Raw genomic sequence first — 70,012 nt, 5'->3', positions numbered from 1 at the left:
ACATGGATCTGTCTTTTTAGGAGGCCACCACCATGACTCCCCACCCCCACAACAGGGTACAGATCAAAAACATTGTTGGCAATTCTGAAGCAGGGGGATGGGTATGTTGGGCTTTCTCTACTTTCTACCATTCTCTCTATGGTTGTATTTGCTGGAAATTTTCCATTTAATAATTTTAAAAACTATATTATTTATTGAGCTATTATGTGCCAGGTAGCATGCCTGGCACATAATAGCTCAATGAGGACATGACTGGAAACAAAAGCCCTACCTCCAAAACTTCACAGAGTTTGGGGAAAAATGATATTAAACATATAAGGTCAATAACGCTGTAGTGGCTCAAAGTAGAGTATTCCAAACAGAACAAATGGCTCATGCAAAGGCCCAGAGGCTAGCAAGCCTGATATGAGTGTGGCATAGAGGAAAAGGTGTACTAACCAGGTTGCCAGATTTAGCAGAGAAAATACAGGATGCCCAGTTTAATGTGAATTTCAGATAAAAAATAAATAATTTCTTAGATAAGTATGTCCCTTGTCTGAAATTCACATTTAATCAGGTGTCCTGTATTTTATCTGAAACCCAACAGAAAAAGTATTCCACCATCAGCTTGCCCTTTACTGACCTCAGCTCCCTTTGCTGCTCACAGAAGAGGCTTTAGTCCTTGCATCAATTCATGCAAACCTCACAGCAAGCTTTTTCAAAAGGCTGATTGGCAGAGAGAGTTCGACAATCTGAAATGTTTGTCTTTTATTTCTGACCTTTAAAAGAAACATAACCAGTTGTTTCATGATAGTAGGTTGACTTGTCATTTTTCTTCTAATTTGGCACTGAACCCATGGAGTCGTACAAGATAGGGGTGGCTTTCTCCTCTCTGGAAGCTCCCCCTTTCAGAGAGGAGGAGTTATCCTATCTAATAAAAGAGAAACATGGTAATTAGCAGTACCTCTGCTACCCTTCCCTTTGGCTAATTAGGGCGATATGCAAATTAACTGCCAGCCAAGATGGCGGCCGGCAGCCAGGCAGCTGGAAGCAAACAGGGAGGCTTGCTTGCTTCAGTGATGGAGGACTCCAACGTTCCCCGCCTGCCGCTGCCGGCCTCTGAGCTTGCAGTTTGAAACATTGTTACAAATATAGAAGCTAAACAAAACTTCAGAAACCTGCTTTCAGCCAGCCGGGATCTCAGAGCTGGAGTTGAAACAGGGTTTCTATTATAGAACCCAAACAAACCAGATACCTGCTTTCAGCAGCCGAGGCCTCAGAGCTGGAGCCAAGCTTCAGACCTAAAGCTGGCCCAGAATAAAAAAGAAAAAAAGGAGTGGTTGGGAGCTTCAGTCACCCGCCAGCCTGAAAACAGCCCTCAGCCCCTCACCCAGACTGGCCAAGCACCCCAGTGGGGACCCCCACCCTGAAGGGTGTGTGACCAGCTGCAAACAGCCATCAACCCTTCACCCAGGCTGGCCAGGCACTCCAGTGGGGACCCCCACCCTGATCCAGGACACCCTTCAGGGCAAACCAGCCAGCCTCCACCCGTGCACCAGGCCTCTATCCTATATAGTAAAAGGGTAATATGCCTCCCAGCACCGGCATCAGCGGAGCTGCGAGGCCTCCCGGCACTGGGATCAGCATGACAAAGGGCAGCGCCCAAACCCCCTGATCGCCCTGCAGCTCTGTGTGTGACAGAGGGCAGGGCGACAACCTCCCTATCCGCCCTGCTCTGTTCGTGACAGGGGAAGGCACCCCAACCCCCTGATCAGCCCTGCTCTGTGCCTGATAGGGGGGAGCTCCCCAACCCCCTGATCGCCCTGTGGCTCTGTGTGTGACAGGGTGTGGCGCCCCAACCCCCTGATCCGCCCTGCTCTGTGTGTGACAGGGGGCGGTGCCCCAACTCCCCTATCGGCCCTTCTCTGTGCATGACAGGGGGGAGCTCCCCAACCCCCTGATGGGCCCTGCTCTGTGTGTGACAGGGGGGAGCTCCTCAACCCCCTGATCGACCCTGCTCTGTGCGTGACAGGGTACGGAGCCCCAACCGCCCTGATGGGCCCTGCTCTGTGAGTGACAGGGGGCAGCACCCCAACCCCCTGATTGGCCCTGCTCTGTGCGTGACAGGGGGTGGCACCGCAACCTCCCCATCGGCCCTGCTCTGTGTGTGACAGGGGGCGGTGCCCCAACCCCCCAATCGGCCCTACCCTGAGAGTGACTGAGGGTGGCATCGCAACCTCCCGATCTGCCCTGCTCTGTGCATGACAGGGGGCGGCGCCCCAAGTCCCCAATCGGCCCTGCTCTGAGCCCGACCAGGGGCTGGACCTAGGGATTGGGCCTGCCCTCTGCCACCCGGGAGCAGGCCTAAGCCAGCAGGTCGTTATCTCCTGAGGGGTTCCAGACTGCGAGAGGGCACAGGCCGGGCTGAGGGACCACCTCTCCCCGCCCTCCAGTGCACAAATTTTGTGCACCGGGCCTCTAGTTTAACTATAAAAATAGCTGCTAAACACACGAGGAGGTGGCAGTGAGTTGCTGAGACAAGTGGGAGAAAGACTTTAATAAGGTAAGTACTGGTTTTATAACCTTCATCCATGGCATCACATCCTCACAGTGAAGTCACCAAAACAATATTTCAAAATGTGTAAGAAAATGTCTGTTTTATACTCACATTGTGCCTTCTTGGTGGGCTTAGGGAATAGTTCAAGAGTTGTGCATTCAATTGCTGTTGGATGAATCTTTATGAAAACGTAAAAATGAAGAGTTTAGAAACTGAGGGCATGAACATTGTGATGTGAGAAAAAGTAATAATATGAGAAGAAAAAAATGATAGCATTTTAGACAATCTGAGAATCTGACCAGTGCAAGAGCATATAGGTGTTTGTACTGAAGTTGCTTTCTCTGTCAAAAGAGTCAACGTGCAGCCATTGTGAATGGTAATACTGTAATACTATTTAGGCTGTGAAAGTTCAAAATTAAATTTATCATGATAGGATGAAATCAGTCTGAATGTCAGTGGAACTAGATTGCATTCCGTCTCTGCTGTGATTAGCTAACTGAGAAGTCCCGTGCTCTCTCTGGGGTTCATGGCCAGTCTAGCAAATGGCTGGAACAGTGTTTTTAAGTGTGGTGCTGTTGGCGTTTGGGGGGTTGGTAATTCATTGTATGAGGAGCTGTCCTGTCCATTGTTCTTTTTTGTGTGCTTGTTTGAAAAAATATGTGTTATAGAAATGTGCGTTTAATTCGTTTTAAGGAATGTACTTGACAATAGTGTTAACATATATTTTCTCAAATTTTCAAGCTTTACACCTTTAAGAAGCAGCAATGAGCATTTGTTTACAAGTTTTACAAGAAATCATCACTTCATCGATTCAGTCACCACAGTTAAGATTAATATTCTCACTTTTCCCCTTTATCTCACTCTGTACTTGCAGGAAGAACACAGAGTGGGTAGAGTTCCATCCTGGTGCTATTTACAGTCTGTGGGGTTGAATGAGAGGTGAAAGAGGATAGAGAATTACTGCATTTTTGAAAACAACTTTATCTTGGAAAGATGACATAGATTTAACAGCCAACTGCAAAATCAACAAAATAAGTGTCTGTTAGGAGAAGGTACTTGTGATGAAAATACCTGGGTAACATGCAGAATGACTAAGGAAGGATAAAATATTATTTGTAGTGGAACTCTGCATCAAGGTAGATAGATGATAAATAGATTGACAAATGGATGATTGATAGATGGATAATTGAGGACAGACGGATAGATAATTATGATAGACTCGAGGCCAGGTGCATGAAATTCGTGCAGCCAAGGCGGGGGGGGGGGGGGGGAGTCCCTCAGCCTGGCCTGTGCCCTCTCACAGTTCGGGAGTCTTGGGGGATGTCCGACTAACAGCTTAGGCCCGGGCCTAAGCCGTCAGTCGGACATCCTTAGTGCTGCCTCAGAGGCAGGTCTAGCCACCACCACTACGCTCGCTTCTGGCTGGGAGCCCAGCTTCTGGCTGAGTGGTGCTCCCCCTGTGGGAGCTCACTGACCACCAGGGGACAGCTCCTACATTCAGCATCTGCCCCCTGGTGGTCATTGAGCATGCTAGTGACCAGTTATTCTGCTGTTCAGTCAATTTGTATATTAGCCTTTTATTATATAGGATAGGAAGATAGATGGATAGACTGGCAGATAGAAGAAGACATATGTGCTACCTAATGTGTCCAGAGATTCATTCATCTCCCAGGAACTGAGAAGAGGAGGGGACTTGAATTTACTGATTTCTATTATGATTTTTATGCACATTATCACATTGAACTTTCTCAATAGACCTCAAAAGTACATGTTACCTATCTCTGTTTTCATAAACCTGACCACCTTTATGAACCTCATAAAGAATGGAGTTGAGCTTTATCTCTAAGTCTCCTGTCTCTTTGCTAAGAAACCCTGTGATGAGGACCACCCTGAGAGACATAGCTCCTTTACTTTACTATGGAATTATCATAGGACATATTCCTTTCAAGCTGACTTCCTTATTCAGATAAAAAATAGTTATTCTAGTTCTCAATTCACTCATAGCTCTTTGGTATATCAATGTAAAGCAAGTCATGCACTTATTAATATTTCTTCTTACCAAACCGCTAAAAATCAGGGAACAAGAAGGAACTTGTGAGTTCAATATTTTTCTCTTTCCCTCCTCGTTAACCAATAGCTAGCTAATGGTTTCTGAGTGGGGGAAAAAATGAACAAGGGTCTCAGAGAGAAGCAAAAAGCTCACCAAAGTGTTACTTGTTTGAGTGAAAAAGCCCAGACCTGATATCAGAAGATAAGTTCAAACTAATCTAACACTCACAAAACATGGGAGAGTAGAGAGGTGCTTTATCTGTTTAAACTTTAGTTTCCTCATTTTAAAAGTAGGATATTAAATGCTGTTTCCTAGGGGTTTCATAATAACTTTTGGCCCAGTCTTATGAGAACACTGATAAGATAATGTGAAAAATAAATACCACATGGTTTCACAATACAAAGATTTCACAATTCCAAATAGATACTTCCTATTTGGAAGGTAAAGAACATTGCTTTTAAGGAGGAGTTTTATGATAAAACTAGAGGCCCAGTGCACAAATTCGTGCATGGGTGGGGTTGCTCGGCCTGGCCAGCAATCGGGGCTATTGGGGCATCTAACCAGTCTGGATCGGGGTGGATGGGGGCCAGTAAGACAGCAGAGGTGGGAAGCCAGGCTGGAGAGACCTGGGGAGGAGCAGGGGGACCCAGCCTGAGTGCACCTGTGTTCGTAACTTGCTCCCTCCAATTCACCAGGTGTTGAAGAGCCACAGTCAAGACTACCTGATTGGCAAAAGGCTGAGAAAGGCTGACATTCACCTGGTTGAACTTATCTACCACCATGAGCTAGGACAGTGGCATGGAACAAAGTCTCCCTCAGAGCCATTCGAAGGAATCAATTTTGATGACACCTTGATTTCAGACTTCAGGCTTCTAGAACTGTGAGGGAACGAATTTCTGTGGTGTAAGCCACCCAGTCTATGATAATTGTCACAGTGGTCACAGGAAATGAGTACAATTACTTTGCAATAAACAAGAATGAATACACCCAACAACATAGATGAAGCTCAAAATAATTGTGCTGAGTGGAAAATAACACTTCCGCATCTGGGACCCAGGCCTTTGCTCTGGCTGTAGCGGAGAAGCCAAGCCTCCTCAGTCTTCAATCTTCAGTCATCTTCAGTCTTTGCTCGGCTCAGTCCTTGCTCCGCTCCTGCATATGCAAATTAACCACCATATTTATTGGGTTAATTTGTATACTCATCCTAATTGGCTGGTGGGCGTAGCGGAGTGACACCAATTTGCATGTTTCTCTTTTGTTAGTGTAGATAGAGGAATATGCAAATTGTCTGGGACACCATCACAGTAAGAGTAATGACCAGCAGACTGCCTGGGGCGACCAGGCCAGCAGGGGGTGGCAGTTGGGGGTGACCAGGCTGGCAGGGGGAGGCAGTTGGGGATGACCAGGCTGGCAGGGGGGAGGGGAACAGTTAGGGGCAATCAGGCTGGCAGGCAGAGGTGGTTAGGGGTAATCAGGCTGGAGGGGGAGAAGTTAGGGGCAATCAGGCAGGCAGCCAGGTGAGCAGTTAGGACCCAGCGGTCCCGGATTGTGAGCGGGATGTCCAACTGCTGATTTAGGCCTGATCCCTGAGATTGGGCCTAAACTGGCAGTCAGAGGGGTCCTGGATTGGAGAGGGTACAGGTTGGACTGAGGGGACCCCCCCCCCCACCCCCCGCACAAATTTCATGCACCGGGCCTCTAGTATGCATATAAGTTCCCTGGTTAATCACTTCCCCCAACCCCCAAACCCTGCCTTTCCTCTGAGATTCCTCAGTCTGTTCCATGCCTCCATGTCTCTGGATCTATTTTGTTCATCAGTTTATTTTGTTCATTAGATTCCACATATGAGTGAGGTCATTTGGTATTTATCTTTCTCTGCTTTGCTTATTTCGCCTGGCATAACACTCTCCAGATCCATCCATTCTGTTAGAGCTCTACTTTAGATGGATGGCAAGGGCAGGCCACTCTGGGGAGGCAACATTTTTAATTAGTCATTTTGTGTGTGTTGACGCTATTAAAAGAAGTTTCCCATTCCCCCCCACTCTGCCTCCCTCCACCCAGCCCCCGCCCCACCCAGGTCTCACCACACTATTGCCTGTGTCCATGAGCTATGCATATATGCATATATGTTCTATGGTCAATCTCTTTCTGTCCTCCCTACCTCCCTCCCTCGGGGATGTGCCAGTCCATTTCATGCCTCCATGCCTCTGGACCTATTTTGTTCATCAGTTTATTTTGTTCATTAAATTCCATATATAAGTGAGATCGTGTGATATCTGTCTTTCTCTGACTAACTTATTTAGCTTAGCATAATACTCTCTTGGTCCTTTTATGCTATCACAAAGAACATTTTTAAAATTTTATTTTTAAAAACCATTTACATTCAATATTATTTTGTATTAGTTTCAGGTGTACAGTATAGTGGTTAGATAATCATATACTTTACAAAGTGTTTCTCTGAAATTTCCAGTACCTAATGGCACCATACATAGTTATTACAATATTATTGACTATATTCCCTATGCTGTACTTTATATCCTCATGACTATATTGTAACCACCAATTTGTACTTCTTCATCCCTTCACCTTTTTCACCCTAACCCCCTTCCCCTCTGGCAACCATCAGACTTTTCTCTGTATCTGAGTCCATTTTTGTTTTGTTTGTTTATATTGTTCTTTAGATTCCACATATAAGTGAAATCATATAGTATTTGTCCTTCTCTGACTGATTTATTTCACTTAACATAATACCGTCTAGGTCCATCCATGTTGTTGCAAATGGTAATATTTCATTTTTTAAAATATCCAAGTAATATTCCTTTGTATAGATGTACCACAGCTTCTGTATCCATTCATATACTGATGGGCACCTGGCTGCTTCCATATCTTGGCTATTGTAAATAATGCTGCAGTGAACATAGGGGGCATATATTCTTTTGAATTACTGTTTTGGGTTTCTTCAGATATAGTCCCATAAGTAAAATCATTGGGTCATAAGGCAGTTCTATTTTTAATTTTTTGTGGCTCCTCCATACTGTATTCCACAGTGGCTGCACCAATCTGCATTGCGACCAAACAGTGCATGAGGATTCCCTTTTCTCTACATCCTTGACAGCACTTGTTATTTATTTGGGGGAGGTGAGGAGCCATTAAAAATGAGAAGAAAACAGGCATGCAAGGAGATGGGCAAGAGGGTTTCAAAACGAGGAACCCGCATTTTCAAAGCCTTGGCGTGGGAAAGTGCACAGTCCCCAAGGCCAGAGGGGGCATGGCTGGAGAGTGGGGGACGAGATGGGGATGGCAGGTGGCAGATGACACTCCTCTGAGTACTATCAAGGAATCAGGATTTCATTCTAGATGAAATAGGAATCCAATGTCTGGCTTTCTTCCATAGGGTTTTGCTCAGATGATACAGTGTTTTGGGAGGTATAGTGTCAAATTACAGCTACTAGAAACCATAATTTGAACTACTGAAGAAAAACTCATCTGCTTCTGCCCCCCAAAAAGAATGAAGAGAGCCCTACCCGGTTTGGCTCAGTGGATAGAGTGTTGGCCTGCGAACTGATGGGTCCCAGGTTCGATTCCAGCCAAGGGCACATGCCCGGGTTGCGGGTTCAATCCCTCTAGTAGGGGGCATGCAGGCAGTAGCCAATCAATGATTCTATCTCATCATTGATGTTTCTCTCTCCCTTCCTCTATGAAATAATAAAAAAAAATAATAAAAAAGAATGAAGAGAAAATTGAAAATTAGTCACAGTGTGTGGATTTGTCAAACTAATTACATTACCTTTCTAGATGTTAGTGGATAATTATGTTAGTATAATTTGTAAAACATAAAATAAATAAATTGTAATGTAATGACATAAAAAGGACAAACTAATAACTTTAATTGTAACCATTATTTGCTGGGTGTAACTCACTGAGAAGGTAAATGTGCATCAAAACATCTTAACACAATCTTTTAAATATACTCAGGGAGCTTCCTACTTAGTTTCAAAATCAAAAGCAGCTCTGTCATAGTGGGAATAATTGCCCCTAATATTGTGGTTTATAAATTAACATCTTGCCCTAGCCAGTTTGGCTCAGTGGATAGAGCATTGGCCTGTGGACTGAAGAGTCCTGGGTTCAATTCCGGTCAAGAGCACATGCCCAGGTTGCAGGCTTGGTCCCCAGTAGGGGGTGTGCAGGAGGCAGCCGATCAATGATTCTCTCTCATCATTGATGTTTCTATCTCTCTTTCCCCCTCCCTTCCTCTCTGAAATCAATAAAAATAAATTAAAAGTAAATTAATACCTTCATGCTAATCTGTCTTGAAATGAAGCTTCCAATACAAGAATGTACGTGCACATTCACATGTATGCTCCATGCACATTACACATGCATGAAGGAAACATGTTCTAAATGCTGACAGGCTGAACTGCACTCAATTGCAAACTTCCGTGTTTCAAGATTGTCAATTTAAAAATATTAGATTAAAATATAATAGGCCATTGGGATTTTTAAAAGACAATTGATTTTGCTTAAATTTTTCCACTATAGTTTAAATATATAAACTTTTTTGCTTATCTAGCTGGCACCTGATTATTTTTAAAGCCTCCTTTTCCGCTGTTAGTAACAATTCAGTTCCCAGTGCCAAGAGATCCTCCTGTATGGATACCGAAGCACAGCCTTTCCAAATCAGACCAATGAGTGGCAGGAGCAAAGCAAACCTTACTTTATGCCATAAGCAGGATTGTCATAAACCAGCCCAGCCGGCATGGCTCAGTGGTTGAGCGTCGACCTATGAACCAGGGGGTCATGGTTCGATTCACGGTCAAGGCACACGCCCAGGTTGGGGGCTCGATCCCCACTGTGGGACGTGCTAGAGGCAGCTGGTCGATGATTCTCTCTCATAATTGATGTTTCTATCTCTCTCTCCCTCTCCCTTCCTCCCTGAAATCAATAAAAATAAATGTAAATAAATAAATAAAAGATTTTCATAAACCAGAAAGTATGTATTCAATAACCAAGGACACATGAAATGTATGTGCACTCCATTACTAGGCTGACTTTTATAAAGGGGGAAATTCTTTATCTTAAATTACCCACGAAACCACGTTACTAAGGCCCAGTTTCAGCAGACAAAGCCGAATGGAGGCATGATGCCAGCAAGACTGGAGATAAAATTCCAGAATGCTAGGCTGAGAACAGGGAAAGGGGGCATCCAGTTACTGTTGCATTTAATTCCTTATGTTCATACACACTTCAAACAATGGAGTTTTAAATTTGTTTACTTCAAAGGCACACTGTAAAGCTATGAAATTAACTACTTAGCAGAAAGCTATGACGTTCTTCTGGCTAGAATGAAACAAATGCACAATAATTGCTTTTAATCCCTCCTTTTCTGCAAGTAGGTGGAGAGAACTGGCATCGGTGTTTTTAAGGTCTACTGAACCTTCTTCTTATAATTTCCCTTGACTTCAGTAAAAGACAGATTTGGAAGTAATTACAAAAGGAAAGAGAGCTGGAAAGCACTGGTGGAAGATGATATTCTATTAATATCCATTGCTCAGAGTTCTGTTTGGTATCATTTGTCTGAGGAAGCCAGTACTTTCTCTTAAGCAAACAAGTTCAGTTGTTAAAAATCCAGCAATTACTCTAGAATGTGTTTATTATATTCTTAACACAAAATAACAGATATTAAAAATATTTATAGCCCTAACCGGTTTGGCTCAGTGGATAGAACGTCAGTCTGCGGACTGAAGGGTCCCAAGCTCTATTCCAGTCAAGGGCATGTATCTTGGTTGCGGGCACATCCCCAGTAGGGAGTGTGCAGGAGGCAGCTGATGGATGTTTCTCTCTCATCGATATTTCTAACTCTCTATCTCTCTCCCTTCCTCTCTGTAAAAAAAAATCAATAAAATATATTTTAAAATATTTATAATTTTTCTGTTTATAATAAAGCTATAGTTTTAATGAAAGCCAAACTTAGAGTTCAACTCATTTATAATGAACTAACAATACTGGTTCAGTTATATTTGCCAAGTATTTTTGTTGCTCTCTCACCTCAAATTAGTATGTACATCTTGAGCGGACTGGAGATGTATCATTATTTGTTACATTTATGGATATTTTATTTTAAATACAGATATATGAACATATAATACCAAGAGTATATTTCTAAATTAGCAACATGTTTTCCACATTTAAAATGTTCATTTTGAGTTTATTTGAATTCTTACAGGTATTTTTTGGTTAATTGTTTAACTGAAGTCAAGCATCTTACAAATAACGGTACCATAGTTTTGATTTGTACTTTTAATAGTAAGTTCTTCAAATTATTATGGAATGATGACACATCTTTTCAAAGCTAACCCACCTATAATCTAGCTTCATTATCATTTAGGAGATAAAGACCTCAATCAAATAAAGTCAAGATATTTTGACTTGAAACATTTAACCCAGGCAACTAATTTAGACATTGGCATTCAGAAAACACTTTTGCTTTTAAGAAATGTTAAAACACTGCTGATCTTGTTATTCTGAATAAATCCTATCCTGGCCAACTTTCTGGGATTCTAAAACTTTGAGGTAGATCAGAGCCTGGGAAATTATTGTGAAGAACAGACCTTTGAATACAAAACAAGATAATGTTCTTCTATTTTTTGTGTAATGTAAGAGCATCTGTTGTGTGGCCTATTTTCTTTTTATAATTATCAGTCTACTGATTGTTAAAACCGAGTCTAAGCCATCCACTCTGAAAAGGGAACTTTATATTATATGTGAGATGGGTTGACCATCAGTTCACCAACTCAAGAGTGCAAGAATTTAACCCTTATTATTTCTGCAACTGCATTTAATTTCGATTTTGAGCCCTACTGCACCAAGGGCACCAAATTAAATCTCAAACAGTTCTAGTCTCCTTCCCAAAACATTCCCCCATATTTTCTCTAGGGTTGTATCTAAGCCCTCAGGCACCAGGGAGAGAGGGCCCTCCTGTCCTTAATAGACTTCTGTCCGCACAGGAGACTGCCAAGATGTCCTCATTTCCATCATGCCCTGGTGACCACCCTGCCTTCATTAACACAACATGGTCCTTTGAATTTGTAACTATGCATTGGAAACATCTGGCTCTTATGTGGATAACTCTCAGGCTATCTCAAGCCCACCTGCCTAGACACAGCACCTAGACATTACTACTCAATGCTTTTGAGTCACTCTGAGTTTGTAAGAAGGTAAATGTTTCCCAGGTTTGCAGAAACCCTAAGCCATAATGGGATTCTTGCATTTCTCAGCCTGTCTTCTCCAGCATTTGACTGGGCCAATGCGAGGAAAGAAAGGGGTTTTCTCTCAAGGGTACTTCAGCGTCTTCTCTTCCTTCCCTCCAACTCTCTTCCTCTATTTCAATTCCAGAGGCTACTGGGCTCTTTCTGAGTCGTTCTTCTAAATCATTTGTTTGTGGCATATGGTGGATTAAAGATTATGTTTCAGTTCCAGCAACACACAGAGCTGCCTCAGAGTCTCAAAGCTAAATTCCTAGGATGAAAACGGGGTTGCAGTTGAGTCGGGTGGCTCACTGGACCATGGCTGGAAGGTGGGGGTCTGCAGTGCAACCATGGCTGGCAGAGCCCATCACGCCTGAGCAGGAGGTAAGAGAGATCGAGCAGTTCTCGGAGAAGGAACCACTGTGAATGGGGCAGACACTCCAAAGTTGTCTAATGGGTAAAGTGTCTCCTATCCAACAGATGTTCAAAATCGTAGCCATTATGAGAAAGGCATTGAGTAACATTATCATTCTTAGTTTAATGACCAGAAAGGGCTCTATTCAGCAGGGAACACCTCAAAGACATTCGCTGGGCAAAAATTTAAGAACTTCTTTCCTCCAGGCCCCAGACTATTACGTGATCTCACTCTGACCTGGTGTCTATTACCAAGTTCACATTTCGTTTCGACTTCAGTGTCATAATCATGGTTTGAGTATAAGTTGATAAGCTGTTGGCAATTTGAATATGAAGGTTCTTCTCAATTACCCTTGACCATCAGCAAGTGAGGGGGGCACCCCAGACTTGCTTGTGGCCACAACCTCTTTGATACCATTAGGATTAGTAGGATTTTCGCTTTTTCTTTCTTTCTTTTTTATTTTTTTATTCTTAGGTAGGATATTTTTAAAGTATATCAAAGGATTTTGTCTGGGATTCCTAACTGGTTAAGGTGTTGTTGTTTTTTCTTTCTCCACTTAATTGAATTACTTATCACTGTAAGTTTAACAACCTCCTTGAAAGTCAGTTGGCAGAGGTAACTGAATGGAATCGTTCAACTCTGCTGTTCTCAGTGGGAGCTCTACCCACCACTTCCTTTAAAGAAAAGGTTGCAGTGTATTATGCTAAGTGAAGTAAGGCAGATGGAAAAGGAAAAGAACTCTATGATTTCACTCATATGTGCAATATAAAACCAAAAAGAAACAAACGACAAACAAAACAAAAACATACACATAGATACAGACAATGGATTGGTGGTTACCAGAGGGGAACGGGGTGGGAGGAGGTAAAATGGGTAAAGGGAGTCAATTGTATGGTGATGGATGGAAACCAGACTTTCGGTGGTGAGCACACTGCAGTATACACAAATATCGAATTATAATGTTGTACACCTGAAACTTATATAATGTCAGTAACCTCAATTAAAAACATAAAATAATAATAAAAAAGGGTTTGGAATCTGACACAATTGCACAAAGCCAACAAGAACACTGCAGATGTTTAGAGCTCTAATGGGTCTTGTCGGTCATTTAGTCCCAATTCCTCCTTAAGGATGAGAAACTGAGTTTCAAAGAGAAGAAAATACCTTCCAGAGGGCGTATAACTACCAGCGGGAGAATCGGGCTGGAACTGATGATGTTCAGTCTGGGGCCTGAAAGTTAAGTGCCTTGGACAGTAAAAGTCAAAACTAAGTCTAAAAATGAAGTGGTGAATTGAGACAAAATCATGTTTGTTTCAGAATTATTAATGTTGAGGGGGGTAGAGAGAGAGAGAGAGAGAGAGAGAGAGAGAGAGAGAGAGAGAGAATCTATTCCTAAGGAGAAGTTCTGGTTTAATAACTCTCCTTCCCAACTTCTTTCATTAATAACTGAATAGTTAAATGTCAAAAGTGATTAAGTATATAGATAAGACACTAAAATAAAAAAAAGGTTTAAAACAGATCATCTTTTATTTGAATACTAAATACATTCTTTTAGCACAGAGTGTGCTGATGATGTATTCTTTTAAGGAAAAAAATAATGTTGGCAGCAACACAATTAAAATGCAAAACATATAATTTCTACTATAATACAAATGACATAGCTATATCAGCATTCTCTGAGGTCCACTTAGGGCAGTGGTCAGCAAACCGCGGCTCCCGAGCCACATGCGGCTCTTTGGCCCCTTGAGTGTGGCTCTTCCACAAAATACCACGTTTGGGCGTGCATGTACAGTGCAATTGAAGTTGGTTTTCGGCCTGGGCAAGTCTATTTTGAAGAAGTGGCGTTAGAATAAGTGGCGTTAGAAGAAGTGGCGGGTGTCGGTTGGTCGGGTGAAGGGAGACGCGGCGCGGGGGAGGGCGTGCCATTCATGCACGAGTTGAGTGAGCCAGTCAGCCAGCAGTCTCATTGTGCAGTGGTTAGTGCTAGTCGCGTCCGCAAATCGCGCGCGGGTGACAAAAGTACCTACTCGAAGCATAAAGTTACCTGTATTTTTCCAACCAGCTGCAAATCCTACAGGTATTTTTGTCATCAATTTAAGAATTGTAATTCTTTTGTGTTGGTGGCTTTATTATTATAAAATAAAACATTTTTTTAGGTGCCCTGTTTGAGATGGCTACAAAGAAGAAGCAAAGAAAAACAGAAGACGAAAACCGTGAATTTAAAGTTGAATGTACCTACCTATATAGTTTAAGTTTAAAAAATTTGGCTCTCAAAAGAAATTTCAATCGTTGTACTGTTGATATTTGGCTCTGTTGACTAATGAGTTTGCCGACCACTGACTTAGGGCATTCCGTCATCTGATATGCTGCAGTTTCATTTAAATTCACTTCAGATGAGTATTTAAAATTGTCAAGAAATACCACATACATAAAACTAGACATAGCAAATGAAAACGTATATTACAATTTATTAAATATGTTTTTTTTTTTTTAAATCTTCACCCGAGGACATGCTAAGAGAGAGAAAGTGAGAGAGAGAGTGAAACTTAGATGTGAGAGAGAAACATTGATCAGTTGCCTTCCATACACTCCCTGACCAGGGATCAAACCCGAAACCCAGGTATGTACCCTGACTAGGACTTGTATCCACAACCTTTTGGTGCATGGGGAGATGCTCAAACAACTGAGTCACTCTGGCCAAGCTATTAAATACCTTTAATGAAAACAGTACCTGACAATTAGAAAACAAAGTTTTGTTCAAAAACAAATCAAACAACACCTCAGGCTAATGTTCATATAAGAGGTGACAGTATTTCTTTTGTTTCTAGTATTAAATAAGACACTTAACATTCCATGCTGAAATTTATCTTCTGAGTTCCCAGAGTGTGTTCTGCCCGTTAGTGTAGAATGACATCAATTCAGCTTTCAGTTCCTCCGGATTCTCAGAGCAGCAGTAAGACAAGTCTTAGAATCATCATGAGGCTGGATGAGAAGGCAAAGGAAGGGTGGCTCTTACATGGCTGAGACAGAAAGGGCCGCATGCTCCCCTCACTGTGGTGTAACTCAACCCTGGCTCCCAGGCTTCTCCCAGACTCCTACCGTTGGAGTGGGGGTGACCTCATTATCCCTGCATTCGAACTTCCCAAACGTGCCTGAGTTAGTCACTTAAACATGTTCACTCAATGAATGAGAAAAATCAGAACTCGCTGTTCTAAAGATCTGGGAAAAACCTTTATGAGAGAAAGGTTTCTAAAGAAACACCTTTCAAAAGCTTGTAAAGTTAAGCAAGTTGAAAAAATAATCAAGGAACAATTTTGAGGAGTAATTATCATCTCAGCTACTTTTCATTGATTGGGGTCTTGTCTTTTTTCTTTTAATACACAAGTTTCCTTTTTACCATCAGAACTGAAACTACTGACAGTCATTTCCCTAAAATAGGGACATCAACCTAAGACACATTCTGGTGCTTTTCAAAAGACAGCAATTTAAAAGGGTGGTAGCAGCAGGCATTTCATATCTTTGGGGTCTTGTCTTCTTGACCCGTAAACCCTACTTCTGATTCTTTCCACCACCAAGTATCATTTTTAGACAGGCCTCCAACTGGAAAGCAGTCTTTGTAATCACACTTATCCTCCCCAAATCATAAACACAGCCACACCAGAAAATTCTACAGAGCAGGAGAAAATTACTTATTATGCTGCCACTCAGAGACAAACTCTAACAGTTTGAGGGATTTCCCTTCCGATCTTGGTTTTTCATGTACAAACTTTTTAAAATTGAGATCACAGTATATATTTGTTATTTTTTATCCATTTAAATAACCTCTCCTTATGTTATTAAGATTTTCCAGTGCCACTAAGTGATTTTTTGAAACATGACATGTAAAGCCTGCTCAGTATTCCACTAAGGGGACGAACATTTACTGAAACATGTCCTTACTGGTGAATTTTTAAGTTGTTTCTAATTTTTCAGTTTATCATGTTTTGTGTTAGGAATAAAGTCGCAAGAAACACCAGACATTATATACATCTCATTATTTCTTCAGAAAGAAATTTCAAAAGGCAAAAATGTGTATCAAAGGAAATGAACATGTTTTATGGCTTTCAATATATTAAGGCAGGTTTCAGGAAGAATTAAAAATGTAACCTATCTGCCCAGCTGGTATAGTTCAGGGGTTGAGTGTCAACTTATGAACCAGGATGTCACAGTTCAATTCCCAGTCAGGGCACATGCCCGGGTTTCGGGCTTGTTCCCCAGTAGGGGGCATGCAGGAGGCAACTGATTGATGATTTTCTCTCATCATTGATATTTCTATCTCTCTCCCTCTCCCTTCCTCTCTCTGAAATCAATAAAAATACATTTTCAAAAAGTTACATTGAGCTGGATAGAAACAGTAGTGCTATGCCCCTCTTTCAAAAAACATATAACTATAAATTTTTACTTGGAAACATGCTTTATCTCATGGATAGAATTACCGGGATCAAATGAAGAGATATTTGAAGCTCCCTACTGATCTACTGGGAAAAAAATACTGTTTTCTCCCTTAAAAACTCAAAATACTGCCTCACATGGGTAAATCTTGAGAAAAAATGAGATTTAATTGAGTTCTTTATTCTGAAAATGGTAAAGTGTACATGTGATCAAATACTACAGCAACACTAAGTATATTCAATATAAATGTTCCTGTGCACATCTGTCCCAAAGACTGACTGCAGGCATATTTTAAGGTTCACAGTCATGCTTATTGTAAAAAAAAAAAAAATTACTTTGATGTTTCAAGTTAACAATGACTTTTGCCCAAAATTCAGCATTTCAAAATGAGGTGCAGAGGAAAATATACATTAAAATAGTTTTTCTTACCTTAAGCCTGCCACCAGCCCAGCTGGGATTATTTTCTTGGATCTCTTAAACCGCACACCCATTATGGTGGCCAGAAAGAAAGCAGCAACTAAAAAACAAACCAATACATGAATCAGAGTTGCAAACACCTCACCAATGCCTGCTTGTGAAAAAAAAGGGATATCATTTAAGCTTCCTAATATAACAACTATTATGCATAGGTATTGAGTTGCTATTTTCTTCAAAAGATGAAAAGCTCTATTAAAACACTTAACTAGCTCATTAAAAAGGTTTGAGTAAACAAGCATGTTAAAATCCATTCTTGAAACACCTTTAAAAGGAAGTCTTTTTCTAACTTAAATTTCTATTTACAGAATACTCCTTGAGGACTAGGACTGCTGGCTTATTCAACTTTCCTCAGGAACTCTGGGCAGAATACTGCCATCCACCGGAGACACCCAACAAATGTTTAGATAACCGAATGTAAGGAAAATAATTACATATTTTTTAAAGTAAGACCTGATTAATAAAATAATACTATTTTAGTATTTAGAAGAAGGCCGAATTTTTTGTTTTGTACCATTCCAACACACTAAGCAATAATCTTACATTTAGAAGCATCGTATCAGCTACCCCCCAGGTTCGAGGCTCCATACCTGGAAAATGTCTTACTTACACAGAGACACTTTCACATCTCGCTTGTCATTGGAGACACGGTAAGCTCCATAGCCAGCCAAAAGTCCAACAAAGAGACCAGCAATCAAAGACGGAATACTACCTGGGTGGTGGTGGTGGTGGGGGGGGGGAATAGGGGGGTGGATATATGGGCACAGAAAGAGAATCAGAAAGTGAATTACGTCAAGTATGATACATTCACCTTCCAGTGTATTTCTACTTGGGCATCGCAACTGGACATAGCCAAACTGAATACAGGCCTATTCGTGGATAGTCTGTAAGAAATGACTGTTTCATGCCGAATCCCAACTCATTTGAGGGAATCAGAAAGTCTGCCTTGTAGTAGTGGCTTTGACATTGATCGCATGACCTGGGGCAAACGGTTGACTTATGTCCCTCTCTTTTTTATCGCTATTCTCCTTGTCTCCATCTCTTTACTGTGAGGTTGTGATGATAAAAATAAGATGCAGAGGTGTTTTTAGCTTATAGGGGTAGAGAGAGAAGTGCTACGCAAACCCAGTGCTGGCTCTATCCTGAATAATTAAGAAACCTTCCAGCCTCAAGATGCCAGGGCTCAGGGATGAATGGTGACTACACTGAGAAACTTGAAGAACCAGGGCACTGACGCAGCCTGCCAGCCCCCAACCTGTCCCCCCATTGCACCAACTCAGAGCACTTTCTGTGCACTGGGCTCCGCGCTGGTGACACTAAACAAGACACACACTGCCCTGCTTCATGGAATTCACTCTATTGAGAATCTGCTGAATTGGAATCCCTAGGAGTAGGGTCACGGTAGCTCTACTTTTTAAATATCCATAGGAATTCAGATTGCAATTCAGATTAAGAACCACTGCAGCAATACACACGAACTCTCTCTCTCTCTCTCCCCTCCCGTGTCCCCCGCCCCCTCTCTCTCTCTCACACACACACACACACACACATCTCAGTTGCACCAGCATCCTGAATGAGAAGCCAAATGCCCTAGGTTCCAGTCCAAGTTCTTTTACTTATTGCCTGAAGGACTTTGGCTAAGTCACTTGGCCTCTTTGAGTTTTATCAATTGCAAAACAGGGTTAAAAATATCATCCATATTACACATATAAAGGCTTAGAATGTTACAGTTACATATAGTATTACATTTTTCATTGCACCCCCAACACCCCCACCCCCCTCAAAGCTATCCTCTAAACACAGTAACATGACCTTTTAAAAACATACACTGGACAGATCACTCCTCTAATTAAAGACCCTCTGGCTTCCCACTACACTTAGGAAAACCCCAAGTTTTCTCTATTATTGGAGCTCTGGCCTTCTTTCAGTTCGCTGAATATGCCAAACTCTATTCCTCATGGCTTTCACACATGCTCTTCCTTGCCTGGACTGCCCTTCCCTGCACTGTTCACCTGATCAACTACAGCTAACCTTCGGATGTAATCTGAAGCGTTAGTTCCTCAGAGATGCCTTCTCTGACCCATCCTTCTGAATGAGGGCCCCCTTTGGAGTCTCCCATTGATCGTCATCAGATATTTAATGTCAGTCTCCCCCACTCACTTGTGAGCGCCATGTCTTTTTTGCTCACTGCTGTCTTCCTAGTGCCCCAAACAGTACCAGGCAGCATTAGCTAAATATGGATGAAATGCATGCCTGGGTGCTCCCTGTCATTGGGTCAAGCAGAAGTCAGATAAGAATATGGTTAGGGAGAATATTTTATTTAATCCTAACAGATTCACTTACAAATGAAGAATTGAAGCCCATGCCCTAACTGGTTTGGCTCAGTGGATAAAGCATTGGCCTGCGGACTGAAGGGTCCCGGGTTTGATTCCAGTCAAGGGCATGTACCTTGGTTGAGGGTGCATCCCCGGTGGGGGGTGTGCAGGAGGCAGCTGATCGATGTTTCTCTCTCATCAATGTTTCTGATTCTCTATCCCTCTCCCTTCCTCTCTGTAAAAAATCAATAAAATATATTTAAAAAAAAAGAATTGAAGCCCAGAAGTTAAAACAACGTATAAGAGTATGAAAACTAGTAAGTGGTAGTGTGAAGAGCAGAACTCAGGAATGCATAATACTGTGGTTAAGCTCTTAACCCACGTTATGCTACAAGAGTGGGCTTCCTTGTGAACATATAATACCCTCAGGGGTTTCCAGGATCACTTAGTGGGGGTTCTTGCAGGAGGTAAAAGAACCCCCTGAAATCAGAGACCTTAGTTAATATGATTGCATATGTTCCTGATGAGATTTGGGCTAAAATAGTAATCTCCTCCCTTTCTCTCCTCCCCGACCCTGACATGCGCGTGTGTGTGCGCGCGCGCACACATGTACACGTACACTTCCTTCTTCCCACCCCTCTTTTTTTTTATATATATATATTATTGATTTTTACAGAGAGAGGAAGTGAGAGGATAGAGAGTTAGAAACATCGATGAGAGAGAAGGATCGATCAGCTGCCTCCTGCACACCCCCTACTGGGGATGTGCCCGCAACCAAGGTACATGCCCTTGACCGGAATCGAACCTGGGACCCCTCAGTCCCCAGGCCAACGCTCTATCCAGTGAGCCAAACTAGCCAGGGCCTTCCCACCCCTTCTTAACGTCAGGCAAAAATGTCCAGATGATCTTTCCTATTCTGTAGTAGAGGTTATTTAAACATGTCTTTGACAATGAAAACATTTTTTCAGTAACAATCCTATTAGGATTTTACACTGAGCGCTCTTTAAAGTAGATTATGAAACATCAACTTTTATGTAGTTGTTCGCAGGTCTTAATTTGGTGCCATCATTATTCTCCCATCAAATGCATATCCACAGTGCTGTACATATTGGGAGAGAACATAAGAACAACAAAAACCTCAGGTGAATTTCAGGCTCTCAGGAATCCCAGCAGAGAACCTGTTCGCATCTGCCAGGCCCTCAGTCCCCCGGGGGTAACTGTGCTCTGGCCTTGGACTTCTCATCAATCTCTAAGGAAGGAAGTAACCTGATAACTGTGTAGACCTGGCTTTTTCACCCAAACTCAAGTCCACCAATGCCAGAAATACAGCACTCTTTAAAATATACTTCATTAAAACAATTTCACAAAAACATAAGGAAGATATGAGACACCATGACTATAAATGCTTCTACCTTAAAACAAAGTAAAATATAAAACCTGACCTTTTATTGTTCTCCATGAAAACCCTTTAATTTAGCAACTGTTTTTTTTTTCTTCTTTTGGACAGAGTTGGAGAGATAACTTGAGATATGATATTTAAGTAGTCAATGAATTTTCCTTTGCAACACAGGATATCAACATAATTCAGTTTCTGACACTATGACTATGTAAACAAAAAATTTCCTCAATTGCTAATAACTGAGCAGTCCTGAGGAGGTTAAATCAATTAGTTATGCAATTGATAATGACAGGTAAAATGAAATTTTTGTAATGAAGGGGGACCCAGAACCCCCAGGTTGAATGCTCTATATGCCCAGTCCCCTATAACCCCCTTCCATCTAGGAATCCTTTCCACTGCTGGTCCCCAGCCACCTCTAGGACATCTTTAGCTTCTTGTCCTACTTCCAGGCCCCCGCTGCTCCTTGTACAATTAGCAGCCCCCACCAAGGCATGTTGATGAAAAGGGCTTACCTCTCCGCTTATAGCCCACAATACTTCCAAATGTCACAAAGGCTGCATAACCAAAACCAACAAGGTCCATTGGCAAGGCTGCAGTCGTAGAGCAAGAGAGAAAGCACAACTTCTACAAAATAAAAAGAGTTTGGGAAAACAAATGTATATAAAAGTGATATGTATTACTCAGAATTATTGATTTCTCTACTAAAAAGGGGAAGCTAGATCTTCACTCATCCAACCCTCAGCCACTGTGTACCACGCTCATCCCTCTCAAGCCCACCCGGGAGACACCCAGGTTGAGTCTCCTTTCCTGGTCCCCCAAACCTGCTGTTCCTTCAGCTGTTTACTTCCCTTCCACTTCTGCTGTGGTTAGCCAGGTCTCCTCACTGGAGACAACACCGCAATCTTCGCTTAATGCCTGGAATGTCTGCCTCTTTCCCACCTACAAACCCCCACCACTCCCGACAGCCCACCTGCTCTTGACTATCTCCCAACCTCCTTAGTCACTCTAGCCTGGTCTGGAGCCAACTGCTCCTTCTTCTAAATTCCTTGACGTCAGCAACTCCACCTTATAATCCTTTCATCTTTGAACAGGTATTTTTGTCCCTCCATCCTCCTCACACTGAAGAATGGAAAGGGGTAATGTGGATGCTTGTTTGTTGACTGAACCACAGCTTCACTTTAAACACGTGCTTTGTCTCGGGCTTTGTTATGAGACAGCTTGTCTGGGGGCGGCAGAGACATCCACGCTTAATCAATGGTTAAGTCACTAAGGAATATAATAAAGCCCTGGCATAAAGTTGACTGAATGACAACGATATCCTATTGTGCATCACAGCAGCAGGTGAAGCATAGATCCAGGGGTGAGAGACTCCACAGCAGTCCTGCCCACGGGTCTCTAAAATGTAGGGGAAAGTATACGGGCTGCAGGCTGGAGACGTGACACTGGTCACTAGCTGGCTCTTGGTTCTGGCATCACACCCCATCCTTAACACCAACTCCTCTGAGAGTCCCTACAGTGCTTTATCCCTTAACTTTTTTACATCGATATTTCCTCCACGGGAGGTGGAGGGGGAATAATTATCTTTGTATGTACGAGGAATGATGTATGAGATTTCATTGCATTCTCAGTTTTCCCACCGCTTGTCATTTAGGTTAACCCGGTCTTTTATTTCCTGTAGCACTTGGTAACAAATTGACTCAGAAGGATGGAAAACAGGCTGTAAGCTTATCTCGAGGGTAAGCTAGAACTTACTGTGCAGAAGGGTCTTTGGGGAGGAAATCCGGGGCACAGGAGGAGACGATGGCCCTGAAAAGGAGGCAACACTGAAAAATCCTCGGTATCTGTGGGAAGAAGAATGAAATAAAACAGGGGAGCTCATCTGTGCCCAAGAAGCAGTGCAGTAAGACTGAATGTGTAGGAAGGAGCTGCGTTCAAAAACCATTATTGACTAAATGATGGAAAAACAAATAATAATGAGGATAATGTTTACAAGCAAGTACCATGTGCTAGGCACCATTCTAAGGCCTTACATGTATCAACTCATTTAATTATCACCACAACCCTCTGCAGTAAGTACCACCATTACTATCCCCATTTTCCAGATGAGGAGAGGCACAGAGAAGGCAAGCAACACCTCTGAGGTCTCACAGCAGAAGCAAGATCTCACACTCAGAGAAGTCTCTTCCCTAGACACTATAATGCCTTTCGTAACTGAGCTTTACTGGCCGAAAAAAAAGTGAATATGCAACTGAAACAAATGTTCTTTAGAGTGTTAAATTCTGGGTTAATTACTCCACTTGGCCTCATAGCTTTAAAAGTTGTGAGCATATGGCACTGTCTTCCATCTGGGGACTCACCATCCTCAGCCCAATGAACATCTCATGTTCAGTCCTACTTACTATCTTTCTGAGAGAACTAGCCATATTCCACAGTATATGGTTGGCTTCAAACCTGATGTCACCACTTACTAGCTGGGTGACATAAGACACGTTCATTAATCTCTGTGTATCTCAGTTTCTCCATCTGTGAAACAGGGATAATAAAAAATATCTACCTCATAGAGCCGTGATCATTAAATGAGTTAATACCATAAAGCACTTAGAACATACTGAGCACTCAACGAATATTAGCTACTCCAATAATGGTTATTCTTTTTGTTCACCCTCACACCCATTTTTAAGCTTGATCTGAGAAAACCACTGAGGTTGGGTGAATTTATGATTCAGGCATTCAATGAGTGAAATGATAATATTGCAACTTATATTTATACTGAATTCCATTTAGCAACTATTTATTGAACATCTTCTTTGCACAAGGCGGTAGGAAGCAAAGCCCTCAGACATGGCCCTGGTCTTCCAGGACTTGTAATACAGCACAGAGGAGGAGGCAGAGACATGAATGAGCCCTAAAAAGCCTGGGCACCTAAAGAGGCTTGGGAGCTTAAGGAAGGATTCCTAGAGGAGGCAGAGTCCCAGTGGGGACCTTGGAGGGAATAGGAGTAACCGAAGTGAAGAGGATAGCAAGGAAGGGCTTGTTGTAGGCCAAGGCCTCGTGGCATGAGAAACCATAGCATGTTTTTAAGTGGAAAGAACTGCAAAGGGGTTGTGAAAAGAGATGGGGCTGGTGAGAAAAACAGGGCCAGACCAGCTATGTGAGGGAATCTGGTTTCTGTCTCAAGGGCAGCAAAGGATGAATGAAGGGAGCCCCAGGAACAGATTTAATGCCAGCAAGCACTTCCTGGTAGCGGGAGATGTGTTGAAGCGAGACAGGGGAATAAGATTAGAGGCGGTTGCAGTAAACAAAGCATGAGATGGTGGTAGCCTGGCCTGGAGAAATGGCAATGAGGGTGGAGAGAGGTGGACAGATATGAGAAAGGCTCAGGAGGTAGCATCAATAAGCCTGGATATAGAGGTGAGGGAGAGGGGTGAGTCAGAGATGATTCACCCTGGGTCTCTGGTATGGACCATTAGGAGCCGAAGGGGCAGGGGAGCCTTGATGCTAGTCCCTGAAACAGGGGACACTGGAACAGCAGTAGGCGTGTGGTGGGGGAAGGAGGGAGGTGACCAGGAATGATGAGATCTGTTTGAAACATGTTCAGTCTGAGACGCCTGACACACAGTTGGGAAAAAACCTATATAGACCTGACGCTTATGAGAGATCAATCATCACCAGATAATAATCTGGGGATTTAATTTTCCTAGTAAGCCAACCACCTGATGTGAAAGGCTGATTCTTCTCCCTCCTCTGAGCCCCCACCTCTTCCTCTGACACCCTCTTCTACCTGGCATAGAGTTAGTTATGTTGGACTTATCTCTCCTCTCAGCTAGTCCAGATCCTCAAATATAAAGCTCAGGTTACATTCATTTTTGTCTTTCTCACAGGATCAAGCTCATTGTCACACACACAGGCAGGTTTTAGTAAATACCTGCTGAATGAATGAGTGGTGAGTGAGCCTAGGTAACAAACTGTCTGAAGACGTGGTGTCACTGACCTACCCTCAGTAGAGCTCTAATGCCAGGAAACAGCCAGCCCCTTAATCTCCTCGTGAACTGAGCATTGTTTTAAGGAGGGGGGAAAAATCTATTTCCAATCTTTGCAAGAAGTTTCTGTACTCACAGAGAAAATTTCAACAAAAAGCAATCACCCTTCTTTCTCCTCTTCCATGGCATGACCATTTGAGCAACGCAGAAGCACACATGAAAAGCTTCATCAACATGAAGGGATGGGGGGTGGGGTGTGGGGGTGGGGGTGGAGAGACGATGTGGGACACATCGCAAAGGAGATGCTCAGCACTTAGAAGGGCCAGAAAACATCTTGGGTGCAATGCAGCAAAATGACTTTGTGCACCCGGTACAATCCAGGTGACAGAGTTCTGCCTTGCCTCTAACCCTCCAAAATTTGGGACCCCACTTAGAGGTTTTCTGTAAGCTACCATATAAAAAGCATTTTCACACGTTGAATAACAACAATTACCTAACTCTGCACTCCTTGGGGCTCGAAAGACACATTTTTCAGTGAAACCTGGGTGATGCTAGGAAAGTAAAACCCTGCCTCGCATTTTTGCAAAGATCCACGAGCCCCACCCCCATCCCCACCTCTGCCTAGCTCCAGGAAGGTGAGAGGGAGGCCAGGTGGGAGATTCCGGACCTTGAGGAGGAAGAAACATGGGGAGCTCCCAGGACGGTTAGAGAAGCGATCCCTGGGACCCCATCTCCTGAAGAAACCTACCAAGGTCCTCTGCATGGCAGCTGATTTCTGCGCCTTTGCGAGAAAATTCAGGGCAGCAAGTGCTCCACTGCAAGGTGTACAACTCACCTACAGACCCAAGTCCTCCCAGGAGCCAGCACACTTCGTACCTCAAGTCCGGAAGTGGTCCTGGTGGCCGGCGCCCCACTTTGCAGGATCTCGACAGTGGCGGCGGGTTCTGGGAGGTGCCTTCCCGAGGCGCGCATGCGCAGCGTCCCTCCGTCCACCGTCAAGTGCGGCTCCGCCCCGCCCCGCCCCGCCCCGCCCCGCCCCGCCCCGCCCCGCCCCGCCCCGCCCCGCGGAGGGCAGAGGGCCAGTCAGGTAGGCCTTCAGCATCCCGGGCGGGGTCGTCTGGCCGCTGGTTCCATCTGCCCTGCGTTTGCTCTGGCCCTGAGCCTGGGGCTGGGGTCTGCTGCCCTCTGCCGGACGGACGGAGCGGAACCAACAAGCATTCGCAGGCGGTGGGTCTGGGTGTAGCAGGAATCCCAGAAGGAGATCTTTAACCCTGAAGTTCATTCATCATTCCAGGGATTTTTGTGTCTAGCACCCCACGCTTGTTACTTACTCTCCAGCAGATCGTTTCCGTTTTCAGTGGAGGGAGCTGAAGTCTCCGTGGGGTGCAAAGGTGAGGGCTCAGGCTTGTCAGGTTTCAAAGCCCAAGCACCCTTCATTACCCACCATCTTGCAGTGGTTCTCAACCTGTGGGTCGCGACCCTTTCACAGGGGTCGCCGAAGACCATCGGAAGACACATATATAATTACATATTGTTTTTGTGATTAATCACTATGCTTTAATTATATTCAATGATTATATGTAACAATGAAATTGGGGGTCACCACAACATGGAGAACTGTATTAAAGGGTGGCGGCATTAGGAAGGTTGAGAACCACTGAAAGGAGTCATCTAGATGTGACAGGGCAGTCAGGATCCTAGTTTTATCATCCAAGCCCAGGATTAGGTGGGCTTAAATATCTGAGGGGAAAGGTATAGAGTGCCAGAATTGGAAGGCACTTTAAATCTGTCTTCTCTTGGAATAATCCATTTCCAAAAAGAAACTTAACTTGACTTTGGAATTATACCTCCTCATAACTTCTCATCTCACTCTGGCATTGACTTCTAGGCCATTTCCTTACACAATAGCCCATGATACATTTGTCAAAGGCTGTCATCTAGTAGTCACCAAGTGGCATTAGGGGTGCCGTGGGACTGGGAATAATAGCAGATTCCTCTTTAAAAAAAAAAAAAAGCTAAAATATACATTGAATCTTGTGAACTTTGCTGAATCTATTCCACGTGCTTAAAAGTGCTTCTGAGAAGTAATGTGACTAACCTATGAGAAATCTAAGTTGGTCCTAGGGAGTTACAACTCCTCAAGATGCATAGGAGAGCGGATGCCAGGCACTGGAATGTGGGTTGGAGGAAGTGGTGCCCTGAAGAATGGCTCTGAGTTCTCCCAGAGTTCCTTTCCATCCCCTTCTCTTCCCATCCTCTCTCTCTTCCCTCCTACCTCCACCCACTCAGACTCCCAGCACACTTTCTCTATTCAGAATAAAACTAAAACCCTCTTGGAATGCATCATTCTTTAATTGATGTAAACCCTGGTAAATAACTTCCCCTGACCTTCCGTGCCTGGATTTAAGATGCTGCTCAGATTGGATGCCCCCTGAGATTCCCTGTCACAGAGGTATTCAAAGGTAAAAACAGCCTCAGGATATTCCTACTCAAGGCATTTTCACCTAAATGTCGAAAAACAACTCTTTGCATATTACAGAAATGCCATACCCTTGGACATGTGGAAACAGGAAGGTCTTGGGCCAAGGGGCCATTGTTCTTTCAACTCATATGCCACCAGCTGCCACCTACTCCAGCTAATGGTAAGGTTAGAGCGCCAGGCAGGGGTACATCAAAGCTTACTGACCTCTCCCTATTTGTAAAGCTTTCTATTCATGATCCACAGCAGAGACACTAACTTCCAGTGTGCCACCAACCCCTTTGGCAGTCTGGAGAAATGCACAAAATACATAGGATTGCCAAGGATGCCAATTTTATTGATATACAGTTATCAAATCATTAAACACTTACACCTGTGATATAATAGATGTGCTTCTTTATAAAATCACACAATCTAGGAGTGGGTTTAATAATAACCTAATTTCCAATAGTGGTACACATAAGCAATAGTTTGAGGTATCTGTAACATGTGAATATCTGTGATTCCTAGTGATGACAGAGTCACAGGTACTAATATTGCTGTACTTTGCAGCCTATTTTCCCAATAAAAAGAAATGCTAAATTTTAATTAGAGATTAATGGAAATAGAGCTTTCTTTTTCCTGTCCAAGTTTTCAGATCTCCTGATTTCCATTCCCAGGCCCCTCAGGATTTGGAACTCCCAATCTATGGAAATGTGAGTTTTCAGAAGTTGTATACACATGGAATTGGAGAAGGGGAGAACAGGGTTGAGGGCCCAACTAACTGGCAGACTGGCTGCTCAGGCAGGTCCTCCCCGGATGTTTATACCTCAGTGAGTGTCCTGTCGTTCCTGAGACTGGTCCTCATTTCCAAATGTGCAGAAACTCAGTTTGTATCGGTTCTCCCAGGGGCACCCTGGCTTTGGGAGATGGATTCATAAAAACCAAAGTCACAGGAGACTTACTGAGTTTTAAAGAAACAAAAGAGTCTGCTTCAGGTCCTTTACTCTTCTTTTCTTCCAGAACCCACATGGTTACTTATCATTTAGGCCTGTGCTCATCAGTAAAGGAAATTTTGAACAAGCATCCCAATATGTGTATAATTATTTCTAAATCAGACACATACTGCTGCTGTGCTAAAATGCTATGGATATTTTAAATACAAAACAAATTAAAATAAGAGACACAAGACTTTAAAAGGGGAAAAAAATGAGGACTAATTAGATATTTCCTATGTTTAATAAAAATAACATTTCTTTCTGTCCCACATACTAGAATCTTTTTATTCTTTCTGTCTCCTTTTCCAATAAATACTTTTCTGAACTGCCTGCAGCCTTCGGGACACCCTTCCTTTCTTTTATGCAGCGGTAACACTGAACACAGCCAAATGTAGAATGCACTCTGACTTGCAGTTCTGCTCTTCTCAGGCCCACATGACACTGACTCCTAGTGTCAGTCCAAATGTGATGGCAATATCTTCTCAAAAAGAATGTTTGAGCATGAAATACTTAGGATTTTACTTACCAGCAACAGCAGGTGTTTAGATCATAGGAATTTGTTTCCATTTCTCAAAAAAATGTCCACCCACTTTGAATCCACAGGCTTGTATTGATAGGCCAGCTGTTTGTCTATCAGGTCCTTTGCATCTATAAATTCATCATACAGGCTATCCATGTCTAAAATATGTCATATGTATATATGTATGTATGTATTTGTTTGTTTGTTAATCCTCATCCAAGGATATTTTCCCACTTATTTTTAGAGAGTGGAAGAGAGGGGGAGAGGTGGAGAGAGAGACAGAAAGACAGAGAGAGAGTGAGAGAGAGAGAAACATCAATGTGACACATCGATTAGTTGCCTCCCACATGTACCCCGACCAGGGATGGGGATTGAGCCTACAATCAAGTCCATGTCCTTGACAGGAATTCAACCGGGACACTTCAGTCTGTGGGCTGATGCTTTATCCACTGAGCCAAACTGGCTAGGGAATAAAATATGTCATTTTTAAATGCTCTGAAGCACACTGGATGTCATCGTAAGTTAAACATCTTCTTCTCAGGGAAAATGGTTTTAAAGCTCAGAACTGGTGAAATCGAAGTTGGATTCCAAACAAGTTACAGTTCTAGTAAAGAAATTAAGAAGGTACTGTTTCACCCGGCTTCCCTTTTCTGTTGACATCTTTTTTTTTTTTTTTAATTCGGGAACAATCTTATATCAAACAGCTCAGGTGCAGCCAGGTTATTCTTTTTACAGGCCTTTATGGCCTCTTCAAAGACCATCAAACAGTGCTGGCAAACAGCATATAAACTTCTATCTTACTGTAGTCCTTTTCTCCACTCTCATCCTCGATATATTTTCAAATCAAAAAGGATATTATTCTTGTCCCACACTCTGAAAATATGATTTTATGGTAGCCCATTTTAGCATGGTTTCTATGGCTGGGAGCAATGATGCCCCCTTGTAGGCACTTGTCTACAGAGGTTATCTCCTTCCATTTCTATTAAGTAAAAAAACTCATTAAGTGCTTCTTTGCATTTGATAAAAATGACCACAAACTTTCATTATGAAAATCTCAATATCACATTTAAGCAATCACAACCCTTTTTAGCAATGTTGTATATAAGATGTGCAGGTCCTTGAATAGGTAAGATCTTTTCATTATCCCTGTTAAGAAGTTTATAGACTGTATGGAATTTGCCAAAATTTACATTTGTACTGTCTGATAAATATGCAGATAGATGAGTTTGCATTTGGAAAAAATATCAACAATCTTTTGTTTTATGATTTCAGCAGTTTCGTTAAATCCTCAGATATCAAGCCCACTATTTGAAACTCCATTTTCAAGTCAAAGTACGTAAGAGCTAGTTCCCTCTTGATGCCATGATTTGGCTCATCCCTTGAGGTTGATATGCTGTAGAAAACATCATTGTTGGTGAGATATGGCAAAATCAGCTCTACGCTGTAAGGGGCCAACACATCTATTATCCAAATTTCTTCTTTTGTTTTCCCACAGGATATTTTACTTGCAACCTCTGAATCAGAAAATGTAAACTTACTCAGTTTCATAGAACAATCAAGGGAACATATGATAATGCATGTTTGTTTATGTGGTATGCCCAAGCTAATCCATTCAGCAGCTGCTATTTTTGACTGAACACTGGCATCTTTTGGGGACATGAAAACATTTTAAAAATATTTCTATTGATTTCAGAGAGAAAGAGAGAGAGATAGGAACATCAATGATGAGAGAGAGTCATTGATCGGCTGCCTCTTGCACACTACCCACTGGGGATTGAGCCTGCAACCCGGGCATGTGCCCTTGACTGGGAATGGAACTGTGACCTCCTGGTTCATAGGTCGATGCTCAACCACTGAGCCATGCTGGCTGGGCTGAAAACACTTTTGACTGGTTTAGAGGTACTTGCCTGCCTCATCCTGGACTTGTGAGATACAAGCTTTTACATCCCCATATGTGCTTTTACATCCCCTTCTCCACTGTATCCAATTGCAAGTTCTTTTCTCCAAATGGTGCACTATGCTCTGTTTGGGTTATTTACCTCCCTAATCCATCTGTCATTAAAATAACAGTCATTCAGCCTTCTTTTTTGGTGATGGGATCATGCTTGCGTGGGTATTATAATTCTCATTTTCTTTATCTACACCTGATGTCAGGCTGGTTTAGCTACACACACATAAATCAGTCTTCACTCCCTGTCCTGGCAGTCCCAGTGTAAGACTTGTTTCCTCCAGAATAAGCAGCAGGGAATCCTCACTGTTTCCCCCCTACTCACTGTGTGATCTACTGTAGTTACTGAATCTTCTCTGGGCCTTAGTTTCTTTCTCTGTGAAATGACACTTACATAATACTTAGCTCGTTGCATCCTTGGCTATTTCTCTAATCCTCACCCGTGAAGTGCTTGGTGCAGTGCCCCAAATAGGAAAGAAATATCTACTGTCCTCTACCTGGACCTCAACCCATATACTTCTCATTCCCCCCTTACAACCTAAGTCCCTAAACTCCACTTTCCCCCAGGACACTTGGCCACATGCAGCCCACACAAACTCATCCTGATCATGCTGTTCTTTTAGAAATCAAATTCTCTACACAAGGGCCCTTGATGGAGTATGCAGCTCACCTCCATTTTTAAAGGGGATAAACCCCAACCTTCTTCATCTTCCAATGTTGGCATCCATTTTTTATAGTATGGTCAAGGACCTCTCCAAATTTGGTAAAATAGTCTTTTGGATCCTTTTTGCTTGTATCCCAGCTCAGGCAACCAACGAACTATTTATCTGAAATGGTAGGGTGAGACACATGGCCACAAGAAATCTTACAAGGAAGCTGTTGGTTTAGAATGTCTTAGAGCAGTGATGGCGAACCTTTTGAGCTCGGTGTGTCAGCATTTTGAAAAACCCTAACTTAACTCTGGTGCCGTGTCACATATAGAAATTTTTTGATATTTACAACCATAGTAAAACAAAGACTTATATTTTTTATATTTATTTGATATATTTAAATGCCATTTAACAAAGAAAAATCAACCAAAAAAAATGAGTTTGTGTGTCACCTCTGACACGCGTGTCATAGGTTCGCCATCACTGTCTTAGAGGAAATCCATGAATTAAGGAAGAGCTGGATCTCCCAAATCGTTCATTGGAAAAATGACAAATAAAGCCGCCATCCACAGCCAAGGTCTACCCCCCCCCCCACACACACACACACCCTACACACACACCCAGTCTACCCTTGAAAGACATTAAAAAATGTGCATTACCTCCTTACTGACATCTCAGCTCTACATGGACCCTAACTAAACCTAAGACCACAGCAACGCCACATGGAAGAGGGAAAGGACAGGCAACCTCACCCACCAGGCCCTGGGCACCCCTCAAACTGGAAGGTGTGGGGGTTTTTTGTTTGTTTTTTTCTTACCCCAAGACCAAAACCCAATCCTCTTATCAAAATGTTACCATCTACCTCTGTCTTACCCTGAACCAGATGTCACTCTCAAGGAACTTGGTTGGCCTTCTTTGGCTTAGACAGTTACTAATAGTGGTCCTGCAGGCCCTGCGACCCTGCTCAACCCCAGGCCCCCCAGGCCGGCCGGCTATGGGTCCCCATTCTCAAGGACACTGCATTTTTAACTGGCTCCCAGGTGAGGATTATTAAGCAGAAAAAAATCTGTGAATTTGTCCTGGGGCTTCTCTTGGCGGGGGGCGGGAGGGAGGAGGCTGTCATTTACCGCTAGTCTGGGACTGGTCCCCAGGCACCCGCACGCTGACTGACACAAAGATGTGGCTCACTCCATCTTCATCCCTAAGTGGTTTGTAAAGCTTGCTTTTGTGGGCCTATAAGACATTCAAGAGGCCACATATCCCAATACTTTTAGGGAGAAATTTTGTGCTTCGATACATTTCATTGGCAGGAGCCACGGAATTAGACATTGTCAAATACTTATAATAACAACAGTAAAAATAACTAACATTGATCAGCATTTGCTACATGCCAGATATGATTCTAAGAGCTTGACGTGTACTAACTGAACGCATCCTTCCACCACCCTAGAAAGCCGGCACGCCTGCTGCCCCCATTCATGCAGATGAGAACTTGGGGGCTCAGGGGGATTAAATAATTTGTCCACGGTCACTTGGCTCGTAAGGGGCAGAACAAGACATGAACTCAGGCGCCCAGATTCCTGGCGTCGGTGGGCACTGCAGTCCGTAAGTGACTCCATCCCCGGCTGGAGGGAGGGAGGAGAGAAGATGGAGGCCCCAACTTCGACCTGGCTGAGCCCAGGGCCAAGGGCACGCCTTCCTCTCGGCCACTTGCGCTCTCCTCCAGGCAGCTCCCCGACGACGCTGAACCAAGACCCTCCACCCCACCCCCGCAGCACCTGCCCCGCGTCCTCCGGGCTCCCGCCGCAGGTCATCTGGTCGGCCTCCGTGGCCTTCTGGCTCCAGGTTGAGGACTCCCGGGTCCGGGCGGGCGATCCGCCTACGGGAGCGGCCTTGTGTCCATTTTGGGGGTGTCCGTGGTACCCGTGCTCCTCTCTCCCTCACCAGCTTCCGACACGCTGGGCAGACCTGGCCGCTCCGCTCTCCGTTGTGGACGCTGCGGATGCCACTGAACCCGCTTCGTTACTAGGATGCCTCAGCCGCACCTCCTGGCTTCCGCGGCTGCAGTGGGACGAACTGACGCGACCCAAGTAGGGGGCGGAGTCCCCTCGCCAAAGCTCATGTTCATTGGCTGAGCCTGCCTGACACTCAGCCTTGCGCCGGCGTCCCATTGGCCGCAGGGCGCGCGCTGTAAATCCTGGGGGATCCGTCTTTCCCGAGCGCAGGGGGGCGGGTGCAGAGGGGCCCCGGGAACCGGCGGGAGACTTCCCGTCCCGCCCCGCGGAAGGCCAGGGTGCCGCCGTCCGTCCGCTGACGCAGCAACCCCTCTCGCCGGTCTCAGGGCTTCACGGAAGAGAAAAAGAGCCAAAAGTAAGAGAAAACCAGTTCAAATCCCCACAGTCAAACAGCAAGTTCGAGGAAAACCACCGCACCTGAGAAAAGCATAATTAAGCAAAAGTCCGTTTCGCAAAGGCAAAGCAAATAACTGAAATCCAAGGGGGTGAATTTAAGAAAAGGTAAAACCCGAATCTAACTTCACATTTAGGGTATTGGTACCGATTTCTGCTTAGACCTCGATAAGCAAAACTTCACGGTCAGTAAATCGAACTCTTCGTACTGATGGCCTTTCCTCTGAAAAGGCGGCAGGGGGCACTAGATGCTGTGGTTTCCTTCAGGCAGGCGGGGCGGTTTCGCCTTGTCAGTTATTTTCAAACGTCACATAGTTTGCCCTTAGGCAGCGGTTCTCAACCTCTGGGTTGCGACCCCTTTGGGGGGTCCAACGACCCTTTCACAGGGGTCGCCTAAGACCATCGGAAGACACATATATAATTACATATTGTTTTTGTGATTAATCACTATGCTTTAATGATGTTCATTTTGTAACAATGAAATTGGGGGTCACCACAACATGAGGAACTGTATTAAAGGGTCGCAGCGCTCAGTGGATAGAGCATCAGCCTGCGCACTGAAGGGTCACAGGTTTGATTCCGGCCAAAGCCATGTACCTTGGTTGCAGGCACATCCCCAGTAGGAGGTGTACAAGAGGCAGCTGATGGATGTTGCTAACTCTCTGTCCCCTCTCCCTTCCTCTCTGTAAAAAATCAATAAAATATATTAAAAAAAAGGGGGGGGGTCGTGGCATTAGGAAGGTTGAGAACCACTGCTAGGGGATGGTTAAAAAACTATCCCCTACGTGGGAAAACTGGGAGATGGTCTACATAGAAGAATGTTTATGTGACAAAAGGTAACAATTTCTGCATCACAGCCTGTTGACTAAGGAGTAGAAATACTGTGTGTGGTGGGGGCAAGGGCAATTGGAGGGCCTGCAGGGAAATTTTGAGCTGGGCTCTGAGAGAGGCAGGCAGTGAAGGGTGACCACAGGACAGCAGCCCACCCCCTGTCCTCGGCCTGCCCCCTGGACCTATTGTGAACGTTTGCCAAGGACATGGGACTTTCCATGAAACACTGGGATCGAGGGATTTCCCAGGACGGGACTTTCCTATAAACAATAACAACAACAACTAAACATTTAATGAGTACCTGTTATGTGCCAGTCATCTTCTGAGCATTTTACAGGCATCAGATTTCTTGGATCTTCACAACAACCCTCTGAGATAGGCACTATGTCTGCCTATTTTACAGAGGAAGAAACTGAGGCAACATAGTCAAGGCCATACAAACAGTTGAGAAGTGTCAAGTCCAGGTTTAAGGAAAGGGTGTGCCAGGCTCTGAGGTCATTCAGCTTGGGTTCCAATAATGGCCTCATTGCATATATTATTAATACAGAAAAGCATATAACATTATGACGAGCACATAGAAAATAATAATGTTTGCTATTATTATTAAAAGAGTGGTCCTTGCTTTCCAAGAGCTTAAAATCTATTACGAAAGGTCCTAGCCAGCTTGTCTCAGTGGTTAGAGCAGGGGTTCTCAAACTTTTTAAACAGGGGGCCAGTTCACTGTCCCTCAGACCGTTAGAGGGCCAGACTATAGTTTAAAAAAAAAAAAAACTATGAACAAATTCCTATGCACACTGCACATATCTTATTTTGAATTAAAAAGAAACAAAATGGGAACAAATACAATATTTGTATTTGCATGTGGCCCGCGGGCCGTAGTTTGAGGACCCCTGGGTTAGAGCATGGCCTGCAGTCTGAAGGGTCCCAGGTTCAATTCCAACAAAGGGCACATACCTCGGTTGCAGGATCTGTCCTCAGCCCCCCAGTCCTGATGCCTCTGGAACGCAACCTATCGATTTGCCTCTTTCATATCCATGTTTCTCTCTCTCCCCCTCACTTCCATGCTCTCTAAAAAATAATGGAAAAATAGCCTCGGGTGAGAATTAGCAAATAAATAAATAAAAATATTTCAAGAGGTTGCTTTGATTCATAAAGCAGTAGAGGTACCTATTGAATGGATGAGTGGTACAGATAATAGTTACAGGTCAGTGTCAGAGGAGGGAATACCTGTGACACAGGTCTGGGTCACAGGTGTTCAGTGTGGCACCTGCTTAAAATGCTACCTGAGCAACTGAGATTCATTAGCCTCTGATCCTGAATGGCTTGACTAATCATTACATTCTTGGTGTTTTACTATCACGTGGCTGTATGTGTGCCTAACCTATAATTAATTTTTATTGGTCACTCAAATTCTCTTTAAGGAGTGGTGTGATATGTACTTTTATAGCTGGAGGGAACATTTATTAATTTTTGGAGGAAGCATTTATTAATTACACAAATCGATATCTGTTAGATATCAAGCTCTGGGGTAGGATTCAGAGATAAACATGGTGCCGAGTCAGAGACTTCCTCTGGAATGAGGAGGCTGGGAAGGGAGGTTATTTTAATGAGAGGGAGCCAGCAGACAAGGAGTCTGGGGACCCACAGTGAAGGCAGCAGGACTGGCCTGAGAAAAGGTGGGAAAAGGGCTTCATGCCTTGGGAGAACCAAATGAGGGCACTTGGTTGGGACGATGGAACTGTGAAATAGAAGCAGTGTGAATTGGTTCAGCAACAAGCTGTGTTCACAGAGAGCCAAGGCTAAGCATGCTTTCTCACCTCTGAGCCTTCTATTGAAGTCATCTGGCCTGTGCAGCCTCCAGATGTTGCTGTGTGGAAACTTTACATCATGGGGTGGGCGGTAATCTGTGCGCTCAGCTTGTTTTTCACTGGTTGTCCTTAACGGAGTTTAATGCTGGAAGTCTGTGTACACCTATATCCAGAAGAGCCTCTGTCTTGAACAAATGACTCACCACTCTTTTTTTTTTTTTTTTTTGCTTAGCAGTGAAGGAATTATGTTTTCTGTCATATGGTCGATTTATTTACCTTTACTAGCATATATGTCTAATATTCATCTTACCCAAATAGATTTCTTGGAAATAAAAAACAAATATTAAAGACAGCTCAATCTCCCCTAGCCGGTTAGGGCCAGTGGTTAAATGTCATCCTCCTCGCCCACCCCCACCCCCACCCCCACCCCCAGACCAAAGGGTTTTATTGTCAGTCAAGAGCACATACCTGGGTTGCAGGCTGGATCCCTGGCCCGGGTCAGTGCACATGTTGGAGGCAACCAATCGATGTGTCTCTCTCACATTGATGTTTCTCTCTCTCTTCCCACCCTCACTCCCTTTTACTCTCTCTAAAAATCAACGGAAAATTATCCTCCGGTAAGGATTAAAAAGAAAGATGGCTCAATCTTTCCTATTCTATTATTCTCCTTGGAGCCACTACTGTACTTATGTTAGTTGGAGTATTAAAATCAAGCAGGAAATTGCCTTGGTGAGAAAGAGGACTTGATGTCAACCCATGTGACTTCTTCAGATCACTTTGAGCAAACAACCCTTAATGCAATAAAAATGGCATCTTTGAGGAAGAGCAGTTTATCTTGTCTGATAAGGCTGCCTTTACTCAATACATTAATGTTGCTCTGATAACACATTTTAAGCAGTGTTGTTAATTTAAAAGAGAAAGTCCCAAGAGAAGATGTAGGCTGAAAAATAGGTCATGGTACTACTTGAAAACATGCAATTGAGGGACATTTAAAAAATTCTCTCAACAGTGCAGTAAGATTCACCGTAAAGGGGAAATTGGGTCCAAGTGTAATGAGAGGCAAGATTCAATCCTTTCTTTTTTCAGTTTGATTTAGGAGACCAATTGTTTAGGAAGTTAAGTGGTATCTCCAACAAATTTCTTGGAAAGAAGGCAGTAAATATGCAAGGAGCTGAAATTTAAGTTAGGTCAGGGTAGAATGTTCCTTTTTAAAATTTATTTATTTTTGTGCAATTTATTTATTTTTATTTTTTTAAATTTTATTTTATTGTTTAAAGTATTACAAATAGTAACACATGTGTCTCCTTTTTTCCCCCCATTGACCTTGCCCTGGCCTCCCCACCCCCCAGCACATACTTACTTACTTTTAAAACAACAGCACACCTGTAATACCTTGGGCAGGCTTTGGAAAACCTAGCAGCACTTGTATAACCTACCTTCTCAGGCTAGATTTATAAAGATTATTGGGATGAAGATGGAGAGAAAGAAATTGGGTTATTTATGAAATGACTTTAAATTTTTTTTGATAAATTATTCCAGTTAACCAAGTGATTGGCTTATAGGCTTAAGTTCAATTAGTGAAGCTTCAAGGCCAGATGAGTCAGAAATGGCCAAGTTCTCTCCCTCACAATGACTGATGCTGTGGAAAAATGTAATCCCTTTTGCAAAGAAGTCTGTCTTTACAAGAAGTTTAGGCAATTCCCCCCCCCCCTTCATTTTCTTAAATATCTCCTTGGAGGCTTCTGAGATGCCTTATTCAGTGGTTCCCACACTTGTTGCCCATTGGAATCATTTGAGCATCTTTAAAAACTACTGATGCCTGGTTGATTCCCACCTGCAGATCATGTAATTTAGTTGGTATGGGCTGCAACCCAGACATGGGGAGTGTTCTTAATTATATTGAAATGATTATGGATTTTCATGCTAATATAAGAAATAGTACAGAGATATGCCTTATACCCTTGAGCTAGCTTCCACCTATAGTAACATTTCCCAAAACTGTAATATAATATCACAACCAAGATATTGACACTGATATAGTCAAGATCAAGAACATTTCCATCACCACAAGGATCCCTCCCTCATGTTGCCATTTTATAATCACTTTCCCACCCACTCCAACACCCTCAATAACTTCTGGCAACCACTCATGTGTTCTCATTTTTATAATTTTGTCATTTCAAGAATATTATAAAAATGGAGCCATCAAGTATGTAACTTTTAGGGATCAGCTTTTTTCACTCAGCATAATGCTTTGGAGAGTCACCCAGGTTGTTGCATCTGTCAATAGAACTTCCTTTTTATTATTGAGTAATAGTATGGCTATGCCACAGTTTGTTTAACCATCTCTATTGTATTCAGGTTTTTGCTATTAGGTATGTGTGAATATACCTTGTCATTTCTCTGGAATAAACAGCCAGGAGTAGAATTATTGGGTTGTATGGTAGGTGCATGTTTAGTTAATAAAAATGCTGAATGATTCTTCAGAGTGGCTTGTGAAAGTAAAAGCAAAATGGAGTTGATATTGTCAAGAGAGCAATCTAAAATGGAGCCCAATCTTAACTGGGCTAAACCACAAACAGATACCTCAGATACAGCTTCTGGAACTGGCTCTGAATCACTGTCCTCTCTATTAAGAAATTTAATTTTCAGAGGTAGGGTGGGGTGGAGCTGCATAGGTTGCTGTGTAGGAGTTTCTGGTGGAGATTCTTGGCATTGGGTGAACCATATCAGGAGCCCACATGGGCCAAAGGCACCATGGAAGCTGGGGCCAGAGACACATCTTTTCTGGTTCATTGGCCAAGAGGAAGGGCGGAAACCACATCCCCAAAAGGTGGAAAGACTGTCTTCCAGTTGGACAGAGGACTCCTGGGGCATGTTTCATTGCTTTCAAAGTTGCTTTGAAAAAGAGTTTTTGAAAACAGACTTGGTCCTGGAGAAAGTTTTTGCCCCTTTAGATATTTTCAACAAAATCCAAGAACAGAATGAAGAACTTGGACTGATTACTGAATTAACATATACTTATCCCTATTGCAAACCAGAGCTACACTGGGAGGCCTCCTCGGAAACCCCTTTGAACTGGCACCTAGGTCCTAAGGTTGTTCAATGCCTCCCGCACATGTGTGTCTATTGCTCTGGCCAGTGTGAATGGAGGCATCCAACAGATTTTCCCTTTGGCTTCAGTTGATGGCAGTGTTTAGACAGCAGCAAATGGGGATCATGCAGGAGGCCCTGGCTAGCCCTTCAAGTTAATATTTAAGCTTCTCCAGATGTTTGATCTCGTGCAACACTAACTTCTGGATGCTGTGCTCTGAAAGCCAGGTTGGGCACCTACAAATAATGAAGACAGAACTGAGACAGGCCTCAAATTGAGGCTTTACTCCACCACATGCAATGTGACCTCAGCCCATTGCTGAACCTCACGAGTAAAGTGACACAGGGATACTGGCCTTGGATGTTGTGAAGATTAACTGAAGTGGTGTATTCGTGGGCCTGGACATTAGGGGTTGAGTAAATGATAATTTATATCCCACACCCTGTCCTGAGTGGGCCTCTTACTGCATAGGTTCACTAGGCTACGCCCCTATTATCAGCTGCCCCCAGGATTACTCTAAGCCCTTGCCACTCACCAGGTAGATTCCCCTGACTTGTACTCACTTTCCCCAGCTACAATTATATATGTACTAGAGGCGAATGCATGAAATTTGTGCAAGAATAGGCCTTCCTTCCCCTGGCTGCTGGTAACAGCTTTCCTCAAGCACCCAGGACCCAGGTTTCCCTCCAGTCACCAGCAGGCACCTGGGACCGACCTGGCTTCCCTTGGACCGCCCGCAGGCACCTGAGACCCAGGCTGGCTTCCCTCCAGCCCCGGCATCATCAGGAAGGACGTCCGGAATGATGTCCAGAATATGTCCAGCCTAATTAGCAAATTACCCTTTCATTATTATAGATAAGGCACTCAAACCTTTAAGAAATGTGTCCTGAATCCTTTTTCTAAAATACTTATCATGAGACATAAGTCCAACTTCCACGAGAGACTTTTGACATTTCTCCTGGTCAACCTAGACTCAGCTTCTGCCCTCTCAAGTCTATTCAGATTTTCCTCTTTTAACACTAATCTCAGATCCTGCTTCTCACTTCTGCCATATACCCACCTCCTGCTTCTCTTTATGGATCCATAACCTCTCCCCGTTTTGGCCTTTCTGGCCATGGCCCAAGTTCCTTTCTTCCCACACTGCTTACCCCCTGACCCTCATTCACCGATCCAACTTCCAGTTCTTTCCTTATCGTGCAGCCTTTGGTCCTCATACCCACCAAAGAAAGAGCACAGTTCACAGCATCTCAAAACACAGAATACTTCTTTATTATTAAATGCTAATTTATAATACTTATTCAATTTTATTAAGTTATAAAATGTACCAAGATTGAGAAATTTCTTTCTGTCTATCTACCTACCTACCTATCTATGATCTATCTATCTCTCTATGGTCTGTCTATCTATCTATCTATCTATCTATCTATCTATCTATCTACATACCTATCTATGATCTATCTATCGCTCTATGGTCTGTCTATCTATCTGTCTATCTATCGGAAAACAGCAGGTACCCAAAAGCACCAGTACTCCCAGCATCTCCTACATCACATAGCCATAGTACAGAGAAATGTCCATTTCTTTTTCCCTCTCAATGAAATGCTGCATTCCCCCCAATTTGGCAGCATTCTCACGCTCTAGTTGAGCCTTCCTCTTCATGGCCTCTCGATCTGGCCTCTGCTCATTTGTGATGGGTGTTGACATGACTGGCCCCCGAACCTCAGATTTCCTCCATGGAATTGGTTGGAGGGCGAAATCCTGGAGTAGATAGTGGTTGTGAGGCTTGAGCGGAGTCCTGGTCTGGCTCACAGCGGAGTGAACAGGCTCCCGCTGGAAGGAAGCACAAGATGATGTTTGGTAGGGCCCAGGCCTTGGAGAAGGAGGCTGAGGGACACTAGGGCAGTCGCGGTTGTTCAGACCTGGTCCAGCTGAGTTGGACGATATTGGCTGAGCTGATTTGACAGGACCTGTCAGAGATACAGGATTTGGCAGGGATTCATTGACTGCAGCAGGCTTGGCAGGGTTGGTCACAGGAGGCCGACATGATGCCAGAGACTGTGGCCTGCGAGGAACAGGTCGAACTTGAGGCTTGTCCATGGTTGGAAAAACCAATGGCACCAGCTTGACCTTCCCGGGAGAAGGCAGCTTGTCCTGGGATGGAGGTGGAGACCCTTTGTCAGCACTTGCATATGGTTTTTGGGACTTGACTTGAGTTTTCCCAGGACCTTTGCCCTCGCGGGGCGTAACCAGCCCTGGTTTGGTAGCTGGGCGTGGCTGGGGGCCTTTGGGGTTGCTTGAGTTTCCCAGGGCCCGCGAGGAAGACAGGTCAGCTTTCTCATCCCTCTTCTTGCCCAGTGCATGGAAAACCTGCACAGACTCTAGCATGTGCATACCGAGGCTGCTGCGAGGCTTTTTGATGGCCTCTTGTGGCAGCTCAGGATGACTTTTCTTTCTCTTCATCTTGGGAATGGCTGGTTTCTCCTCTGCCTTGACTTTGTTCCCTGACTGCTTCCTCTCCTCAGTTCTCTTGGAGTAGTCTTCTGTGTTTCTTTTGGTGTTTTCCTGCCCATGGCTCTTAGTATTGCTGGTCCTGCTGGCTGCAGCTTTCTGAGGTTTGCTGTTAGACTGCTTGGCCATGTTCGAAGGAGCCCTGCCACCAGCTGCAGCATTGCAAGGAACCAGTTCTCCCACAAACACACAATCTGGGCTCTCGGGCTTGATCTTGGCCTTGGGAGCATCACTGGTAGACTCAGAGGCTTTGTGTTTGGTCTTCCTGCCTTGATCAGAGCGAGTCTTTCTGGCACTTGACTTTTTCTGCACTTCGTGCAACTTGAGGCCCCTGGTGTGTTTGGTTTTGATCACCTTGGGTCCTTGGGGCTGATCAAGGTCATCCAAGGAAGTGAAGACCTGTGGAAGGTGAATACCCTCCACCAGTGTGTCGATGTCTGCAAAACTGTCATTAGATTCAGTCCCATTTTCAAGGGTCCCTTGGTCCTTAAGACACAGGCTATTCTTTGCCAAACCAGAGTTGTCACAACCAGGCTGCTCCTCTTGGCCAAGGGGATCAGTGCAGGCCAGCACCTGTGGAATGTCAGGGACTTCTAAAGGGAGCAGTGGAGAAGCTTCATTTTCTGTTGGGATCTGGTACCCATTCACGTGCTTGGAAAGCTTGGTTTTAATATTCTCCACATTCTTACTCTCGTTCTGTTCCTGGCTTGGAGCTGGAGGCAGTGCCAGGAGATTCCTAGGACTCTGGACTAGGGATGCCATTGAAATGTCCCCAGTCTGTGGTGGTGGATAACTCTCAAGTACCTGGATATGTCTGTTACTGCCGGACTTGAGGAATTCTTGAGTACGTGGTAAATAAAATATTTGGCCTGGAAGTTGCAATGCCAGGGAAGTCTGCATCACTACAATGGAATCAAGGGGAAGTCGGTCAGTCCCTGGTAGTAAGATGCTCCCTCAGCACCACCATTGCAACAATCATGTGCCTTCCAACAGTGGGAAAGGCATTCCTACAAGCTCTTTTGCAGGATCATGAACAGGACCGTGTGCTAGGAGATAAAAGGCAACTGTTCTGGTTCTTAATGGTGACCATTTAATGTCAGTTTTTTTAAAGGATTTTCTTTGCATTTCACAGGGTTGTTATAAGTCAAATAAAAAATAAAAGTGATTTTTAAAGAATCTTTCCCATTCTCCTATGGAACCCTTGTAATTCTCTCTACTTTCCTGAGTGAATGAAAACACTTCACACCAAGGACTAAGACAGGGAATGGAACTCTTCCTGACGAAGTCTATAAGCAAGGGGAGATAATAGCCTGTTTGCTTTGGACAAGATGTTGGAACACATGATCCTAAATCCAGGTGTCAACTAAGGAAGTGATGGAAAGTTAAATGGGCACTATCACAATAATGTACTAAAAGGCCTTAGAAAGAGACTAAAACAATAAGCCAAGGAAGTTTATTGCCGCATTGTAGTACAGGAGGACTCATCATGCAGGGCAGTGGAAAGTGTGGTGTCCCTTGGTATGCTCTGGGAGTTGTCCTACATGTAGCATCCATGGCTGTTAGGTTCCCACCTTCCCACCTCTGTCAGGTGTCCTCATAAAGAGTCTGGCAATGGAGGGCCTTGACTGAGGGTGGTAGTGGTGAAAGTCACAGGACTTTCATTCTACCTGTCTGAGGACTCACCCCTTCCCAGCTGCAGATTGACCCTAGTTTTGAATGCTGACCTTATTCCTCTTCCTTGTGACTGTTTGGACTCACCTTGAAAACCTGTCTTTGTGATGGGATGAGGAGGCACAGAGTAGCAGATTCCACAGGTGGAGGCTGGTGGTATCATATTTGTGGACTGAGCCTCCTTTAGCACCATGACCATCCCTGGGTCAGGGGTGGAGGCCCTGCTCTCTGTGTAAGACACAGAGCCATAGGACTGCAGGTAGGGACCACCCTCTTCAGAGAGCAGAGGGTCCATTGTGCCTTGATTGTAGTAACACACATGATTTCCCACCTGGTCGGGATGTGACAGGCTCTGTGCCTGAATTGGTACCCCCTGAACAAGGTTGACAGAAAGTGATGGATACTGAGGAGCCATATTATAGGCATCTGAGGGTTTATCACACTGAGACGCCAGAGACATAGAGGTGACAGTTGTGTCCTGGTCAGTGACAGTCACAGTGAAGTTTCTGAGTGATGATGACTTCTTTTCAGTGTCTCCTGTAAGAGCCCACTCAAAAACTTTAGGATTGGAAGCAGCTGGAATGGAGATAGGGCTCTGGCCTGGAATTCCAGACAACATGGTTGTGCTAGAATGTTGGTAAAAGTAGGCACCACCCATGAGAGGTGGGAAAGAGGTGGCAGAGGCTGATGGCAGGAGCCATGGTGAACTGTTGGCTGGAGCAGAGACATTGTAGAAATTGCAGACACTTCCTGCATTGCTCTCCACAGGAAGAGAGCGTTGCAGAGAGGTGGAAATTCCAAGGAAAGGTGGGTTCTTGGAATTCTCTGTAGGGAACAAGAGGGTGATGAAAAAAATCAAAGAGATTGATAAACAATATGTGTGAAAAACAGCATTAGCAACAGCACTGTTGCTTTCGGCCCTAGCTGTTTTGGTTCAGTTGGATAGAGCATTGGCCTGCGAGTCCAGGTTCAATTGCAGTCAAGGGCACAAGCCCAGGTTGCGGTCTCAATTCCCCAGTAAGGGGCCTGCAGAAGGCAGCCAATCAATGATTCTCTCTCATCATTGATGTTTCTCTCTCTCTCTCTCTCTCTCTCCCCCTTCCTCTCTGAAGTCAAGGAAATATATATATCATGTACTGGTGGGGTCCCTCAGCGTGCCTGTGCCTTCTCACAATCCGGGGCCCCTGGGGGGATATTGGATTGCTGGTTTTGGCCTGAGGGATGTAGTAGTGCATGAAGCAGCAGGTGGACTGGGGAGAAGCCCGAGCCAGGGCCAGGCGCTGAGCAGCTCCAGCTTGGTAGTGGTAGCACTGCCGCAGAGGTGGGAGAGGCTCCTTCCACTGCAGCTGCTCCAGCCATGAGCCCAGGTTTCTGGTGCCCATCAGTCAGCTGAGCGGTGCTCCCACTGTGGGAGCACCCTGACCACCTGGGGGCAGCTCCTGCGTTGAGCGTTTGCCCCTGGTGGTCAGTGCGTGTCATAGCGGCCAGTCGACTGGTCATTCAGTCGTTTGGTCATTCAGTCGCTTAGGCTTTTATATAGAATATAAAAACTTGAGCAAAAATGTACACAAGACCCAAGTGTGTGGTTCATACATTGTTCTCTAGGATAGAAGCAAGCACTCCCTGACCTATCTCCCTCTTGAACCTACAGTAGTATTGATTTGTATGCTCTTTCCTAGAATTAAAGCATTTTAGAACCAGAAGTCCTTGGAGAATCCCTGTTCTAGCATTCTCATTTCATGAGTGAGGAAACTACGGTTCGTTTCTCTCCCTATGTTTGTATTAGTACCTGCTTCCATAACCTAAACATCCCCACTTCCTTGCCAGAACTCTACGCATTACACTGCCAACATGTAAGAGCAATAGAACTTCTGATGCAGATGTTTGTTTGTCCATGGGAAGACAGCACATCTATTGTCATAACAGTCTTCAGCATCTCGTTTTGCCTGTGCCCTTCACATGCTCTTCCTATAATTCTCATAGAAGCTCAATGCAGTTGGTAAACTTACAGGGTCTTTCTTGCTGTCTTCATGCCTGATTTCTGGTCCTACCTCAAAATGGCTATCTGAGAGTGAGTTTCTCAAGAAGTGAGGCATGTGGCAAACGTCAAAGCCTAATAAATTTACTACAAAGTGAAGTTCTGTTTCATACATCAGTATCCTAAAAGTAAATCTTGCCTGTTCTATTTTAGTGAATACTGTTAACCAGAAACAACCCACAATAAGTGATTTTGAGTAAGTTCTTAGCCAGTACATATGGACAGAGGAGATATATCAGTAGAAAATGCATAACAAGCATCACACTGCAATCACTGTTGATGTATATGTGCCTCCTATAAATGCAGACCAATATTTCAGTAAATACTAGTTCAAAGCGGAGAGCAAAGTAAATGTAAAGGAATTCCATTATTGTAATCATTTGTGTTTCTCTGACTATTCCCCAGTAAGTAATAAATACTTAGTGTATTAGATATTTGTATTTCAATTAATATAACCTAATAACAAAGAGAAGAGCACAGTTGAAATGTACCATGAAGGTTTTTATATTTATCTTAAAACCTAGACTGTCATCTTCAACATCCAGGAAAGGATGTCATACCCAAAGTCTTTTAACCATCATCAATAGATTTCAATTAAAAGAAAAACACATTAATATAGGAATCCCCAAGAGAATCTAAAAAATTGTTTTTTGAGAAATATGAAATTAGAGAAGCGGGGCTTGATGCTCTCTTATTTTCCTTAAGTAGCTATGACCTGAAATGAGGCAATGGCTGTGTATCAGCGTGCTCTCTGTGTTAGGAAGAAAATAACTTTGAAGATGAAGGGCATCTTTGACTTCGAACATACTAATCACACAAAGGGTGTATTCTTTCTGATTCTGTTTAGGACATATCTCTCTTTTAGGTCTGAAATTATTTTTTTTTACCAGACAAAACATTGTCATAGTTTAAAAATCAGAATGAATTGAAACACTGAAAATTCTGTTATTTCCAATGCCCTAAATCAGTGGTCGGCAAACTCATTAGTCAACAGATCCAAATATCAACAGTACCACGATTGAAATTTCTTTTGAGAGCCAAATTTTTTAAACTTAAACTATATAGGTAGGTACCTTGTTATTAACTTTATTGGGGTACTCCTAAGGCTTAGGACGAGCCAACTCAAGGGGCCAAAGAGCCGCATGTGGCTCGCCAGCCGCAGTTTGCCGACCACAGCCCTAGATAATCACCTTTCTTAGTTTCTTGTATATAAGACACATCATTTCTGAAATACATTTTTAAATGTTTATATTGCAGACTGTCACGTGCCATCTGTGTTCAGAGAGGCAATAAGAAAACAGGCAACTGAATAGGATTGTTTTGCTACACTGCTTTGGCTAGTGGTACCCTACTCCAGCCTTACTTTCTTTCCTATTCTATCAGTGTAAGCATTTGCTGAGATCCACATTACTTTGCCCTACTCCGAGCTGATTTCACCCTATGCTCTTTCTGCTTTCATTTAAAATCTTTGGTTCCCTCCAATATTCCATTCCAAACTACTCTTTTTGTTCTCATGAGCTCTTTCATGTTCTCCTTGTTCATTTTCATACTTTCCCCTCCTTCCTGCTTGTGTTTTTCCCTCCCTCTTGGTTCCTGTTGTCCTGTGCTGACGAAACCAGTTCTAATTTTTTTACATTGAAATACTTGCCTTCCTATAGCCCAGTACTCTCCATCCTCTCTCCCTATTTCCTCTGTTATCCTATTTTAGATAGAAAACTCCAAAACCACATGAGTATTACTTTTGGAACAGCACTCAATTTAAAATACTAAAGTTGAAACCTTGGTGGTTGGCGATCTTTACACATTGCTAGATTTCTACATGACTTATGTTTTGCTGTTGAAACACTGTCAAGAAGTCTTGATTTCATTGTCAACAGGAGTGTTCTTTAAAACTCCATTTTAGAAAAGGAAGGGATTAGAGTCCACAACCAATCTAACATCCAAATGTTGCAGATGAGGAAAAAAATCATTTTTTGTGAGAGATTCAGTGACTTGTCCAAAGTCACATTGCTTGTAGATGTCAAAATCTAAACTGAAATTAGGTCTGCAGACTTCTATATCATATTTCCCCAAATTACTCTATGCTCTTTTGACACTGTTGCTAAATTTAGGTACAAATAACAATCCAATGAAAAACTTCAGAAAGGTTCTTTCCTTACCTGACATGGTCAGAGAAGAAGAGCAAATATCAACTGTAGATGCAAGGAATGAAGATACCTCAGTGGCTGAAGCCAAAGAGCACATGTGTCCAGTACGAAGGTCACTGGTCATACTGGCCACTGGTCACTGGTCACCAGTTACTGGTCCCTGGTCAGTTGCGATGATCCAAATTTATTTACAGACAACTCCATGGGCACCCCAAGGTTCTACCAGGCGGTGGTAGGCTTGGTGGGAGAATGATGTCACAAATCAGGCAGTTTAAAGGGATGAGAGAGCCAATCGGGAGGTCAGGTTCCCAAGAAGACAGGATTGGATAGAGGAAGCTGTAGGGCAGCTAAACCAACACCTAAATGGCTGAGCTCTCAGGACACATGGGCTAGATGACAATACAGCTGTGATAGTCTCACTTTCCCCAGGCTCTTATGTCAGGGAAATAATCTCAATGTTTGTTACAGACATTCATGAATATAATTCACTACTAGTTACTTATATTCTCCATATTCTATTCTATAACATGTTTATCATTTTATATATTGCGAATATCCTTAGAGAGAATGGAAAGGGACATCTAGGTTGCACACTTACAGTTGTTCTGAAATCATACCAGTCCATCTCATAAGTGAATTTACTGTGGCTTTTGAGGAGAAAAGGAAGGGATTAAGGAGCTCTTTCTGTCCTGTCCGTTGGTTGAACAGTAAAATGATGTTTCTTGAGTGTATTTTGTGCAGAATGATGTGGTCCAAGGCTCTTCTCTTGTAGTTTCTTCTCCTTGAATCCTACCTTCTCTGGGTTAGGCTGGGCCAGCCCAGGTTGACTTGCATCTCCTACCACTCTCATTTTTTCTCCTTCTTCACTGTCGGCATTGTTTGTGGACAAGCTTTGATCTTGCATGCTAACACTCCTGGATGTTACTTCCTGTCCACTTCCAGCAGCAGGGTCTTCTTTGTAGTGTCTGATGCTTCCCCCAATGGACTCTGTCCATTACAAGCAACGACCAAAGAGCTAGGAGTCAGCTGACTGCAAACCTTTCCTCTTCCAGCCTTTGGTTGCACTTCTTCTGCCCGTAATTTGCTCCCTCTGGTTCCTTGGGCCATGTAGGCATCCTGCCATCCTGCTCTATCACATGTGAGAGGCCTTCACGATATTTTCCCTTCTCCTTCTCTCATAAAGTGTATCCAGTGTGGCAGTTACTGCAGTCTCCTCCCCCTTTGCAAACAGCCACTGTAGAACTTTGGGCCTCTAGGATTCTCTGTCTGCCATGCTTGGGTGCAAAGCCAGGCAAAAGTGACGAGGAGACGAGTTAGAGAAAGACAAGGACATTCTTGGAGAGTAGGGGCAGGCAAAGTGAAATTGTACAGGACAAAAGAGATTCATGTGGATGTTTTAGGTTCTGTGAATAGTACGTTGACACATTTTGGTCTCATTTTGTATTAAGAGAACAGACAATTTACATGTATACACAACTTATCTAGTGCAGCAAATGCAAGGAATTTTGCTCACTACAATTATAATCTTCAATATATTTTCATTTTCTTTTATGTCATATTAGCTCAATCATATCAATCATTGGTGTGTTTGCAGAACACAGATTGTCTTTATGCTGTGTGTCAATGCTCTGGTTTTGTTCATTTGTTTTGTTGCTAGTCGTACTTTTTATTTATTGATTCATATTTATTGTTGTATTAGAGATGTCCCCTTTATTTTCTATTTTGGTTTTCCCTCCATTGAACCCCTCCACCCACCCCTCCCCTGCCATCCGCCTTCTACCTTCACCACTCCATTTTCTGTGTCCATGGGCTATGCATACATGCATACAAGTTCCCCAGTTCATCACACCACACCCACACCCCCACCTTCCCTCTAAATTTTGTCAATCTGTTCCATGCTTCTATATCTCTAGGTCTACTTTGCTCATCAGTTTATTTTGTTCATTAGATTCCACATATGAGTGAGATTATGTAATGCCTGTCTTTCTCTGGCTTGTTTAGCTTAGCATAATACTCTCCAGGTCTATCCATGCTTTGCAAATGGTAAGAGTTCTTTCTATTTTTACAGCCACCTAGTATTTCATTGTGTAAATGTACCACTGCTGTTTTATCCACTCATCGGCTCTGGGGACTTGGGCTGTTTTCCAAGTCGTAGCTACTTAAATTTGTGCTGCTTTGAACATAGGTGGGCATATATTCTCTTTGGTTGGTGTTTCTGGTTTCTTAGGATATATTCCTAGAAATGGGATCACTAGTGCAAATGAAAGTTCTTTTTATTTTTTGAGGAAACTCTTTAGTGTTTTTCACAGTGACTGCACCAGTCTGCATTCCCAGCAGCACCCTGGTCTTATTTTCAAAGATTCCACCATGGTAAGACATGTTGCGTATTTCTCCGTTGACGAGTTTATCTTGAAGCATCATGAAGTAACTTGATCTGATGGACTTTGTGGAGAAACTTAAAAAGGGGCCTGTGAAAAAGGACATTGTGGTGAGTTATGCTGTGCACACAGACAAAAGGAACAGATGTGTGCGGTCAGCCCAGTGTGGCCTGGGTGTCCTCTGCTGTTCTCCCCCTGGTTAGTGCTTTTCTCACTAACCCTCTTGTTACTGTGAGAAGACAGTGCTGTGTTGCTAACCCAGGCTTCTACAGGGTGGGGCAAAAGTAGGTTTACAGTTGTGTTTGTGGAAAATAGTACAATTATGTATATATAATCATACTACCATAAAGTCTATGTTTCCCATACTCAACTGTAAACCTACTTTACCCCACACTATCTATGGATTAAGCTGGCTTGGGGGAGGAAGTGTATGGATCTAGTAGTTTCTCTTGATGGTAAGCGTTAAGGGTGCCTGGATCAATCTGCCTTGGGCTTTTTACTTCCATTGTGTAAGAAGTGTGTGATCCAAGAGGCCAAGGGGCCACAAGAAGATAGCTCCTATAGATGGAATCTCCAAAGACACATATTTCATTTATAGGCCAACATTTCATCTTCGGAGATACTAGAGGCCCGGTGCACAAAGGTTTGTGCACTCGGGTGGGCGGTCCCCTCAGCCCGGCCAGTGCCCTCTCTCAGTCTGGGACCCCTCGGGGGATGACCCCCTGCTGGCTGAGGCCTGCTCTCTGGGGGGATTGGGCCTAAGATGGCAATCAGACATCCCTCTGGCAGCCTGGCAGCCCTCGGGGGATGTCCACTTGCCAGCGGGGAGCAGACCTAAGCTGCAGTCGGACATCCTTAGCGCTGCTGAGGAGGCAGGAGAGGCTCCCACCACCACCGCTGTACTGGCAGCCATCAGCCTGGCTTGTGGCTGAGCAGAGCTCCCCCTGTGGGAGCGCACTGACCACCAGGGGGCAGCTCTTGCATTGAGCGTCTGCCCCCTGGAGGTCAGTGTGTGTCATAGTGACCAGTCATTCCCAGTCTATCTGCTGTTAGGGTCAATTTGCATATTACCCTCTTACTATATAGCAGGGGGCTCACACTACGGCCCGCGGGCCACATGCAAATACAAATATTGTAATTGTTCCCGTTTTGTCTTTTTGCTTCAAAATAAGATATGTGCAGTGTGCATAGGAATTTGTTCATAGTGTTTTTTTTTAAACTATACTCCGGCCCTCCAATGGTCTGAGGGACAGTGAACTAGCCCCCCGTTTCAAAAGTTTGAGGACCCCTGCTATATAGGATAGAGGCCTGGTGCACGGGTGGGGGCCGGCTGGTTTGCCCTGAATGGTGTCCCGGATCAGGGTGGGGGTCCAGCATGGGTGCCTGGCCAGGCTGGGTGAGGGGCTGATGGGTGTTTTCAGGCTGCTCACACCCCCTTTAGGGTGGGGGTCCCCACTGGGGTGCCTGGCCAGCCTGGATGAGGGGCTGAGGCCTGTTTTCAGGCGGGCCAAACCGGCAACAGAAGCTCCCAGTCACTCCTTTTTTCCTTTTTTTTTTTTTTTTTATTCTGGGATTTATTTACCTTCTGTAATTGAAGCTTTGTTGCGGCTGCAGCTCGTAGGCTGGCTGGCTGAAAGCAGATACCTGGGGTTTGTTTAGCTTCTATAATTGCAACATTATTGCTTAGACTGGAGCTCAGAGCCCGGCTGTGGCAGGCCCGGAACCTTGGCTAGCTCCATCACTGGAGCAAGCAAGCCTCATGTTCGCTTCAGCTGCATGGCTGCCAGCCACTATCTTTGTTGGCAGGTAATTTGCATATCGCCCTGATTAGCCAATGGGAAGCATAACGGAGATATGGATAATTACCATGTTTGTCTATTATTAGATAGGAAGATTTTTTTCAAAGATGGTGCATTCTTACCTAAGAAGAAATTGTGAGAAGTGTTGCAGTGTAGAGATATGGCTTAAAATTATAAATTTTTTCAAGGCTTTCCCTCTTGGAATCCTGCATTACATTGCCAAAATCCTGATACTAATATGTAATATGAGAATAACACTACGAGCTAAATATCTGCACTCCAAACCAGTCTCTCCTTTTCGGTGTTCCCATGGTAATCATGGGAATCCCTAGCTACTGCAGTTAGGGGGCTCGTCACCTGCGACTCAGTGTGCCTGTTGCTCTTGTCAGTGGACATGGATGCTTCCCAGGATTTTTCTCTTGGGCTTTGCTCAGTTGATGGTGGTGTTTAGACAAGGCGGCATGTGCAGCCTGGGATCATGCAGGAAGCCCTAGCTTACCCTTCAAGTTAATGTTTAGGCTTCTTCTGATGTTTGATCTCATGCACCAGGAGGCTCTGGATGCTGTGTTCTGAAAGCCAGGTAGGTGACCTATGGCCACTTGCAAATACTGAAGCCTTCAGAGATAGGCCTCAAATGGAGGCTTTACTCTCCTGCATGCAGTGTGACCTCAGCCCATTACTGAACCTCTCAGGTAAAGTGACACAGGTATTTTGGCCTTGCATGTTGTGAAGGTTAACTGAAGTGGTGTATTCATGGGCCTGGGCATAGGTGTGGAGTCAATGATAATTTATTTCCCACGTCCTGTCCTGGGTGGGCCTCCTGCTGCAGACATTCACTTCTGTAGGCCCCTGTTATCAGCTGCCCCGGGATAACTCTAAGCCCTTGCCACTCATCTGGTAGATTCCCCTAATTTGTTCTCACTTTCCCCAACCACCATCATATATGCATAAGGCAACCCATACCCATAGGAAATGTGTCCTGAATCTGTTTTCTGAAATACTTATCTTGTGGTCATGAGACATAAGGCCAACTTCCCAAGAGACTTTTGACATTTCTCCTGGTCAACCTAGACTCAGCTTCTGCCCTCTCTACTCTATTCAGATTTTCCTCTTTTAACACTAATCTCAGATCCTGCTTCTCACTTCTGCCATATACCCACCTCCTGCTTCTCTTTATAGATCCATAACCTCTCCCCATTTTTGGCCTTTCTGGCCATGGCCCAAGTTCCTTCTTCCCACAGTGCTTACCCCCTGACCCTCATTCACCGATCCAACTTCCAATTCTTTCCTTACCATGCAGTCTTTGGTCCTCATACCCACCAAGAAAGAGCACAGTTAACAGCATCTCAAAACACAAAATACTTCTTTATTATTAAATGCTAATTTATAATACTTATTCAATTTTATTAGGTTATAAAATACACCAACATTGAGAAATTTCTATCTATCTATCTATCTACCTACCTATCTATGATCTATCTATCGCTCTATGGTCTGTCTATCTATCTATCTATCTATCTATCTATCTATCTATCTATTGGAAAACAGCAGGTACCCAAAAGCACCAGTACTCCCAGCATCTCCTACATCACATAGCCATAGTACAGAGAAATGTCCATTTCTTTTTCCCTCTCAATGAAATGCTGCATTCCCCCCAATTTGGCAGCATTCTCACGCTCTAGTTGAGCCTTCCTCTTCATGGCCTCTCGATCTGGCCTCTGCTCATTTGTGATGGGTGTTGACATGACTGGCCCCCGAACCTCAGATTTCCTCCATGGAATTGGTTGGAGGGCGAAATCCTGGAGTAGATAGTGGTTGTGAGGCTTGAGCGGAGTCCTGGTCTGGCTCACAGCGGAGTGAACAGGCTCCCGCTGGAAGGAAGCACAAGATGATGTTTGGTAGGGCCCAGGCCTTGAAGAAGGAGGCTGAGGGACACTAGGGCAGTCGCGGTTGTTCAGACCTGGTCCAGCTGAGTTGGACGATATTGGCTGAGCTGATTTGACAGGACCTGTCAAAGATACAGGATTTGGCAGGGATGCATTGACTGCAGCAGGCTTGGCAGGGTTGGTCACAGCAGGCCGACGTGATGCCAGAGACTGTGGCCTGCGAGGAACAGGTCGAACTTGAGGCTTGTCCATGGTTGGAAAAACCAATGGCACCAGCTTGACCTTCCCGGGAGAAGGCAGCTTGTCCTGGGATGGAGGTGGAGACCCTTTGTCAGCACTTGCATATGGTTTTTGGGACTTGACTTGAGTTTTCCCAGGACCTTTGCCCTCGCGGGGCGTAACCAGCCCTGGTTTGGTAGCTGGGCGTGGCTGGGGGCCTTTGGGGTTGCTTGAGTTTCCCAGGGCCCGCGAGGAAGACAGGTCAGCTTTCTCATCCCTCTTCTTGCCCAGTGCATGGAAAACCTGCACAGACTCTAGCATGTGCATACCGAGGCTGCTGCGAGGCTTTTTGATGGCCTCTTGTGGCAGCTCAGGATGACTTTTCTTTCTCTTCATCTTGGGAATGGCTGGCTTCTCCTCTGCCTTGACTTTGTTCCCTGACTGCTTCCTCTCCTCAGTTCTCTTGGAGTAGTCTTCCGTGTTTCTTTTGGTGTTTTCCTGCCCATGGCTCTTAGTATTGCTGGTCCTGCTGGCTGCAGCTTTCTGAGGTTTGCTGTTAGACTGCTTGGCCATGTTCGAATGAGCCCTGCCACCAGCTGCAGCATTGCAAGGAACCAGTTCTCCCACAAACACACAATCTGGGCTCTCGGGCTTGATCTTGGCCTTGGGAGCATCACTGATAGACTCAGAGGCTTTGTGTTTGGTCTTCCTGCCTTGATCAGAGTGAGTCTTTCTGGCACTTGACTTTTTCTGCACTTCGTGCAACTTGAGGCCCCTGGTGTGTTTGGTTTTGATCACCTTGGGTCCTTGGGGCTGATCAAGGTCATCCAAGGAAGTGAAGACCTGTGGAAGGTGAATACCCTCCACCAGTGTGTCGATGTCTGCAAAACTGTCATTAGATTCAGTCCCATTTTCAAGGGTCCCTTGGTCCTTAAGACTCAGGCTATTCTTTGCCAAACCAGAGTTGTCACAACCAGGCTGCTCCTCTTGGCCAAGGGGATCAGTGCAGGCCAGCACCTGTGGAATGTCAGGGACTTCTAAAGGGAGCAGTGGAGAAGCTTCATTTTCTGTTGGGATCTGGTACCCATTCACGTGCTTGGAAAGCTTGGTTTTAATATTCTCCACATTCTTACTCTCGTTCTGTTCCTGGCTTGGAGCTGGAGGCAGTGCCAGGAGATTCCTAGGACTCTGGACTAGGGATGCCATTGAAATGTCCCCAGTCTGTGGTGGTGGATAACTCTCAAGTACCTGGATATGTCTGTTACTGCCGGACTTGAGGAATTCTTGAGTATGTGGTAAATAAAATATTTGGCCTGGAAGTTGCAATGCCAGGGAAGTCTGCATCACTACAATGGAATCAAGGGGAAGTCGGTCAGTCCCTGGTAGTAAGATGCTCCCTCAGCACCACCATTGCAACAATCATGTGCCTTCCAACAGTGGGAAAGGCATTCCTACAAGCTCTTTTGCAGGATCATGAACAGCACCGTGTGCTAGGAGATAAAAGGCAACTGTTCTGGTTCTTAATGGTGACCATTTGATGTCAGTTTTTTTAAAGGATTTTCTTTGCATTTCACAGGGTTGTTATACGTCAAATAAAAAATAAAAGTGATTTTTAAAGAATCTTTCCCATTCTCCTATGGAACCCTTGTAATTCTCTCTACTTTCCTGAGTGAATGAAAACACTTCACACCAAGGACTAAGACAGGGAATGGAACTCTTCCTGACGAAGTCTATAAGCAAGGGGAGATAATAGCCTGTTTGCTTTGGATAAGATGTTGGAACACATGATCCTAAATCCAGGTGTCAACTAAGGAAGTGATGGAAAGTTAAATGGGCACTATCACAATAATGTACTGAAAGGCCTTAGAAAGAGACTAAAACAATAAACCAAGGAAGTTTATTGCCGCATTGTCGTACAGGAGGACTCATCATGCAGGGCAGTGGAAAGTGTGGTGTCCCTTGGTATGCTCTGGGAGTTGTCCTACATGTAGCATCCATGGCTGTTAGGTTCCCACCTTCCCACCTCTGTCAGGTGTCCTCATAAAGAGTCTGGCAATGGAGGGCCTTGACTGAGGGTGGTAGTGGTGAAAGTCACAGGACTTTCATTCTACCTGTCTGAGGACTCACCCCTTCCCAGCTGCAGATTGACCCTAGTTTTGAATGCTGACCTTATTCCTCTTCCTTGTGACTGTTTGGACTCACCTTGAAAACCTGTCTTTGTGATGGGATGAGGAGGCACAGAGTAGCAGATTCCACAGGTGGAGGCTGGTGGTATCATATTTGTGGACTGAGCCTCCTTTAGCACCATGACCATCCCTGGGTCAGGGGTGGAGGCCCTGCTCTCTGTGTAAGACACAGAGCCATAGGACTGCAGGTAGGGACCACCCTCTTCAGAGAGCAGAGGGTCCATTGTGCCTTGATTGTAGTAACACACATGATTTCCCACCTGGTCGGGATGTGACAGGCTCTGTGCCTGAATTGGTGCCCCCTGAACAAGGTTGACAGAAAGTGATGGATACTGAGGAGCCATATTATAGGCATCTGAGGGTTCATCACACTGAGACGCCAGAGACATAGAGGTGACAGTTGTGTCCTGGTCAGTGACAGTCACAGTGAAGTTTCTGAGTGATGATGACTTCTTTTCAGTGTCTCCTGTAAGAGCCCACTCAAAAACTTTAGGATTGGAAGCAGCTGGAATGGAGATAGGGCTCTGGCCTGGAATTCCAGACAACATGGTTGTGCTAGAATGTTGGTAAAAGTAGGCACCACCCATGAGAGGTGGGAAAGAGGTGGCAGAGGCTGATGGCAGGAGCCATGGTGAACTGTTGGCTGGAGCAGAGACATTGTAGAAATTGCAGACACTTCCTGCATTGCTCTCCACAGGAAGAGAGCATTGCAGAGAGGTGGAAATTCCAAGGAAAGGTGGGTTCTTGGAATTCTCTGTAGGGAACAAGAGGGTGATGGAAAAAATCAAAGAGATTGATAAACAATATGTGTGAAAAGCAGCATTAGCAACAGCACTGTTGCTTTCGGCCCTAGCTGTTTTGGTTCAGTTGGATAGAGCATTGGCCTGCGAGTCCAGGTTCAATTGCAGTCAAGGGCACAAGCCCAGGTTGCGGGCTCGATTCCCCAGTAAGGGGCCTGCAGAAGGCAGCCAATCAATGATTCTCTCTCATCATTGATGTTTCTCTCTCTCTCTCTCTCTCTCTCTCCCTCCCCCTTCCTCTCTGAAGTCAAGGAAATATATATATCATGTACTGGTGGGGTCCCTCAGCGTGCCTGTGCCTTCTCACAATCCGGGGCCCCTGGGGGGATATTGGATTGCTGGTTTTGGCCTGAGGGATGTAGTAGTGCACGAAGCAGCAGGTGGACCGGGGAGGAGCCCGAGCCAGGGCCAGGCGCTGAGCAGCCCCAGCTTGGTAGTGGTAGCACTGCTGCAGAGGTGGGAGAGGCTCCTTCCACTGCAGCTGCTCTAGCCACGAGCTCAGGTTTCTGGTGCCCATCATTCAGCTGAGCGGTGCTCCCACTGTGGGAGCACACTGACCACCAGGGGGCAGCTCCTGCGTTGAGCGTTTGCCCCTGGTGGTCTGTGCGTGTCATAGCGGCCAGTCGACTGGTCATTCAGTCGTTTGGTCATTCAGTCGCTTAGGCTTTTATATAGAATATAAAAACTTGAGCAAAAATGTACACAAGACCCAAGTGGGTGGTTCATACATTGTTCTCTAGGCTAGAAGCAACCACTCCCTAACCTATCTCGCTCTTGAACCTACAGTAGTATTGATTTGTATGCTCTTTCCTAGAATTAAAGCATTTTAGAACCAGAAGTCCTTGGAGAATCCCTGTTCTAGCATTCTCATGTCATGAGTGAGGAAACTACGGTTCGTTTCTCTCCCTATGTTTGTATTAGTACCTGCTTCCATAACCTAAACATCCCCACTTCCTTGCCAGAACTCTGCGCATTACACTGCCAACATGTAAGAGCAATAGAACTTCTGATGCAGATGTTTGTTTGTCCATGGGAAGACAGCACATCTATTGTCATAACAGTCTTCAGCGTCTCGTTTTGCCTGTGCCCTTCACATGCTCTTCCTATAATTCTCATAGAAGCTCAATGCAGTTGGTAAACTTAAAGGGTCTTTCTTACTGTCTTCATGCCTGATTTCTGGTCCTACCTCAAAATGGCTATCTGAGAGTGAGTTTCTCAAGAAGTGAGGCACGTGGCAAACGTCAAAGCCTAATAAATTTACTACAAAATGAAGTTCTGTTTCATACATCAGTATCCTAAAAGTAAATCTTGCCTGTTCTATTTTAGTGAATACTGTTAACCAGAAACAACCCACAATAAGTGATTTTGAGTAAGTTCTTAGCCAGTACATATGGACAGAGGAGATATATCAGTAGAAAATGCATAACAAGCATCACACTGCAATCACTGTTGATGTATATGTGCCTCCTATAAATGCAGACCAATATTTCAGTAAATACTAGTTCAAAGCGGAGAGCAAAGTAAATGTAAAGGAATTCCATTATTGTAATCATTTGTGTTTCTCTGACTATTCCCCAGTAAGTAATAAATACTTAGTGTATTAGATATTTGTATTTCAATTAATATAACCTAATAACAAAGAGAAGAGAACAGTTGAAAGGTACCATGAAGGTTTCTATATTTATCTTAAAACCTAGACTGTCATCATCTTCAACATCCAGGAAAGGATGTCATACCCAAAGTCTTTTAACCATCATCAATAGATTTCAATTTAAAAAAAAACACACACATTAATATAGGAATCCCCAAGAGAATCTAAAAAATTGTTTTTTGAGAAATATGAAATTAGAGAAGCTGGGCTTGATGCTCTCTTATTTTCCTTAAGTAGCTATGTCCTGAAATGAGGCAATGGCTGTGTATCAGCGTGTTCTCTGCGTTAGGAAGAAAATAACTTTGAAGATGAAGGGCATCTTTGACTTCGAACGTACTAATCAAACAAAGGGTGTATTCTTTCTGATTCTATTTAGGACATACCTCTCTTTTAGGTCTGAAATTATTTTTTTTTACCAGACAAAACATTGTCATAGTTTAAAAATCAGAATGAATTGAAACACTGAAAATTCTGTTATTTCCAATGCCCTAAATCAGTGGTCGGCAAACTCATTAGTCAACAGATCCAAATATCAACAGTACCACGATTGAAATTTCTTTTGAGAGCCAAATTTTTTAAACTTAAACTATATAGGTAGGTACCTTGTTATTAACTTTATTGGGGTACTCCTAAGGCTTAGGACGAGCCACACTCAAGGGGCCAAAGAGCCACATGTGGCTCGCCAGCCGCAGTTTGCCGACCACGGCCCTAGATAATCACCTTTCTTAGTTTCTTGTATATAAGACACATCATTTCTGAAATACATTTTTAAATGTTTATATTGCAGACTGTCACGTGCCATCTGTGTTCAGAGAGGCAATAAGAAAACAGGCAACTGAATAGGATTGTTTTGCTACACTGCTTTGGCTAGTGGTACCCTACTCCAGCCTTACTTTCTTTCCTATTCTATCAGTGTAAGCATTTGCTGAGATCCACATTACTTTGCCCTACTCCGAGCTGATTTCACCCTATGCTCTTTCTGCTTTCATTTAAAATCTTTGGTTCCCTCCAATATTCCATTCCAAACTACTCTTTTTGTTCTCATGAGCTCTTTCATGTTCTCCTTGTTCATTTTCATACTTTCCCCTCCTTCCTGCTTGTGTTTTTCCCTCCCTCTTGGTTCCTGTTGTCCTGTGCTGACGAAACCAGTTCTAATTTTTTTACATTGAAATACTTGCCTTCCTATAGCCAAGTACTCTCCATCCTCTCTCCCTATTTCCTCTGTTATCCTATTTTAGATAGAAAACTCCAAAACCACATGAGTATTACTTTTGGAACAGCACTCAATTTAAAATACTAAAGTTGAAACCTTGGTGGTTGGCGATCTTTACACATTGCTAGTTTTCTACATGACTTAGGTTTTGCTGTTGAAACACTGTCAAGAAGTCTTGATTTCATTGTCAACAGGAGTGTTCTTTAAAACTCCATTTTAGAAAAGGAAGGGATTAGAGTCCACAACCAATCTAACATCCGAATGTTGCAAATGAGGAAAAAAATCATTTTTTGTGAGAGATTCAGTGACTTGTCCAAAGTCACATTGCTTGTAGATGTCAAAATCTAAACTGAAATTAGGTCTGCAGACTTCTATATCATATTTCCCCAAATTACTCTATGCTCTTTTGACACTGTTGCTAAATTTAGGTACAAATAACAGTCCAATGAAAAACTTCAAAAAGGTTCTTTCCTTACCTGACATGGTCAGAGAAGAAGAGCAAATATCAACTGTAGATGCAAGGAATGAAGATACCTCAGTGGCTGAAGCCAAAGAGCACATGTGTCCAGTACGAAGGTCACTGGTCATACTGGCCACTGGTCACTGGTCACCAGTTACTGGTCCCTGGTCAGTTGCGATGATCCAAATTTATTTACAGACAACTCCATGGGCACCCCAAGGTTCTACCAGGCGGTGGTAGGCTTGGTGGGAGAATGATGTCACAAATCAGGCAGTTTAAAGGGATGAGAGAGCCAATCGGGAGGTCAGGTTCCCAAGAAGACAGGATTGGATAGAGGGAGCTGTAGGGCAGCTAAACCAACACCTAAATGGCTGAGCTCTCAGGACACATGGGCTAGATGACAATACAGCTGTGATAGTCTCACTTTCCCCAGGCTCTTATGTCAGGGAAATAATCTCAATGTTTGTTACAGACATTCATGAATATAATTCACTACTAGTTACTTGTATTCTCCATATTCCATTGTATAACATGTTTATCATTTTATATATTGCGAATATCCTTAGAGAGAATGGAAAGGGACATCTAGGTTGCACACTTACAGTTGTTCTGAAATCATACCAATCTATCTCATAAGTGAATTTACTGTGGCTTTTGAGGAGAAAAGGAAGGGATTAAGGAGCTCTTTCTGTCCTGTCCGTTGGTTGAACAGTAAAATGAAGTTTCTTGAGTGTATTTTGTGCAGAATGATGTGGTCCAAGGCTCTTCTCTTGTAGTTTCTTCTCCTTGAATCCTACCTTCTCTGGGTTGGGCTGGGCCAGCCCAGGTTGACTTGCATCTCCTACCACTCTCATTTTTTCTCCTTCTTCACTGTCGGCATTGTTTGTAGACAAGCTTTGATCTTGCATGCAAACACTCCTGGCTGTTACTTCCTGTCCACTTCCAGCAGCAGGGTCTTCTTTGTAGTGTCTGGTGCTTCCCCCAATGGACTCTGTCCATTACAAGCAACGACCAAAGAGCTAGGAGTCAGCTGACTGCAAACCTTTCCTCTTCCAGCCTTTGGTTGCACTTCTTCTGCCCGTAATTTGCTCCCTCTGGTTCCTTGGGCCATGTAGGCATCCTGCCATCCTGCTCTATCACATGTGAGAGGCCTTCACGATATTTTCCCTTCTCCTTCTCTCATAAAGTGTATCCAGTGTGGCAGTTACTGCAGTCTCCTCCCCCTTTGCAAACAGCCACTGTAGAACTTTGGGCCTCTAGGATTCTCTGTCTGCCATGCTTGGGTGCAAAGCCAGGCAAAAGTGACGAGGAGACGAGTTAGAGAAAGACAAGGACATTCTTGGAGACTAGGGGGCAGGCAAAGTGAAATTGTACAGGACAAGAGAGATTCATGTGGATGTTTTAGGTTCTGTGAATAGTACGTTGACACATTTTGGTCTCATTTTGTATTAAGAGAACAGACAATTTACATGTATACACAACTTATCTAGTGCAGCAAATGCAAGGAATTTTGCTCACTACAATTATAATCTTCAATATATTTTCATTTTCTTTTATGTCATATTAGCTCAATCATATCAATCATTGGTGTGTTTGCAGAACACAGATTGTCTTTATGCTGTGTGTCAATGCTCTGGTTTTGTTCATTTGTTTTGTTGCTAGTCGTACTTTTTATTTATTGATTCATATTTATTGTTGTATTAGAGATGTCCCCTTTATTTTCTATTTTGGTTTTCCCTCCATTGAACCCCTCCACCCACCCCACCCCTGCCATCCCGCCTTCTACCTTCACCACTCCATTTTCTGTGTCCATGGGCTATGCATACATGCATACAAGTTCCCCAGTTCATCACACCACACCCACACCCCCACCTTCCCTCTAAATTTTGTCAATCTGTTCCATGCTTCTATATCTCTAGGTCTACTTTGCTCATCAGTTTATTTTGTTCATTAGATTCCACATATGAGTGAGATTATGTAATACCTGTCTTTCTCTGGCTTGTTTATCTTAGCATATACTCTCCAGGTCTATCCATGCTTTGCAAATGGTAAGAGTTCTTTCTTTTTTTACAGCCGCCTAGTATTTCATTGTGTAAATGTACCACTGCTGCTTTATCCACTCATCTGCTCATGGGGACTTGGGGCTGTTTTCCAAGGCTTAGCTACTTAAATTTGTGCTGCTTTGAACATAGGTGGGCATATATTCTCTTTGGTTGGTGTTTCTGGTTTCTTAGGATATATTCCTAGAAATGGGATCACTAGTGCAAATGAAAGTTCTTTTTATTTTTTGAGGAAACTCTTTAGTGTTTTTCACAGTGACTGCACCAGTCTGCATTCCCAGCAGCACCCTGGTCTTATTTTCAAAGATTCCACCATGGTAAGACATGTTGCGTATTTCTCCGTTGACGAGTTTATCTTGAAGCATCATGAAGTAACTTGATCTGATGGACTTTGTGGAGAAACTTAAAAAGGGGTCTGTGAGAAAGGACATTGTGGTGAGTTATGCTGTGCACACAAACAAAAGGAACAGATGTGTGCGGTCAGCCCAGTGTGGCCTGGGTGTCCTCTGCTGTTCTTCCCCTGGTTAGTGCTTTTCTCACTAACCCTCTTGTTACTGTGAGAAGACAGTGCTGTGTTGCTAACCCAGGCTTCTACAGGGTGGGCAAAAGTAGGTTTACAGTTGTGTGTGTGTGGAAAATAGTACAATTATGTATAAATAATCATACAACCATAAAGTCTGTGTTTCCCATACTCAACTGTAAACCTACTTTACCCCACGCTATCTATGGATTAAGCTGGCTTGGGGGAGGAAGTGTATGGATCTAGTAGTTTCTCTTGATGGTAAGCGTTTAGGGTGCCTGGATCAATCTACCTTGGGCTTTTTACTTCCATTGTGTAAGAAGTGTGTGATCCAAGAGGCCAAGAGGCCACAAGAAGATAGCTCCTATAGATGGAATCTCCAAAGACACATATTTCATTTATAGGCCAACATTTCATCTTCGGAGATACTAGAGGCCCGGTGCACAAAGGTTTGTGCACTCGGGTGGGCGGTCCCCTCAGCCCGACCAGTGCCCTCTCTCAGTCTGGGACCCCTCGGGGGATGACCACCTGCTGGCTGAGGCCTGCTCTCTGGGGGGATTGGGCCTAAGATGGCAATCAGACATCCCTCTGGCAGCCTGGCAGCCCTCGGGGGATGTCCACTTGCCAGCGGGGAGCAGACCTAAGCTGCAGTCGGACATCCTTAGCGCTGCTGAGGAGGCAGGAGAGGCTCCCACCACCACCGCTGTACTGGCAGCCATCAGCCTGGCTTGTGGCTGAGCAGAGCTCCCCCTGTGGGAGCGCACTGACCACCAGGGGGCAGCTCTTGCATTGAGCGTCTGCCCCCTGGAGGTCAGTGTGTGTCATAGTGACCATTCATTCCCAGTCTATCTGCTGTTAGGGTCAATTTGCATATTACCCTCTTACTATATAGCAGGGGTGCTCACACTACAGCCCGCGGGCCACATGCAAATACAAATATTGTAATTGTTCCCGTTTTGTCTTTTTGCTTCAAAATAAGATATGTGCAGTGTGCATAGGAATTTGTTCATAGTGTTTTTTTTTAAACTATACTCCGGCCCTCCAATGGTCTGAGGGACAGTGAACTAGCCCCCCGTTTCAAAAGTTTGAGGACCCCTGCTATATAGGATAGAGGCCTGGTGCACGGGTGGGGGCCGGCTGGTTTGCCCAGAATGGTGTCCCGGATCAGGGTGGGGGTCCAGCATGGGTGCCTGGCCAGCCTGGATGACGGGCTAATGGCTGTTTTCAGGCTGCCTGCACCCCCTTCAGGGTGGGGGTCCCCACTGGGGTGCCTGGCCAGCCTGGATGAGGGGCTGAGGCCTGTTTTCAGGCGGGCCAAACCGGCAACAGAAGCTCCCAGTCACTCCTTTTTCCTTTTTTTTTTTTTTTTTTATTCTGGGATTTATTTACCTTCTGTAATTGAAGCTTTGTTGCGGCTGCAGCTCGTAGGCTGGCTGGCTGAAAGCAGATACCTGGGGTTTGTTTAGCTTCTATAATTGCAACATTGTTGCTTAGACTGGAGCTCAGAGCCCGGCTGCGGCAGGCCGGGCACCTTGGCTAGCTCCATCACTGGAGCAAGCAAGCCTCATGTTCGCTTCAGCTGCCTGGCTGCCAGCTGCTATGTTTGTTGGCAGGTAATTTGCATATCGCCCTGATTCGCCAATGGGAAGCATAACGGATGTGTGGATAATTACCATGTTTGTCTATTATTAGATAGGAAGATTTTTTTCAAAGATGGTGCATTCTTACCTGAGATGAAATTGTGAGAAGTGTTGCAGTGTAGAGATATGGCTTAAAATTATAAATTTTTTCAAGGCTTTCCCTCTTGGAATCCTGCATTACATTGCCAAAATCCTGATACTAATATGTAATATGAGACTAACACTACGAGCTGAATATCTGCACTCCAAACCAGTCTCTCCTTTTCGGTGTTCCCATGGTAATCATGGGAATCCCTAGCTACTGCAGTTAGGGGGCTCGTCACCTGCGACTCAGTGTGCCTATTGCTCTTGCCAGTGGACATGGATGCTTCCCAGGATTTTTCTCTTGGGCTTTGCTCAGTTGATGGTGGTGTTTAGACAAGGCGGCATGTGCAGCCTGGGATCATGCAGGAAGCCCTAGCTTACCCTTCAAGTTAATGTTTAGGCTTCTTCTGATGTTTGATCTCATGCACCAGGAGGCTCTGGATGCTGTGTTCTGAAAGCCAGGTAGGTGACCTATGGCCACTTGCAAATACTGAAGCCTTCAGAGATAGGCCTCAAATGGAGGCTTTACTCTCCTGCATGCAGTGTGACCTCAGCCCATTACTGAACCTCTCAGGTAAAGTGACACAGGTATTTTGGCCTTGCATGTTGTGAAGGTTAACTGAAGTGGTGTATTCATGGGCCTGGGCATAGGTGTGGAGTCAATGATAATTTATTTCCCACGTCCTGTCCTGGGTGGGCCTCCTACTGCAGACATTCACTTCTGTAGGCCCCTGTTATCAGCTGCCCCGGGATAACTCTAAGCCCTTGCCACTCATCTGGTAGATTCCCCTAATTTGTTCTCACTTTCCCCAACCACCATCATATATGCATAAGGCAACCCATACCCATAGGAAATGTGTCCTGAATCTGTTTTCTGAAATACTTATCTAGTGGTCATGAGACATAAGGCCAACTTCCCAAGAGACTTTTCACATTTCTCCTGGTCAACCTAGACTCAGCTTCTGCCCTCTCATCTCTATTCAAATTTTCCTCTTTTAACACTAATCTCAGATCCTGCTTCTCACTTCTGCCATACACCCACCTCCTGCTTCTCTTTATAGATCCATAACCTCTCCCCGTGTTTGCCTTTCTGGCCATGGCCCAAGTTCCTTTCTTCCCACAGTGCTTACCCCCGACGCTCATTCACCGATCCAACTTCCAGTTCTTTCCTTATCATGCAGCCTTTGATCCTCATACCCACCAAAGAAAGAGCACAGTTCACAGCATCTCAAAACACAAAATACTTCTTTATTATTGAATGCTAATTTATAATACTTATTCAATTTTATTACGTTATAAAATACACCAACATTGAGAAATTTCTATCTATCTATCTATCTACCTACCTATCTATGATCTATCTATCTCTCTATGGTCTACCCATCTATCTATCTATCTATCTATTGGAAAACAGCAGGTACCCAAAAGCACCAGTACTCCCAGCATCTCCTACATCACATAGCCATAGTACAGAGAAACATCCATTTCTTTTTCCTTCTCAATGAAATGCTGCATTCCCCCCAATTTGGCAGCATTCTCACGCTCTAGTTGAGCCTTCCTCTTCATGGCCTCTCGATCTGGCCTCTGCTCATTTGTGATGGGTGTTGACATGACTGGCCCCCGAACCTCAGATTTCCTCCATGGAATTGGTTGGAGGGCGAAATCCTGGAGTAGATAGTGGTGGTGAGGCTTGAGCGGAGTCCTGGTCTGGCTCACAGCGGAGTGAACAGGCTCCCGCTGGAAGGAAGCACAAGATGATGTTTGGTAGGGCCCAGGCCTTGAAGAAGGAGGCTGAGGGACACTAGGGCAGTCGCGGTAGTTCAGACCTGGTCCGGCTGAGTTGGACGATATTGGCTGAGCTGATTTGACAGGACCTGTCAGAGATACAGGATTTGGCAGGGATGCATTGACTGCAGCAGGCTTGGCAGGGTTGGTCACAGCAGGCCGACGTGATGCCAGAGACTGTGGCCTGCGAGGAACAGGTCGAACTTGAGGCTTGTCCATGTTTGGAAAAACCAATGGCACCAGCTTGACCTTCCCGGGAGAAGGCAGCTTGTCCTGGGATGGAGGTGGAGACCCTTTGTCAGCACTTGCATATGGTTTTGGGGACTTGACTTGAGTTTTCCCAGGACCTTTGCCCTCGCGGGGCGTAACCAGCCCTGGTTTGGTAGCTGGGCGTGGCTGGGGGCCTTTGGGGTTGCTTGAGTTTCCCAGGGCCCGCGAGGAAGACAGGTCAGCTTTCTCATCCCTCTTCTTGCCCAGTGCATGGAAAACCTGCACAGACTCTAGCATGTGCATACCGAGGCTGCTGCGAGGCTTTTTGATGGCCTCTTGTGGCAGCTCAGGATGACTTTTCTTTCTCTTCATCTTGGGAATGGCTGGCTTCTCCTCTGCCTTGACTTTGTTCCCTGACTGCTTCCTCTCCTCAGTTCTCTTGGAGTAGTCTTCCGTGTTTCTTTTGGTGTTTTCCTGCCCATGGCTCTTAGTATTGCTGGTCCTGCTGGCTGCAGCTTTCTGAGGTTTGCTGTTAGACTGCTTGGCCATGTTCGAATGAGCCCTGCCACCAGCTGCAGCATTGCAAGGAACCAGTTCTCCCACAAACACACAATCTGGGCTCTCGGGCTTGATCTTGGCCTTGGGAGCATCACTGATAGACTCAGAGGCTTTGTGTTTGGTCTTCCTGCCCTGATCAGAGTGAGTCTTTCTGGCACTTGACTTTTTCTGCACTTCGTGCAACTTGAGGCCCCTGGTGTGTTTGGTTTTGATCACCTTGGGTCCTTGGGGCTGATCAAGGTCATCCAAGGAAGTGAAGACCTGTGGAAGGTGAATACCCTCCACCAGTGTGTCGATGTCTGCAAAACTGTCATTAGATTCAGTCCCATTTTCAAGGGTCCCTTGGTCCTTAAGACACAGGCTATTCTTTGCCAAACCAGAGTTGTCACAACCAGGCTGCTCCTCTTGGCCAAGGGGATCAGTGCAGGCCAGCACCTGTGGAATGTCAGGGACTTCTAAAGGGAGCAGTGGAGAAGCTTCATTTTCTGTTGGGATCTGGTACCCATTCACGTGCTTGGAAAGCTTGGTTTTAATATTCTCCACATTCTTACTCTCGTTCTGTTCCTGGCTTGGAGCTGGAGGCAGTGCCAGGAGATTCCTAGGACTCTGGACTAGGGATGCCATTGAAATGTCCCCAGTCTGTGGTGGTGGATAACTCTGAAGTACCTGGATATGTCTGTTACTGCTGGACTTGAGGAATTCTTGAGTAGGTGGTAAATAAAATATTTGGCCTGGAAGTTGCAATGCCAGGGAAGTCTGCATCACTACAATGGAATCAAGGGGAAGTCGGTCAGTCCCTGGTAATAAGATGCTCCCTCAGCACCACCATTGCCACAATCATGTGCCTTCCAACAGTGGGAAAGGCATTCCTACAAGCTCTTTTGCAGGATCATGAACAGCACCGTGTGCTAGGAGATAAAAGGCAACTGTTCTGGTTCTTAATGGTGACCATTTGATGTCATTTTTTTTTAAAGGATTTTCTTTGCATTTCACAGGGTTGTTATAAGTCAAATAAAAAATAAAAGTGATTTTTAAAGAATCTTTCCCATTCTCCTATGGAACCCTTGTAATTCTCTCTACTTTCCTGAGTGAATGAAAACACTTCACACCAAGGACTAAGACAGGGAATGGAACTCTTCCTGACGAAGCCTATAAGCAAGGGGAGATAATAGCCTGTTTGCTTTGGATAAGATGTTGGAACACATGATCCTAAATCCAGGTGTCAACTAAGGAAGTAATGGAAAGTTAAATGGGCACTATCACAATAATGTACTGAAAGGCCTTAGAAAGAGACTAAAACAATAAACCAAGGAAGTTTATTGCCGCATGGTCGTACAGGAGGACTCATCATGCAGGGCAGTGGAAAGTGTGGTGTCCCTTGGTATGCTCTGGGAGTTCTCCTACATGTAGCATCCATGGCTGTTAGTTTCCCACCTTCCCACCTCTGTCAGGTGTCCTCATAAAGAGTCTGGCAATGGAGGGCCTTGACTGAGGGTGGTAGTGGTGAAAGTCACAGGACTTTCATTCTACCTGTCTGAGGACTTACCCCTTCCCAGCTGCAGATTGACCCTAGTTTTGAATGCTGACCTTATTCCTCTTCCTTGTGACTGTTTGGACTCACCTTGAAAACCTGTCTTTGTGATGGGATGAGGAGGCACAGAGTAGCAGATTCCACAGGTGGAGGCTGGTGGTATCATATTTGTGGACTGAGCCTCCTTTAGCACCATGACCATCCCTGGGTCAGGGGTGGAGGCCCTGCTCTCTGTGTAAGACACAGAGCCATAGGACTGCAGGTAGGGACCACCCTCTTCAGAGAGCAGAGGGTCCATTGTGCCTTGATTGTAGTAACACACATGATTTCCCACCTGGTCGGGATGTGACAGGCTCTGTGCCTGAATTGGTGCCCCCTGAACAAGGTTGACAGAAAGTGATGGATACTGAGGAGCCATATTATAGGCATCTGAGGGTTCATCACACTGAGACGCCAGAGACATAGAGGTGACAGTTGTGTCCTGGTCAGTGACAGTCACAGTGAAGTTTCTGAGTGATGATGACTTCTTTTCAGTGTCTCCTGTAAGAGCCCACTCAAAAACTTTAGGATTGGAAGCAGCTGGAATGGAGATAGGGCTCTGGCCTGGAATTCCAGACAACATGGTTGTGCTAGAATGTTGGTAAAAGTAGGCACCACCCATGAGAGGTGGGAAAGAGGTGGCAGAGGCTGATGGCAGGAGCCATGGTGAACTGTTGGCTGGAGCAGAGACATTGTAGAAATTGCAGACACTTCCTGCATTGCTCTCCACAGGAAGAGAGCATTGCAGAGAGGTGGAAATTCCAAGGAAAGGTGGGTTCTTGGAATTCTCTGTAGGGAACAAGAGGGTGATGGAAAAAATCAAAGAGATTGATAAACAATATGTGTGAAAAGCAGCATTAGCAACAGCACTGTTGCTTTCGGCCCTAGCTGTTTTGGTTCAGTTGGATAGAGCATTGGCCTGCGAGTCCAGGTTCAATTGCAGTCAAGGGCACAAGCCCAGGTTGCGGGCTCGATTCCCCAGTAAGGGGCCTGCAGAAGGCAGCCAATCAATGATTCTCTCTCATCATTGATGTTCTCTCTCTCTCTCTCTCTCTCTCTCTCTCTCTCTC

General features: G+C 44.4%; 4 protein-coding genes across 6 annotated transcripts in view; all 4 read right to left on the bottom strand.

Annotated features, from left to right (window-relative positions):
- Nucleotides 1-13,749: 13,749 nt before the first annotated feature.
- On the bottom strand, nucleotides 13,750-25,828 carry TMEM14A (transmembrane protein 14A). 3 transcript variants are annotated; one of them, XM_081094686.1, is made up of 6 exons: nucleotides 25,721-25,828; nucleotides 22,617-22,705; nucleotides 21,377-21,488; nucleotides 17,761-17,862; nucleotides 17,106-17,193; nucleotides 13,750-15,227 (listed from the first exon to the last, which is right to left on the bottom strand). In XM_081094686.1, the coding sequence occupies exons 3-6, from the start codon at nucleotides 21,444-21,446 to the stop codon at nucleotides 15,188-15,190; spliced, it is 300 nt and encodes a 99-aa protein (XP_080950812.1). In that variant the 5' UTR covers nucleotides 21,447-21,488; nucleotides 22,617-22,705; nucleotides 25,721-25,828; the 3' UTR covers nucleotides 13,750-15,187. The 3 variants fall into 3 exon arrangements, with proteins under 3 accessions (XP_080950812.1, XP_080950811.1, XP_080950813.1); XM_081094685.1 differs by having other exon boundaries at nucleotides 22,617-22,670; nucleotides 25,721-25,800; XM_081094687.1 differs by having other exon boundaries at nucleotides 25,680-25,771.
- A 15,273-nt stretch (nucleotides 25,829-41,101) lies between these two features.
- LOC308521595 (uncharacterized protein C2orf78-like) lies at nucleotides 41,102-53,317 on the bottom strand (the record flags this gene model as incomplete). Its single annotated transcript, XM_081094658.1, has 4 exons — nucleotides 41,102-42,780; nucleotides 43,826-44,498; nucleotides 44,911-45,048; nucleotides 53,261-53,317. The coding sequence occupies 4 exons, from the start codon at nucleotides 53,315-53,317 to the stop codon at nucleotides 41,102-41,104; spliced, it is 2,547 nt and encodes an 848-aa protein (XP_080950784.1).
- Nucleotides 53,318-53,683: 366 nt separating this feature from the next.
- LOC308521594 (uncharacterized protein C2orf78-like) lies at nucleotides 53,684-60,538 on the bottom strand (the record flags this gene model as incomplete). The annotated part of the gene is made up of 3 exons (XM_081094657.1): nucleotides 53,684-55,362; nucleotides 56,408-57,145; nucleotides 60,532-60,538. The coding sequence occupies 3 exons, from the start codon at nucleotides 60,536-60,538 to the stop codon at nucleotides 53,684-53,686; spliced, it is 2,424 nt and encodes an 807-aa protein (XP_080950783.1).
- Nucleotides 60,539-66,268: 5,730 nt separating this feature from the next.
- Nucleotides 66,269-70,012, bottom strand: part of LOC308521593 (uncharacterized protein C2orf78-like) — a gene marked incomplete at both ends in the record, with an annotated part of 6,873 nt that continues 3,129 nt past the window's right edge. The window contains 2 exons of the mRNA XM_081094656.1: nucleotides 66,269-67,947; nucleotides 68,994-69,731. Coding sequence (XP_080950782.1) covers nucleotides 66,269-67,947; nucleotides 68,994-69,731 — 2,417 coding nt within the window. The remainder of the gene's footprint in view (nucleotides 67,948-68,993; nucleotides 69,732-70,012) is intronic.

The sequence above is a fragment of the Myotis nattereri genome, assembly GCF_964212035.1.
Source record: "Myotis nattereri genome assembly, chromosome: 6".
Lineage (NCBI taxonomy): Eukaryota > Metazoa > Chordata > Mammalia > Chiroptera > Vespertilionidae > Myotis > Myotis nattereri.
The sequence above is the reverse complement of the archived record's forward strand: the minus strand, read 5'-3'. Positions and strand labels throughout refer to the sequence as shown.

Coding starts and splice junctions, on each gene's coding strand:
- TMEM14A (XM_081094686.1), bottom strand. CDS start 21,446: ATGGACCTTGTTGGTTTTGGTTATGCAGCCTTTGTGACATTTGGAAGT. Junction 17,194..17,760: donor AGATGTGAAAGTGTCTCTGT/GTAAGTAAGACA, acceptor TTTGTTTTTTAG/TTGCTGCTTTCTTTCTGGCC. Junction 15,228..17,105: donor GGGCTGGTGGCAGGCTTAAG/GTAAGAAAAACT, acceptor CTTCTCATCCAG/CCTCATGATGATTCTAAGAC.